General features: G+C 33.5%; 3 protein-coding genes and 1 pseudogene across 3 annotated transcripts; 3 read left to right on the top strand and 1 right to left on the bottom strand.

Moving 5' to 3' along the window:
• Window positions 1-10,235: 10,235 nt before the first annotated feature.
• Window positions 10,236-18,908, bottom strand: LOC125833490 (caltractin-like). The gene is made up of 7 exons (XM_049512652.1): window positions 18,503-18,908; window positions 16,330-16,450; window positions 16,202-16,238; window positions 16,009-16,036; window positions 14,776-14,928; window positions 14,567-14,669; window positions 10,236-10,561 (listed from the first exon to the last, which is right to left on the bottom strand). Exons 1-7 carry the CDS (start codon window positions 18,515-18,517, stop codon window positions 10,497-10,499), a joined length of 522 nt encoding a protein of 173 aa, XP_049368609.1. The 5' UTR covers window positions 18,518-18,908; the 3' UTR covers window positions 10,236-10,496.
• A 10,454-nt stretch (window positions 18,909-29,362) lies between these two features.
• On the top strand, window positions 29,363-31,358 carry LOC125833488 (uncharacterized). Its single transcript, XM_049512650.1, has 5 exons — window positions 29,363-29,480; window positions 29,577-30,008; window positions 30,109-30,164; window positions 30,399-30,523; window positions 31,058-31,358. The coding sequence occupies exons 1-5, from the start codon at window positions 29,363-29,365 to the stop codon at window positions 31,356-31,358; spliced, it is 1,032 nt and encodes a 343-aa protein (XP_049368607.1).
• Window positions 31,359-52,226: 20,868 nt separating this feature from the next.
• Window positions 52,227-61,858, top strand: LOC125833493 (uncharacterized; the record flags this gene model as incomplete). The annotated part of the gene is made up of 2 exons (XM_049512653.1): window positions 52,227-52,495; window positions 61,762-61,858. Coding segments are annotated over exons 1-2 (366 nt in total), but the record flags the coding sequence as incomplete, so codon positions are not given.
• Window positions 61,859-67,736: 5,878 nt separating this feature from the next.
• The window catches only part of LOC125833487 (uncharacterized), a 10,825-nt pseudogene continuing 6,472 nt past the window's right edge, over window positions 67,737-72,089 (top strand).

The following is a 72,089-nucleotide window of genomic DNA, read 5'->3' as shown; positions in this document are numbered from 1 at the left end:
GAGCAGTTGGTGCTTCGACGAATAGTTCTGTGAAGCAGTACAATACCACCCAATGGTCCAGAATGTGAAGATGCGGAAGGCAAGCACGAAATGACGATGAGACAGACGAAGGGCGAATCGCCGAAGTCATTTGGCGATATCGACTAACTTCGTTGAAAGATCCGCCAGCGCTATTTTCTGAATTCTATAAATTCTGAACTTATTATTAATTTTCTAGAGTCGAACATTTATTTTAATTTCCATAATAGAATAGTACTTTTTGGATATTTTTCTCTCAAGTTTGAGAGAGTTTTTTGGAGACTTGAAGAAAGAAGAATTTCATCTTCCACAAGTTGGAAGTGGGTCTTCTCCATTCTTCTTCCTTAGCTTAAATCAAGGTTTAATTTCTTATATTCATTTGGTTTTAATATCATTTTAGGTATATTTTGTTATTTCTTTATGTGTGGCTAAAAACCCCCCATTCTTGGGGTGTGATTTAGCAAATATGTGTTGATATTATTGTTGGGTCTTGCTTGCTAATAGGTTAGACATAGTTTAATGGTGATTTCACCTAGTTGTTGTGGTTTAATCTAAAGGGTTTGTAGTTGCAAATACAAAGTCACCCATGTGTTTTCGGCTTGCCCGGGAGGGAGGTCACGAAACCAAGACCACTAGACTAATGGCCTAAGAAGTGGATCGACATGAAGTTCAGCCCGAGAGGGTGAGCCCTAGTCCCATATCGTAACACTCATCTCGAGAGAGTGAGTGGGGTAAGGCGTATGTTGGTCTTCATGCGGCAATGGGTGTCTGAGAGGAACGCATTTGAAACGGGGTAAGTTGCCCGAGAGGGAACTTATTTCCATTTAAAGCTTAGCTTAGTCACTATTATGTTACAAATTTCCTTTCAAAAGCATGTACCCAACTACTTATCTCAACTTGTAGTACGGTCACACCCCAAGAACATTTCCCCATACTTGATTTTCTTGTTAATTTTTGCTATTTTTACTACTTGTGACAAAACCCCTAAATCGATATTTGACATTTTCGTGTCACCCTCTTCAATTTAGTATGTTTTTACTCGTTAATATCTTTAGCTACGACTAGTTAGAGCTTAATTTTATTTTTCTATCAATTCTCAAAATCACCCCCTTGGGACACAACCCCAACCTTTAGTTGGGTTACTCTATTGTCGACGATCATAGACACTAATATCGTATGTTAGTGTCGTTGGTCACGATAAGCATCAAAATGGCGCCGCTGGCGGGAAGTGGTGTTGTTTGAGAATTTTTAGATTAGTAGAGTTTTTGTTCTTCTATGTTGTAGTTTACTAATTTTACTTTTAGTTTTGTTCTTCATTGAGTTGTCCATTTAGATGAGCATGGCTGAGCAGAGTAGTGACAATTTGGTTGAAATGAGCCAAGGAGTCCAAAAAGACCTCACGCTGACCGCACTGCCATCTCAGCTAAATGACTTGGCCACCAAAATCTTAGAGGTGGAAGTCCAATGAAACAACAAGGGGAGGTATATACCCCCTCATGAGCGGAGGAAGTCTAGAAATGTGGAGAAAAATTGTGTCGAGGACACACTTCAAATCATTCTCCAAAAGATCACTTATCAAGATCGGGTGTTGGAAGAAATGAAGGAGAATGTTGAAGTGTTGAATCAAATGAGTTGATCTCGCTCTAGATCAATCCAGCTGATCAGGTCATTCCTGAGTTTTGCAGTACCTCATCTTGACCCAAATGACATATTGGGGTAACCTAGTGACACTGGGGCAAAGCCCAATAACGAAGAGTGAGACAGAACTTACGTCGTGCCACGACGTAAAATAAGGCATTTCTTGGGAGACATCCCAAGGTTTTACTGTTTTTAATTATTCTATTCGAATAATGGTATGCTAATTTTGTAGGGTAAAATGAGAAAGGTGTTGAGAAGTGCAAGTTGGCGAGCCAAGGACCCAGTGGGCGAGTCGCCGAATCTATCGGCGACTCCGACTTAATCCGCCATTGGGACCCCAAAATAAGGGATGTCCTATAAAACTCGGCGAGGTAAGTATGCGTTCAGCGCATCACCAATTTTATTGGCGATAAGACTAACGTCGCCGAATAGCAAAGAACTGAACGGTTATGTAAAGGTAGAAAGTCAAAATGTTTGAATCTCTCACTTTCCCTTGTCTCAAACCCCTCAAAATCACACCAAAGGTACTCTTTCTTAGATTTTTAGCTTTCCATTAGTATTTCAATTGGTAAATAGTGCATGGGGTTGGATCTCTTTGCTGCCTAGCGTTTCAAAAAGTAATTTGGTCGGTATTAAAGGTTAGCCCATAAAACCCTGAATTTATCTTACAAGTTTTTGCACTCTTTTGCAATTGTAGTATCAGGATGATGTGAGTTGGGCCTTTCTGATAGAAATATGTTGATATGCTATGAGTAATTCGAACTTAGCTGCCTGAAATATTTTAATAGTAGAATGCCTTGTTGTTTGTGCTTTAATTGAACTGAGATTGCAATGGGTGCTGCTTGATTTTCGTTATATTGGTTGGGTAACACCTAGATAGCCCGCATTTGTGCTAAATAAGTAAAATCGCTCAATGAAGGAATGGGTGACAACATTCCTAAGGGTGATCGTAGGTAAATAGCCAAATTTGGAAAGACCGGAAGAAGTCTGAGTATTTTGGGGTGATGGGAACAGTGGGTCTTGTGTGAATTTCGTGTATGCATGCTTTGATTTCATTTCCAGGGATTGTAAGGTCGATTCTAAGAAGTGGGTTGACAAGTAGGCACGTTAAATCAGTTGGCAAGCTGGGTCGATCTCGCCAAACAATTCGGCGATTCGCCTACTGGTCTTAGAAATCCCTTCACTCATGTCCATAGTGCTGATAGATCTCTAACTTTCAGCGGACACATCTGTGGTCGCTGAATGTAATCGGCGACTCGCCAATAGAACCTTAGACCGCCCTTTGCATGCTCCATTTACCTTCTTTCACTGCTTTTTTTGGCGAACAACTTTGTCATCGCCGAAAGTAGTCGGAGTCTCGCCACTTAGACTCTTTCATCGCTTATTTGCCTAGATTTCAAGCTAATCTCTTCTGCAAGTTCGATCTAGCTCATCAAAGAGATTTGGCGATTCGCCGACTGATCAACGAACTTTTCTTCTTCAGACTTTTGATGTTTTAGTGTGATTGTTCTTCTGAATAATCACAAACTTTTGCAGATATGGTACATACAAACCTAAACTCATCACCACAGAAAAAGGCAACAGGAATTACAATCAATGAAGGAGGATCACGACCTTCACAGAAAAGAAAGCAAGATCTCCCACAGGGTGATAAAGGCAAACGAAAAAAACACATCTCTAGGTAGGGCACAAATGTTGAACCAGCTGTTTCTGAGCCGGAGGATAGGCAACCTTTGATTAATCGAAGGGAGGAACTTAGGGCTAGAAATCAGCCCACAGCTAACAAAACCCCTTCAACTGCCACTCCCCCAACTACCGAATCAGTGCCAACTCTAACACCACCTCCAGCGGCTCTTGCATTCCCTGTAGCTCCACCTCGACCTCCACCTCCACCAAAGTTGTTGAACAGACTAAAAGGAGATGGTTTAAGAACCATTCTAGAAGAAAAGTTACTATATGTAGAGGGTTTGGAAGGTAAGCATGTTGAGGTGCTTGACACGATCTGATATCATGAGTTCGAACAGTTCACCAGGCCGCGGGGCTCTTACATTCCTTCTTGGGTATGGGAATTCTACTTATCCTATGGGGAGTTTGTCCCGAAAAATAAGAAAAGGCTAGTGAGTTCTGACCAGTGAAGTCGGTTCTGGTTAGAGACAAGGAGGTGGAATGTCACAGCGAGCATATTAATGTTGTATTAGGTCGACCGCTACATTCGGTACTGCCCTTCCAGGGTTTGCCTATAACTCTGTCCCTGGATGATTTGACGGGTTGGTTAGCCCCGATGATTTTGGACATCACCTCGAGGTGGTTGGGTGCGGAAGCTCCGATTGAGAAGAGGGATATGAATATCGCCTCCAGGTACTGGTTTGGCTTCATCAGCCGCACTATCATGCCATCCCAGAACGAGTCCATTCTATGTCATCCTAAGGCAGCTTGTCTTGGTTCTATCATGGCCAGAAGGCGGATCGACCTGGGACTATTGGTTTGACAAGAGATGGGTATGAGAGCAAAATAGACACAGACATCTCTACATTTTCATGTTCTGATCACCGAGTTATGTCGGCGTGCTAGAGTACCCTAGGACCCTACCAGTGATATAAAGGTCACCCCGTCTTCTTCCACTGATATTCAGCGTATAGAGGCCGAGTTCACACGATAGGAGGTTGAGAAGAGGAGAATAACCCTAGCAGATACTTCCCAAGAGGTTGATCTTGACTCATCCCAGGAGAGGCACCCTCATCTACTCTTCCCCTTCATATACTCCAGGTACATCCTCTTCCTCCCAACCTGCCAGAATCACTCCGGCCATGATCCTGAAGATAGGGCAGTTGGCTTATTAAGCCTATGTGAGAACTACCCGACGGGAAAAACCCGTTCCAGGGATGATCAACAGGGCCATACTAGTAGCACTTACCCCACTTTACCGTTGTTGATGCCCTGACAGTGAGAGTCACAACTTGCGAAAGCAGACAGGGAGAATCCTCTGAGTTGGCAGCTTTAAAAGCCGAGATTGCGAGTTTAAGGAAGGATGTAGACTACCTTAAGTCTATTGACTTCACTTCACTAATAGAGGGGGCATATGATAAGGATTCTCTTGAGACCACTAGAGATGTGCAGGGGGATGACGCAACACATGCAGAGTCGGATGCAGAGACCGATGAGGAGTTTATATCAATGGATGCTGAGGAAACACAGGGGAGCAGAGATGAGGGAATATTCAAAGACTTTTCCAGATCTTATAGAGACGGTTGTGCAGCCGATGACCCTGATATTGCCGGCTAAGATGTCCACAACAGAACCTAGCGGATCTGGCACTGCTATTCAATCTAAGACTACTCCGAGTATTGATGCCCATATACATACTTCTCCATCAGCCACTGAGACCCCGACAGAGAGAGACTGTATAGACAGGATCCCTCTTTACCTCTTTCTATGTCTTACCTTTATTTACTTTGCCTTTTGTATTACTTGCATTTGAGGACAAATGATCTTATTTCTGGTGGGGTGAGGCCCACTTTGTTTTGCTTGTTTCGGATACCTGTATTTTGGTGTACATTTGGGTTGTCTGTTTATAATTGTGTTAATAACTGCTTTTCTGTGGATGTTTGAGCTCGTGGCTCCATTTACGTTTAATTGCAAAATAATTTTGACCCTTCTGAAAAATATTAAATTTTTCGCACATTTTTTGCCACCCCTCGCGAGTTGAATGTGGTTATTCTTTTGCAAATATTTAAGTCTCGATTTCGATCAATATCGATGACTTGTATAGTGCTCTCAATTGAACGAACATGAATGTATGGCTACGATGAGGCCAAATAAAGTTGCATAGACATTATGTGAACTCTTTGCATCTCGTTGTGATGAGCCATTTATCGAATTGATTTTCTTGTTATGACCGTTGCACACTAGCGAAAGTGTGTAGTCTTGCATAACTTAAGTGTCGATGCCTTGTGTGATTAGCTTGTTCTGAACCATGTATGAATAAACCTAGAATTTACCCTGTTAGTCTGATTGATTTAGAAAGGTGTCCTCTTGAAATGATCTTAGGCAACTTTAAAGAGTGTGAGCCAAATTTGACATATACCTCTTTTGTGGCCTACCCGTGAGTGTGTGAAACTCTTTTGAACACCCTTTGAGCCTTACCTTTCTTTGAAAGAACCTTGATGAACCCTAGACCTTACTTCACCCACTACCTACAATCCTCTTAATTTGTGATTTAGTGAATAGCCAACATAAAGCAAAGTGATACTTTTGCATCGGGGCGAAAGAAGAGGTTGATGATATTAGATCCTATGAAAGGGTAGTAAAGAAAGAAATGATATTTCTTATTGAAAACTCTGAGATACAGAGAAAAGAAGAACCCTGGAAGATATTCCAGCGATATTTACTTAACGGATTATACTTCCCAGGAGAGTCATACAAAACCCGCTTGTATTACGAGACCATTTTAACGAATACAGGTAGTGTTGAATTTCAGCACTTCTCAGGTTATAACACCAGCGAGACCGTTTATAACTTCTCCAAAATGATCATAAAGCAGATTATATCAATTGAAGATTGGGGTATATCCTCGATGAAAGAAAGGCAGATCAGCCTCAATAAAATCCCTACCAACTTCACTTATTGGGATTATATTAACGCTTTCAGCAAAGTCCTTACTATAACAATGAAAGGCATAAACATACTTGGTTTATCAAGGTGTGTGCAAAGATATTTGTTGACCCAATTCCTAACTGGTTCTTGAACTGGTGGTCATACCACGGACCGACGGTAAGGATTTTACCTGATCCCTTTTTAAAGTTATACAAAAATTGGGTTAAGGTTTCACCAGACCTTAATGATTTATACCACTCAGATCATGTTTGTTATATAGAACAAATTGAACAAATTTATTTCTTCATAGAATTCTCGATTTCATGGATCCATAAATGGACCCCGGAAGTAGGTTTTACTGAAGAACAAATTTCATGCTTATATTGGATTTATTATAATAATTTCTAGGATAAATTAATGAAGAAGGATCCCATGACTAAATCATTATATGGCGAAGAATTATTGGACTCTATTTCTCAAAGAATACAATATTATGGTACTATTCCTCACAAAGGAATAATTGCTGACAACTCCGTTAAACATATTGCCAGAAGAATTTCCATTCAAGATGGAAATAAAGAAGAAATGATAAAGGAGTATGTGGATGAAATAAGGAGGAATCTACTCCTCAATATCACTCACTATTAAAAATCAGACACTTCAATGAGAAGTGAAACAAGTGATGATATCGCAGATGATGCTCAAGAGGCCCAGCCTTGTGAATTGGCGAAACCCGTGACAGAAGATATGTTGTCTAAAGCAGAAGATTTACTTAGGGAGTTGAAAAAGAAAGACAAGATGACCACTATTGATTAACAGTAGATACACTGTTAAACCACAGTAGAAAAACGGTTACTGTACATTTGGGACCCATTGATAAGGGACCCATGGTCACTGTAAATCACTATAGATCGGTCACTGTAGATCATTGTAGATCGGTCATTGTAGATCACTGTAGACCACTGTAGATAGATCCTTTTTTCTTCTATAAATAAGGTCTTCTGTAGTTTGAAGGAGGGGCGTCGAAAAACACTCTCTCTTCAAAAGTTTTTTTTTTCAAGTTGTTTGTTTCTCTTAGTTTGTAAAGCTCTCGGTTTGCCGAAGGTTTGCCGGAAGTAAATAAAGTTGTTGATATAAGGTAATTTAATTCTCTACTTTTATTTATAAATCTTTTTATATCTCCGATATGGAAGCTGTGACTATGTCCGGCTAAAAAATTTATATATATGTCAGATAACTAACTTCTCTTTTATATAGACCATGAACGGATCTAAGCTTTATTTAAATATAGAAGAATTTTAGTATGGCTTCTCGACTTGATTCTGAGATTGAGGTACAGTTAGATCTAGTACTACTTTTATTGGCTTTGTCTTTATGACTCCGTCTGATGAGCCGTGGTTTTTAGCCCAAAATTGAGTTTGATAAGTAGGGCGCTTGATACCCGGTTAGAACTATCAGACACATGGGCTCAATAAAAGTATGTATTAGCTTCTTGACAGGCCCTTTGCTTGGGTAAAATAATTAAACCATGCAGTCTGAGAAACTATGTTAAAATTTTTGTGTATTTCGATTCTTATGTAGTTGGACTACCTCTAAGGATATTGACTTGCTTGATCTATGACTGGGCGGACCACCGCCAGGTTAGTAATCTTGTACCGTTTATTATTATTATTATTATTATTATTATTATTATTATTATTATTATTATTATTTAAAAAAGTATTATGTATCTTACCACTAATTAAGAGTTTCCACCATATATGAGGAAGATATATTAAATACATGTATTTTTATTACCATATACACTAAAATAAGAAGAGAAGTGAGCGAGATGAGGAGGGAGTTGAGCGAAATTCGTTATGTATTCTAGATACATATGAATCTAAATACACAATAGATACATGTAGTTGTATGTATCTAGTGTGATTCGTATGTATCTGAGATACTAGATACATAGGAGAGTGGCGAGCAAGATTTATTATGTATCCCAGATACATATAAATCGACTTGAATATAATGTATCTAGAACAAACTACACTTAGTTTTGATCTCATATATTCAGAAATACATGTATCTAAACGTACCAAAATCTGATAATTTACGTAATATTTTAAACTAGAGTGTATCCAAGTAATTAGCTCCTAATCTAATGAGATTTATGTAAGTTTCCCTTAACAAATTCATGTAAAAAGTGCAATATCTATTCATAATTTACATTATACATTCATCGGTCAGTCTTTTTTTTTTTTCAAATCCAAAAAGTTCTTCTTACTTAGAATAGGTCGTCGATTCAGCATTAGATAAAGGGGGTAAAATCCCTGTTTTTACAATTTACAATAAGCGGTTAAAATCATTTTATCAATATGAGTATCCTATATCTATAAGAATCTTGTTTTGTATCATATATAATAGTGTGTATCTGATAATGTTAATTCTCATTTCTTATATCTAATTTTGTCTGATAGAAGATTCAGATACATATGTATCCAATAAGTAGCAACATTGATTAAGATTATACAGTGTTTTGATTTACGTCATCATGTATCTATCAGGCATACACATGTATTTGAGTAAGAGTTTATAAATAGGGCAAACAATAATTTTAATTATGCATCTGAATATCAGGTATACACATGTATCTGAGTAAGATTTTATGAATAGGACAAACGATAATTTTAGTTGTGTATCTGAATCATATCCCACAAGAAATGGTGTATCAAAACATGTATGTGTTTGCCAAAAAAATTCAAATACATGATTCTTGTATCTAGACATATATATGTATGAGTTGTTTCTAATAAATTGTACATGTCCAAGATACATAATTCTTAACAACACAATGTTACTCGTCATTGTTGAACTAAAAAGGCTCAAAATTATTGGAGAAAAAATTTAAGAAAGAAACAATGTAAGGTTTGTTTATTTGGATTCCAAATGTTTTGAATTCCTTTAAAGGCCGTGATACCACGAGATACTATAAATTTGTTACATGCATAACTTCTTTCTTAAATCATGTCTTTCAGTTACATTCTTTATTTAAATAGATACTCAAAACTTGCTACACGCATGATTTCCTCCTTAAATCATGTCTTTCAATTACATTCCTTATTTAAAGAGTAAATTTTAGGAATGGAAAAGATAATATTCATATTAGTACTCTATAGCTATAGTTTAGATAATTGCACTTCATAACTATATTTATGTTTTCTATGGAGCTTCTGATTTGTATAATTCGCTAGATACGTCCAATTTATATACATATTGGTCAGTTCTGTATTAATTCATCTATTCAATTGGATAATTCGTGTATAAAATGTTTCAGCTTTTTCTATGTTTGTATATGTATACAGTGCAAGTTCGTCTTTAATTGTGATAATTGTGTTTGTATATTAGATGTAATTTGTATATGTATATGTGTTTTTGTTAGGCTTGTGCATTGTATATGTACACATAGCTCTAAATTTATATGTATGTTAGTTGTATTAGTATATATGTGGCATCTGTAGGCAATAAGAAACAATATTAGTTGTAATTTGTATAAGCATATGTTCTTTAGTTGTGTTTTTCAATCGTATATGTATTAGTATAAACATATGTTCTATATGCGCAATCTATATACAACTAAAAATTTGTATTAGTTGAATTTGAATATGTATATGAAAGTTCATGAAAATAATTGAAAATATTATACAGAATACCGAGAAAAGAAAATATAAAATTGATTACAAAGATAGGAAAATATAAAATTAATTTCAACACGTTTTTTGCAATTACCTGAAAATTTTTATGGCACAATCAGGAGGGTAATGGCGAAAATTCAAAAATAATGTGAGAATGGTGTAAATAAAGAGAGAAAAGAACCACTTTGATTTGTATATATCTTTATACAAATATACCTACTAAGTTAAATACAAAACCAAGGGTCACACCAAATGGCAAATTATGTTGAACAGCAGTTGCAAATTGGAAAAAATACAGTAAATTGTTATAGCATTTAATATGAATTAAATATTTGCTATTTCATACAATTTTTCCCATACACAATTCTGTCAAACAAGACGTAGTAGTTGCTTGCTTACAAATTAGATAATACGCATTCCATAATTAACTGGGTAGAGAATACAGACTGGTAGTCCATTTTGATCCACAAAATAATCATGTGTCCTGAAACTGTTAAGACCATATTATATATTACAGAGTTGATAAATATATATCCTCCAATTTATCTGGTGCAATAATGATACTCCTTAATGCCCAAAATTGGTTCTCCTCATCATTCTCATGAAGTCATCAACGTTAACCTCTCCATCACCTGCAACATTTACAACCAAGAGTTCCTCAATAAATTACCCTAACATGCAACAATGATCCAGAAGTAGTGATGCAAAACTAGGAGTTACATCCATATTCTGCAGCACCCAACGAGAAGTTAATAATACAGTAGCTCAGAAGTGAAAGAGATACACACTTCCTAAAGCATATTCCAGAAACTAGACCTCAATGCCATCAAAGTACAAAACAAGAGAATAATAATAATAATAATAACAGACAAGGCTACAGGGATATAAAAAAAAAAAACACAAGCCAAGTCATGGCATGTCGATGAACAGTACAGGAAGCGCGTTCACTAATAAAATGTGTAGCCTGGAGATTGGTAGTCCTGCAACATGTAGTTATAAAAAGTTGACCATTGTTTATTGTTATCAGATAGCTATTCTATATTTTAAATGTGCAGATCCCTCAATCGCATGGAATAGTTTATCATCAGAGGATGCTAAAACAACAATAACAAGTCAGCACTTACTTGAATATTTAGCCTAGTACAAGTATAGGAAAACATGTAATGAAACTGGGGCCCAAGGGTTCAGGTGTAGTGGTAAGAGCGCAGTGTGTGATGTGTGGGTTAAACGCACCGCACACATCACGAATTCAAGCCTTGCCGCTCACAAAAGCCTGATTAAGTAGGGAAGGATAGGGATGGGCCCATTATCTAAAGTTTCAAACCGTGCATCGCTGGTACTCGGGAATTTCTTGGTAATCAAAAAATTTATACTACGAATGGAGTGTTAAATGAAGAAGGGACTCTGAGAAACTACATGGTACTGGTCTACAGCATCATTTCAGGATTTTATTTTATTTTTTAATTCACAGAATCATTGGAACCCTAAACGAGAGAAGGAATTTATATTTAAAATCAGCAGAGTGCACATCGTTTGTTATAGATGCAATTCCCAACCAGCTAAGATTTATTAGCTAAGAGAAACTAAGGGGACGAAAAGCATTATAGAGACTTCCTCTTACTACATTTTTTATTTTTTTTGAACATTGGTAAAGTTGTATTCTTCAGCATTAAGGACATGCTGGCCACCTTCAAAATTTACAGCCCTAAGCGAAATTACAAGCTCCCTATTAATTCTATAATTTGATCTACATCTTCTATGCAGAGTTGTTTACACCAAAAAAGTAAAGATACCAAACAATTCCATTTTACTTTGTGAATGGAATTAGATCTATCTTCAAAACATCTCCCATTTCTTTCCTTCCACACTGACCACCATATGCATGATGGTATTAGCTTCCACCACTTCTTTTGAGTCTTGCTACCCCCTCTTCTGATCCAACATTTAAAAATATCAGAGGTGTGTTCTGGCATAGACCAGCTGCAACATGTGATGTTGAGAAACAGCTCCCAGATCTGTGCAGTGAATTTGCAATGTAAAAGTAGGTGATTGTTTGTTTCCCCGGTCAAATTGCATAGAAAACACCTAGGGATTAGTTGCTTTCCTTTCTTCTGAAGCACTTCTTGAGTTAAGCAGGCTCTTTTGAAGACTAACCAAGTGAAGCATTTTCACTTTGGTGGGGATCAATCCTCTCCAAATACTCTTCCAGTGATGATGGTAGCCTCTAACCCCAACTTGTATGCCTTTCTTGTAAGCACTGTTTACTGTGAATTTGCCATCCTTGTTGTGCTTCCAAATACCTCTATCTGGTGCATTTGTTACTAGATTGGTTCCCCCAATTTTCCCAGGAAAGAAGCCACTCTATCTACTTCCCAGTCATTCAATAGCCTTCTGAAGGATAGGTCCCAGCCTTGAGTTGTCCAGCATTCACATACTCTGGCTTCAGGATTGTTGCAGATTGAGAAAAGATCTGGGAATGACTCACTTAGAGGAATTTGATCAATCCATCCATCTCTCCAAAACTTGATCTTGTTGCCATTTCCAATTTTGAGAAACACATTTTCTTCCATAAAGCTCTTATTGACCTCCATACTCCCCATCCATAGGGTTCTGACACTATCTCTGTACACCATGGGTTCAATTCCCCATACTTTGCCATTATCACCTCCTTCCATAGGGTTCCTTCCTCACTAGTATATCTCCACAACCACTTCATCAAAAGGCTCTTGTTTTGGATTCTCAAATTTTTAATACCCAGTCCCCCTCTTTCTTTGCTTAGCATCACAGTATTCCATTTCACTAAATAGTAACCCTTGCCCTCTCCCTCTTTGCCTTTTTTCCAGAGGAAGTTTCTTCTCAGTCTGTCCAGCTTTTTGATAACTATTGGAGGAATTGGAAATAATGACATAACATAAGTAGGCAGTGAATCTAAAACAGAGTTTATCAAGATCACTCTACCCTCCAAGGATAGATATTGAGACTTCCTCTTATTACATAGTTTGTAATATCATCCTAAACGAACTAGTAGGGGTGGCAAAATTGACCCAAATCCATATAACCCGCACAACCAGCTAAACTTAAATGGGTTTGGGCAACAATGATTTTGATGATGAACTGTTTAGGGTTATGTCCGAGTTAAGCCATCAAAAGAAACAGCCCAAATAGACCCATGGCGATGCCCAAACATGACCCATGAAAATGTCCAATCTTAGCCTATAGAAACGTAGCTTCTTTGTGCCAAAAAAAGGAATTGTCCCCTCCCCTCTTACCAATGGCTTCATTTGGAGAACAATCCAATGTTAGCTATTTTGCTCTTCATTTATTTAAAATAACAAAAAAAAACCGCATGATCTTTATTTTTCCTTTTCTGAGATTACTTGATCTTGTTTAGCAATATAGTCAAATTTAGGATGTTTTCGTATGGAGGAAAACATTTTTCTTCGTACCAGCACACTCTTAGACAACTTCAGCTGTTTTCTACGTAGACATACCAAGAGACATTTTGATCAGATAAAAACAGTTCAAATGATCGAGGTTCCTATATGAAAAGAATGAAACAATTGTTGTCAAACAAATTACCAAGTTCTTAGAACCGAAATCATTTTTAGCAAACAAATCTTTGTACCAACACAATTGTTTTGATGTTTCTGTAATGCAACTTTGACCAATTTCAGAAGTTTAATTGGGATCTATTAATTAAGTTTCTTACTTTAAAAATTAGATACTTCATAAATTACACGAGAAAGTTATAACTAGCAATTTGGTCTTTACAATATAAACTAATTTCATTTTAAAATTCTAGTCATGTTTCACATAATTCAATTCTTGGGAAGCAAAAAGGTAAGAAAACATTTTCCAACAATCAGAGTAGTTCCTTTTCGGACTATACTAACTTTTGTGCTCACATAATTAAGTAAGACTTTCTGTAAAATTTGAAATATAAATGAAAAGAACAAAATATATTTTTGGTATCATATTGCCAATTTAGTCTTGATGTCTAACCAATAATGCAGTCAAATCATCAATTCCATTATTCTATAGGCTTCTTTTATTAGATGGAGATCCACGGGAATCATGGAATAAAGTTTGAAATGGAAAAATTATGAGTCAAGTTGGAAGAGTAGGGTTATGAGTTATGACCCATTAATACCCATCTCAGTCGACTAACTTTGGGCAGGTTGGGTAATGACCCATTTATCATTTCAGCCCATTTTGACCCGGACAAATTCAGCCCAAATCGCCCATTTGCCATCATTAACTGGTAATATATAAGAGATATGATTATAACAGCTTTTGGAATAGCTAGGTCTTTTCAGGAGCTTGAGAGCTTCAAAGAAAAATATCTTGCATACCAACTATATTGAAACCACTAGGGCATTGGTCTAGAAGTAAGAGTGTAGTTTGTGAGGTGTGGATTAGGGACACATCACAATTTCAAACCCTACCCCAGACAAAAGCATAGTATCTAAGTGGAGAAGGATAGAGGGGCAAGTCCATTATCCACCGAGTTTCAGACCGTGCACCACCAACCCTTGGGGATTCTTGGTTATCAAAAAAATAAAAAAGACCAATATATATTTTGACAATAGAAGCACAAAAGCCACAATAGGAATACTATGAAATATAGCCTAACTTACGATCACGATCTGCCTCTTCTATCATTTCCTGGATTTCTCTGTCAGTAAATCGCTCCCCCAACTCATCAGCGATTCTTTGAATGTCCGCAAAAGAGATTTTCCCCTACATTTAAATGCTTTAATGATTAGTCACAAGCCAAGAAAACAATTTAACTGTACGGAAGATAACCAAAAAAGCAGAAAGCAGGAGAGCCAAAAAAAGCAAGCACATTTTTATCTTGATCAATAATGTGAAATGCCTTCATGAGCTCTTCTTTAGTGTCCCTTTCTCCAAACTTGGCAGTCATCATGTGCACAAATTCATCAAAATCAATTGCACCACTGCCATCCTTATCAACTTCTGCAATCATTCGATTGATCTCCTGGAATAACAAACACAATAATGATGAGCACAGTACCACATATGAGAATAACTGACAAGGGCAGAAAAGAAGAAAACTAAAATCAAGGATTAATCCGCGAATAAACAGTATTTGACACGATGGAAAGGCTCCAAATTAGCACAAGGAGAGAGAGAAAGTAAGAATGAACTTATTCCTAAATGACTTGCCAAATAACAATGAAAGAGTAATCAGATATTAGAAAGGTTAAAATCCTGATGCAGGCCTCTAAGGCCAAATCTTGTTAATATTTTGCCAATAGGATCACTGACCAGCCATCATGTTAAAGGCTAAGAGGAATATAGACCAAAAAGAAAAAATCGAAGAACTCTTAAATAATCCATAGATTTCCTTTATTTCCCAGATTCAAAACAATAAGCTGCATGACTAACTAAAGACCACATCACTTACATCTTGGGTGTCAATTAACTACAAGTCAAACACAAAATAATACAACTCAATATATGTGTTGTGGTTAATATCATTCTCAAATCTGCAACCAGGCAATCTACTTAGAAAATCATGTACAGAGTGGAACCGCTGCTAAACAGTCACTATTAATACATTAATTAATAGCCACCCAAGACATTTCCCAAGAATCTGGATTAATGTATCAACCTATCAATAGAAAGGAGGAGAGACTTCAAATAAACTCAACCACAGTTTGTCCAAAACAGAAAAGAAAACCTAAGATGAAAGAACTTTATGTTAACCATTGCAGGGTATCGGAAGGTTGATGCAAGGGGAGGGGAGGAGGGGGGGGACACGGTACATAAATTTGCAACTTGGATATGAAAAAGCAAAAGCAACAAACAAAAATTTCAAGACTACAAGGAAAATCAGATAATCTTCAGTTGGCAGTCATAATGCAAGAAAAGCACCATCTGTAATAGGACAAAAAGTAAATCATTGCATCTCATGAGTTCAAGTTATATGCTTCAGATACTAGTACAGATATTGTTGTGATTCAGTATCTTCACTGTATGAAATATGTTGTTAAACAGAAATATACAGTAGCATATAGTTATCAGAAACAAATATATGAACTAGCATATACAATACCTCCTCAGTTGCTTCAAAACCCAGAGCCCTGTAACAAATGATACAAGTTTTTATCAATAAAAATGAAGCGGTAAGGGCACCACAGACAGAGAGGTGCAAGAAAGTAGAGGATCACAAAGACACAAAGTCAAGTTTTAGGTTGTTAATCAGATATTCAGGACGTTACAAGGAATAGCAAAGAAGTATCACAAACCTCATAGCAACATTGAGCTCTTTGGCATCAATGGTTCCTAAATAAGTTGCAAAAATTAACAGTCAGAAAGAAGTTTAACCATCAAAAAACTGCATCTAGTATGGATTCCTTAAGGTTTATTTTATTACCAGAGTTGTCTGTATCAAAAAGCTCAAAAGCCTCTCTTATTTCTTGCCTTTTCTGTTGAGTTAACCCCTGATTACGTCCTCTAGGTTTCTCTCTCCGTGACTGACCTCTGTAAAGGCTTCCCTGCAGGAAGACATGATTCAGGTGAGCGATATGGACAGAGATAGGGAGAGAGGGATGGAAACAGGAGAAAATCGAACAAGTAAAAGAGAAGAAATACAAATTGAAAAAGAAACACATAGCACATAAATTTTCCCACTCTTGATTAAATGCAGCCCCGTGTTCTTAATACATCATTCATTACAATTATTACAAACCATAAATAAATTTAAAACGAAAATCTGAAATAAATAGGCTTTCCGAGCCAAAACAGCCAGTCTTTTCCACATTCTAGGCAACTCTTCAACTATAACACCTTGGAAATGGGAAAAGGGCAAAGAACTTAAAGTTTTGGGCTACTTGGTGAGTCCTCATGCTCCGAGGACCTTGTCACCTATGTTTATGTTCTTTTATGTCTTTTGTTTTCTGATATTGTATGTGGTGTATAGGTTACGTCCCAACAACTTTTGATGTACTAGATTGGCTTATCGAGACTATGATGTCACTTCCGCTTTTATGCCAAACTCTTTCATTATATGAGATTCTCTTACTATTTTCTATTATGTTGTGTTGTATGTGTGCCAAGTTGCTTGTGTAGGGTCTCTCCTGGTTTTTGATACGTCATGTCATCTCTAGGGTGTACTTTGGGTCATGACATCAACTCATCCCAATGTCAAAACTATACTCTATGCCAACATACAAAGTTTATATTAAACCCTAAGAAAATGGTATCTGTGTATATATCAAGCAAAGGTTTAGTAATGGCAATATCAATCTAGTGATATCCAAGAGTTAAACGGAAACAGAAGTTAGCATGCCTTTGGGGATGAATGCATATGCACAAGATTTCATAGGTATTTAGAAACCAACTGAAAAGACAGAAATTACAAAATATCTTGTGTCTAGTATTTGTTAAGCTTACACAAAACACCCTTTTATTACTTGACCCTGAATTGAGGCATAACCAAACAGATCTTAAGGGCATTGTATTTAAGTAGGCATTGCTTCAAAAGGACTTATAATTAATGAAAGAGAGAGAGACATGGCACTGATTTATATAAAAAATATTTTCTTATAATCTCTATGTATTAAAAGACATCACTCAGTCTTCATCAAACATATTAGGAAAGGAGAAGATAACAGGTCAAGACAAAATGAATTTTATGAGCAGACATTATAAATATTATTAAACTAATTAGGAACTTGTAGGAGAAATCATGCCACAAAATACACTCTCGGACAAGAGGCAAGCTTGACATCCTATGTAAACATATAGTAGGCACAAGTTTAGCACTTTAGACAAACAACCAAGTGTCACGGTACACAAATGAGATTCAAAGATCCATTCAGCTTACGAATATCAAGAAGTTCAAGGGCTTGGAGGCACATATAGGATTGGGGGCACTTATAGGGTCAGGATTACATACATGGATGCTTCCACAAAATGCCTATCGCACTCGAGCCTTCCAACAACTATAGATAATGAAAATACAGCAAACTAACATATTAAGAATTGAAATGACTTTGATGGAAACTAACCGATCAAGAAGGAACAGTCAGAAGAACAATAACACTTGATACACAGCGGTTCAAGCAGCACTATCCAATCCCCGAACAGGGCCATAAAGAAAGAAATTGCTTCTAGTTTTCAGTTTAAAAGATGAAAGTTTTACCAAAATTCCACGTACTAAGGAATTCACACCCATGAAAAAAAATCCTTTTGTTGCTATATTTAAGCGTTAAGAATCAACCCGAGGATCACATTGATCAAGTTTACCATATTTACTTGAAAGGGGAAAGAAACAGATTGCCATGAATTGGGTTCAAAATTGGAAAGGAAAGGACCATTTAAGACTATCCAAGTTAGTTTCTAACTTTCACCAAAAATGATGAAAATTCGACCAGCAACACAATGACCCACATATTTGATATGCTAAATTGTCATTCTTGTTGGTTCATGTATTCTATATACTGATTATACAAACAAAAAAGTTGGCAGAATTTGAACAGCATATAAGAACCGACTACGAGCTAAACTGATAAAAAAAAAAATCAAAATAAGGAACAAATACGGACCTCGGCAATAGTCATCACGGATCCCTGGTCGAACGCACACTCGAACACGAACCAGCAAATAAGAGAACACAACAATGAAATATGATGGTGATCGAGTAGTATTAACTATTGGTGTGTAAATGAGTAATTATTGGTGTATGAAATGGATCGGGAGACAGATGGAAGATGAGAGGATAGAGGTGGTGGCGATTTGTTCTCGACGGGGAGGAGATGAAGATGGGGTGGAGCAGCGGCGAAGGAGATGGGAGGTGGCGCTGGGAAAAGGGCAAGAGGAGGATGGCGCGGCGCTGGTTGTCTCGCCGGAGCTTGGCGGGTGACGGAGAGAGAAAAGGAGGTGGGCGGCGGTCGTTCACTGGAGTGGAGGAGAGAAAATTTGTTAGGGTTTGGTGTGTGGTGAGATTAAAAGGAAAAGAGATGAATGCGATGATCTAGTCCATTGAATAAATCATACGGATTGATGGATGAGATTAAAAATGGAGTTTTGGGAATTTCACAAGATTTATATAAATTTCGTTGAAAATGAAACAATAAAGGCTACCATTGAAACAAAATGGTAAGGACGGACTATTATTTATCTTCTATGGGCTTTTTTGGAAAGTCATCTACTAATTGAATTTGATGTAATTGAATGTAATTAAATTGTTTGGCCTGTTTGAATGATCTTGTAATTACTTTAGTTAGAGGATAATTGATTATAATTGTACACCTGGTTTGTCATTTTGGAAAATTGTGTGAATTTACCATTTTGCCCGTTCCGATATCGACTCCGAGTCTTTTATAATTGAGTTTTGAAAATTGGTTAAAAACTTTGAGTTAAAGTTGGGAATTTGGTAAGATTTGAGTTTGAAAGACTAATATTGTCAAAAAGAGGTTTTCGGTGTCTTTTGAAGTTTCGATTGTCGGAATGCAATTTCGTTGATTGCAGCAATACTAGGGGTGGCAGGGGGACCGGGTCGGCCCGCCCCGGCCCGCGACCGGCCCGAGAACCGGCCCGCCGGACCCGGTCCCGTTTGAATATCGGGGGATGGGGCTTTCGGGATTAGGGGACCGGTACCGGTCCGGTTCACCCGTTGGTCCCGGTCGACCCGGCCCGGATGAACTGGCCGGTTCGCGGGATCCCCTAACAAATTTTTTTAAAAAAAAAAAAAAAATTCTATCCGTTGGGCAACGGCTAGTGGGCCCCCCCAACGGATATTTTGACAGTTTTTTCCCCCAACCAACACCCCCTACCACCCCTACTTTTAATAATTTACTTTAAACCCTCAAGTTATTATAAATACACTTTAACCCACTTTTAATATTATAAATTCCCCTCTATCCCTTATTATTTCTTACAAAATCATATATTCTCTCATCTATTTTTTATATTCTTTCAAGTCTCAACTCTCAATCTTAAGTCTCAAATCTCAATATTTTATTTCATTTAAGTCTCATATTATATCATAATACATATATTTCAATTCTAAGTTTTCATATTATATATCATAATATATATATCTAAGTTTTCATATTATATTTGCTATCAAATATTGGAGTTCCAAATTACAAGTTACAAGTTACAAGTTACAACAAACTACAAGCTTCAAGAATCGGTTATAACGTCTGCTATTAACGCAGACGTTTGGTACATTCGTTTCATAATATTTATATTTTATTTTTCGTCATTAATTTTTGTGTTATTTTTATTTTTATATTATACTTTACATATAATTAAATATGAGTTCTAACAAAAAAGATACCGGTAAAGGAAAAGAGAAAGAACCAAGTGGCATTAGTAGATTATTTAATTTTACTAAAAAAAGTAGTAAGGAAAAAAATAAGAGTAAATGTGGTGGTACTTCTAGAGTTAGATTTAATACAAATGATTCTACTTATGTTGATGATACTTCTTATGATATTGATTCAAATGCTCAACTCGATCATGAACTTTTACAACAAATTTATGGTGATATTAATCCTTATCTTGATGAAAATTCAGGTGAAGAAGTAGAAGTTGGTTCGGGAGAAGATGAATTAGAAGATACACCTACTAGTCTGGTGACAAATGTTCCAAATGAAACTACAAATTCAACGGAGCAAAATTCTGGACGCCCACCCCTTATACCTCCTACAAGGGAGAAGGTGAAGTATCAACGCCTTAAAACTTCTGTTGTGTGGCAATTTATGACTTTAGATAAGGAAAATTCTATTGCTATTTGTAATAAATGTAAGCAACCTTTTAAACATAAACAAGGTGGAGGTCAAGGTGGGACGGGGGGCTTAAATAGACATTTGTTATCTTGTGTGCCGATTCAATATAAAGAAGCTAAATCATTAGCCAATAGAAAAAAAGGAATTCCAGTTAATGATTTTGATATTAATGTTAATGAATCGGTAGGGGCTTCTAACATGGTTCAAGGAACATTAGATCCTTCTAACCCCGGTGGTCCACTAACACAACGTAAATATAATAAGGAAAGAGATCGTGAAAATTTAGTTAAAATGGTTTATGTTTGTGGTTTACCTTATAGTTTTCCTTCACATCCCGGTTTTATTGAATATATTCAACAAACTTATAATCCTAATTATAGAGGTTTTTCAAGAAATACTGTTAAATCTGATGTTTTTGTATATCAAGGTAAACATTGTCAATATCTTCGTTGTGTGTTTAGCATATTAGATTGTAAAGTGTCTATAACTTCGGACATGGGTTGTAGTGTTAATGGACGTGATTATTTAACTGTTACAGCACATTGGATTGATCATAACTTGAATTTGCAAAAAAGAATCTTAAGTTATAAAGAATGTGTAGAGAAAAAAACTGGTGCATATTTAGCTTCAAATATTTTGAGTGTTATAGATTATTACATGCTTATAGATAAAGTAATGTCTGTCGCATTAGATAATGCATCTAATAATGTAAACGCTGCTAGTATGTTAAAAACTAGATTATGTCCAATTGATGATAATTCTTTTCATGTTAGATGTGTTGCACATGTATTAAATTTAGTTGTACAAGATGGTATTTCATTATTTGAATGTGGTTGTATGAAAATTGAATATGTTGTTGCCTGGATTTTTTATGCTAATAGAGCTGCTAGAATTAGGGAATTTAATGAGCGTTGTGTACTATGTGATTTACCACCAAGAAAAATTCCAAGACATATTAAAACAAGGTGGAATTCTTTTTACGAAATGCTTTCAGTTGCTTACGAATATAGAGGACCCATACAAATGGTGTTTAATGCTCATAATGCTGACCCATTAGACAGAATTTGTGAAGAAGATTGGGAAGAAAGTAATGAACTATTAGAATTTTTAAGACTTTTTTATGATGCAACAACCATGTTTTCTGGAATTTATTATCCTACTATTTCATCAGTATTAATAAATATTTGTGCTATTTCAATTCAATTTTCTAAATACAAAAAAATTGAAAAATTTAGAGTTGCAATTGAAGGTATGATTGAAAATTTTAAAAATATTTTTTTTCAATTCCTCAAATTTTTTTAACTGCTACTTTACTTCATCCTGACTATAAATTACAAGGTGTGCAGGGACTTGTTGACACTTTTTATGATACCTTAGAAATTTCACCAGAAATAAATCCAACTAGTCAACTGTGTAAGTGTAGCATAAAAGTAGAAGAAAAAATTTTGTATGAAAAATATAGAACTACAGGAAATACTCAAGAAGTTGGTCAAACTTCTAATCCTCAGAGTAAAGCTCGAATTTCAAGTTATATGTGAGATTTTCTTGGTCTTAATTCTACTAACCGTGATGATTTTGAAGAATATCTTAATCAATCTTTAGAAACAGTGGAAGACGAAGATGGCAATGAAGATTTATTAGCATGGTGGAGGAGGCGGAGCGTTGCATTTCCAATTTAAGCAAAATGGTTCGTGATGTTCTAGCTATTCAAGCTTCATCAGTTGCATCAGAGGCTGCTTTTAGTGCGGCAAGGTTTCAACTTGGCGATCATAGACATTCATTGGCAGAAGTCAGTTTGGAAATATCAGTTTTATTTAGAGATTGGGTCAACGCCGAAAGGAGAAATGATAATTTGCCAAAGTTAAGTTCCAAACAAGAAGCTTGGATTAATGCGGTACTTGGATCTAGTGATGATGAATTAGAGTCACAAGAGTTTCTAGCAAGTTTGCCAACACCGGAGGATGTTACCGTCGATATGATGCGACAATTAGAATTGAATTTTAAAGGAAAATACAAATATTAGATTACATCCGAGAACTAATTGAAACAGAACCCTTCCTAGAAGGTGGCTGCGTAAATTAGTTACTCATATAATATTTGTAACAAATATTAGTTGTACATATGAGAACTTATTGAAACAGAACCCTTCCTAGAAGGTGGCTGCGTAGATTAGTTACTCCACTAATATTTGCAAATTGTAACTTCTAAGTTCTAAGTTGCAATTAGATTTTATTGAATAAATTTGAAGGCTTTATTAAGTCTTTTTTATATAACTATTGTCTTGCATTTTAATTTTAATATATTCATACATATTTACATATATACTAATTTGTTTGAAAATAGTTGAACATAATAAAAAGAGAACTAGCTATTACAAAATTTTATAATAAGGAACAAATGTTAAAAAATGGAACTTTAATACATCAACTAACACCTAGATTATTAAAAAAAAAATAAAAGAAGGAAAATTCAAAGTATTGCACATAACGTCCTTCTTTTTTGGGGCCTTTTCTTCATTTAAAAATCAAAATTTCAAGTTTAAATTACTTTAAAATATTTAAAAGACAAATTTGAACTTCTCAAATTTGTAATTTCAAAATTGAAAATTGAAAATTGAAAATTGAAGTTTGAAATTTGAAAGTTGAATTTGAAATTTGAAAGTTGAATTTGAAATTTGAAATTTGAAATTTGAAATTTGAAATTTGAAGTGTGAAATTTGAAGTTTGAAATTGAAATTTGAAATTGAAATTTGAATTTTGAAATTTGAAAACTTAAGCATTATTTATTAGCTAAAAATGTTATTGAAAAAAAAATCAAATAAACTAAAAATGTTATTCAATAACATATAATTTCAATACAAATAAATAAGTATATAAAAAATAAAAAATCCCCTGTCTCGTCCCGTCCCGTCCCGTCCCCCCAAAACCCGTCCCATCCCGTATATATAGTGGGACGGGATGGGACTTATTTTTGTCCCCCCAATCCCGGTCCCCCCAATCCCGGTCCCGGCCAAATCCCCCCAAAACCGTCCCCCGTCCCGTCCTGTCCCCCTTCGTCCCGTCCCCCCGTCCCCGTCCCCTTGCCAGCCTTAAGCAATACTGGGAATGTGAAATCTAAACTATGAGAGTTATCGATTTCAAATTCGGAGTTTTTTCAAGGATTTGAGGTCCTAAGTTGGAAATTGTTGAGAATTTAGCTTTTGGGTTGACTTTTGTCAACATTCGAGGTTCAGATGTTTGGATCGGAATTCTAAGAGTTTTGTTGGATTCGGGGGATGTTTATAGGCCTAGGAAAGTTCTTGATCGATTTTTGAGAGGTCTCGAGCTTGTTTTAGCCTTAATTCTGAGGGTCCTTTCAATGTTGTAAGAGTTGGTTTGGTTTTCTAATGTTGGTGTGCTTCACTTTCACGAAGGGTGCCTTGCTATCGTGATGTTCGTGAAAGCAAGACCCTGATCGCGAAAGCAGAGGGCCTCAGTTAGGCGGGGTTCGCTTAAGTGAACCATAGGTCGCGATCGCGATGTTTGCGAAAGCGAAGGTCCCCACTTTCGCGGGATTCGCTTTTGTGAACCTAAGGTTAGTTTTGTGACATCAGATAGGGGTTTTGACCCGTAAAATTCGGGGTTTTTGTCCCCACTTTCCATTTTAGCTTAGTAATTCCTTGAAGGCTATTTGTGAAAGGATTTCTTGTGCTAAATCATTTGGATAAGCTTTTATGATCCTAAAACTTTATTTCTCTTTAATTCTTTATGGATTTTAATATCAAAACTTGAGTTTTTGATTGGCAAATGACAAAGTTTTTTTAAAAACTCAAGTTCTAAACTAAAATGGAGATTGTGAACTCATTTTATGTGCGTTTTTTCAAAATGATTATCACCAATAAGTTCCAAATGCCTTGAGTAATGATTTCAAGTAAAGAATTTTGGATTTAAACTTCATTTTCGGAATTTGGTTTTGTTGAGTGACCCATTTTTCAAAGTTTTGAATTGGGTATTGTTATTTCCGAAATTTTTTGTGAATACTTGATTGATATAGATTGTGTGACTTTGGACATTGGTCACAAGGGAAAGACTCAAGTCTTGGAGTGACTAGTTGGTTGACTTGAGACAAGTGATCTCCTAAACCTAGTAATTTAGTAAAATTTGTGTATTGCCTTCATTGTGTGTTGGGAGTAATGAGAATGAGGTGAGGATTAATTATCCACTTGATAAATCTTAATGAATAAAAAGGGGTTGAAATGAAAAGAATATGTATTGATCATAATGCTTGTGAATTGCCTTGTGATGACCCTTAGTTGATTGATTAATGAAATGCTTGACAGCATGAATGTGGACTTGAATTGCTTGATTTCTTGTCTCTTCTTTATGGTGTAAACTTGCTTATGTGCATTGATTGTCGTACATCGTGATGAGATTTGTGACATAAAGCCGATGGAAAATGGTTCTGGCTAATGAGATGATATAAAGTCAATGGGAAATAGTTCAGGCTAGTGAAATGATATAAAGCTGATGGGAAATGGTTCCGGATAGTGAAATGATATAAAGTCATGGTAAGCTTTACCTATTGGGATTATATTTAAAGTCCTCTGTTATAACAATGAGAGGCATAAACATATTTGGTTTATAAAAGTATGTGCCAAGATATTTTCTAACCCTATACCAAATTGGTTTTTAAACTGGTGGTCATACCACGGGTCAACCATAAAAATATTGCCCGAACCATTCTCAAGTTATACAAAGAATGGGTCAAGATTTTCCCAGATCTCAACAAGTTATATCATCAAGAACATATTTGTTATTTTCAACAAATTGAACAAATATACTTTTTTATAGAATTCTCTGTTTCATGGATTCATAAATGGGTTCCGGAAGTAGATTTCACTGAGGAACAAATCCCTTGCCTATACAAAACTTATTATAATAATTTTTGGGATAAGTTGATGAAGAAAGATCCTCAAACAAAGTCTTTATACGGATAAGAACTGTTGGATCTAATAACAAAAATCATACACGATTATAAATCGATTCCTAATAAAGGAATTATGACTGATGACTCAACCTCCGTAAAACATATGGCTAGAAAAATTTCTAATCATGATGAATGAGAACAAAATGAAATGATTATGAAGTATCTAGAAGAAGTAAAGAAAAAGATTCTTCTAAATATAAGTCATTACGCAAAATCAGATTCATCAATGCGTAGGGAAACAAGTGAAGATATGCACGAAGCACAACCATATGAAGAAGAAGCACCAACGGATGCACTGAAGAAAGCCGAAGATTTTTTGGCAAAATTAAAGGACAAGATGTAAAAAGAAGTGTAAAGCTTATCCGCGTCGATAGCAGGCCCGCACTACTGTAGCAACACTGTTCACCTACAGTAAATACATTGTTCACCTACAGTAGATACACTGTTCACCTACAGTAGATACACTATTACCAGGACCCAGATAGGGGCCCAGTATCCTGTACAAAGATGCTTTCTTTTTTCTATAAATAAGTTTGTTTTTCTTTAATTTTAGAAACCACCTCTTCTTGTTTACATTTCTCTCTCTCTTGTAAAACCTTCTAAGTATTGTAAGCTTGCCGGATTTTGGCCGGAGCAATAAAGAGTGGTGTTTACTATAAGGTACTTCCTTTTAGTTTTAGTTTTATCTTTTTATCTTTGAGTTAAGTCGTGACTATGTCCGGCTAAAAAATTATATCTATGCCAGATAACTAACTTCTCTTTTATATAAACCATGAACGGATCTAAGATTTATTTAAATATAGAAGAATTTTAGTATGGCTTCTCGACTTGGTTCTGAGATTGAGGTACAGTCGGATCTAGTACTACTTTTATTGGCTTTGTCTTTGTGACTCTGTCTGATGAGCCGTGATTTTTAGCCCGAAAAAAAAAGTTTGATAAGTAGGGCGCCTGATACCCGGTTAGAACTATCAGACACATGGGCTCAATAAAAGTATGTGTTAGCTTCTTGACAGACCCTTTGCTTGGGTAAAATAAATAAACCATACAGCTGAGAAACTATGTTAAAATTCTTGTGTATTTCGATTCTTATGTAGTTGGACTACCTCTAAGGATATTGACTTGCTTGATCTATGACTATGCGGACCACCGCCAGGTCAGTGATCCTGTATCGTTAATAATAATAATAATAATAATAATAATAATAATAATAATAATAATAATAATAATAATAATAATAAACTAGAGTGTATTTTCCTTAGTGGAGGAAACTCGTTTTTCCTCGGCCAACAAACTCCATACCATTATTATTATTATTTTTCCTCGACCAACAAATGCCATACCATTATTATTATTATTAATATTGTTATTGCTGCTACTGGTACTACTGCTACTGCTCCTACTGCTACTGCTAATACTACTAGTACTACTGTTGCCGCCGCTGCTGCCGTCGCCGCCACCGCTGCTACTGCTACTACCACTGCTATTACTACTACTACTCCTATTACTACTCCTACTGCTATTACTGCTACTGCTACTATTGCTACTTCTATTGCAACTACTGCTACTGTTAATACTGCTACTTTTATTGCAACTCCTGCTACTGCTACTGCTACTACTGCTGCTATTGCTACTGCTACTCCTACTACTACTATTGCTGCTGCTTCTGCTACTGCATCTGCCATTGCTACTGCTTCTGCTACTGCTACTGTTACTGTTGCTGTTGTTGCTTCTGCTTCTGCGTCTGCCACTGCGACTGCTTCTGCTACTGCTACTATTGCTGCTGCTACTCCTACTGCTAATAATACTGCTACTACTACTACTGCTGCTATTGCTACTGCTACTGCTACTGCTACTAGTAATTATTAGTATTACTATTGATACTATTATTACTATATTATTATTACTATTATTAGTATTACAATTGATACTATTATTACTATATTATTATTACTATTATTAGTGTTACTATATTATTATTACTATTATTAGTGTTACAGCGGGATGAGGGCCGTTGTGGCGGGCTCGATGCGACTTAAGATCGTTAATAAACCCCTAAACGACCTTATTATGCACTTTTCGATTATTATTATTATTACTATTTTATTATTATTATTATTATTATTATTATTATTATTATTATTACTATTATTATTATTATTACTATTACTATTATTATTATTACTATTATTATTTTTATTAGTATTACTATTACTAATATTATTATTACTATTATTATTTTTATTAGTATTACTATTACTATTACTATTATTATTACTATTATTATTATTATTACTATTTTTTAATTATTATTATTATTATTATTATGATTATTATCATTATTATGAATTTTTAAGTGATAAATGGAACCATTTTAAAACATGGCTTTTTGACTTTTATAGTGCTGATGATTTAAATAATAACTTTCGAGAGTTTTATGAAACTTGTGTTTTACATAATCAAATTATGTATTTTGTGGAGTTTTATGAAACTTGTGCTTTACATAATCAAATTATGTATTTTGTGTCTTGATTTATAACCACTTATCTTCCTTTATTCATCAAAGTTCTAGAACAATCTTATAAAGATGAATCTGGTAATATTATTAAGGATGTTTATCCTCCTCAGTCATCTTTTATTTTACCTTATAATACTGGTATCACTTTTACTGCCTTTCAAAAAATTGTTGAAGAAGATGTTGCGGCAGTCAGCATCAATGAAATTAATAACTTGATTTCTCAAAATAATTATTTGGGACTTTATGTTAAAGTTTTGGGTGAACATATTGGTTCGCTTGATAAAAAATTGGATGAATTAACTACTTTGATTATTCAAATAAAAAATCATTTAAAAGCTTCTGATAAAGCTTCGACTTCTAAAATTAATTCTGAAGCTCTTACTATGTCTACCTCTGTGCAGAGTCCCACTGAGATTAAGGATTTTAAATTCAAATCGATGTATGATTTCGAAGAACTTCTTGATAAAAAGTTTTTGGATTTTAAAGCGAACCCTATAGATTTGTCTGAAAATTTGCGGATAAAATGGAAAACACTTTTGATTTTTGAAAATCATGTTTCTTTAGAATTTAATAAACTTCGCAGTTATCCCAAGAAGAATAGTGGTAATCCTAAGTTTGCTCATAAACCTAGCATGCAAACTTATTATTATTCCAGGCCAACTCCTCAGGATGTGCTTACAGAGGAACGCGATTGGAATTAGACCAATACCTCTTATAGTGGTTCTGAAATTTATGAGTGGAATCTAGATGGGTTGACTGATAGACAGCTAACTATTCTCGTTCATAGAATGCTTATGTATGCAACTATTTGTAAAAATGTTAAAAACACAGATAGAAATATATGCAAAATGATTATTACAGGTTTTACTGGCCAACTCAGAGGTTGGTAGGATAATTATATGAGCCTTGAGCAAAAGGCTGCTGTAATTAATGCTACTTCGAGTAGTGAAGGTTTTGATAACTTGGGCATGCCTCTAGTTGCTAATAGAGAAGACGTTTATACTCTAGTCTTAACCATCCTAGAACATTTTAATGGTAGATTCACCAATCAGTACAAGACTGTTCGTACCCTGTTGAATGGTCTACGATGTAGAACCTTGGGAGAATTTAGATGGTATAAAGATAATTATATGAGTAGGGTGATGGAACTACCCGAAACAGTTATGAGCATTGGAAAGCTAATTTTATAGATGGCCTTCCCCCCCTTATTTGCCAAGCGTGTTAAAAGGATTCTGAGAAATGCTCTTGGAGAAATCACGTATAAAGATTATACTTATGGTAAGCTGATAGGAGTTTGTACTCAGGAAGGTATAAACTTGTGCAATGAATTGAAACTCTCCAGATAGCTTAAGATTGACAAGCTCAAAGAAAGATCTCAGATGTGAGACTTTTGTACCCAGTTAGATTTACCTGATGCTCCGGCTAATAGCAGGAGAAAACATAGAGATTCTAGAGACTCCAATCCTGATAGACCTCATAGAAAGAAGAGATCTAGATATAGATCTAAAGAAGAGTGGGGCGCTAGAAAAGCCTTTCGCAAGGCTAATAGATTTATCAAGACTAGATCTAAGCGTGAGCTCGCCAAGATTAAGTGTTATAAGTGTGATAATTTCGGTCATATAGCACCTAATTGTAAGCTTGAAAATTTGAAGATCTTAGAATTAGATAAGGATATTCATGATAAGGTTTATAGTTTCTTAAATACTTCTGGTTCTGAATTCGATTATGATTCTGACTCAGGCTCCGAAGAAGAGATTGATTTACCTGAATTATCTGATAATAATCAGCCTGATAATAATCAACATGATAATATGAATACTTGCAATACTTGCCAGGGTGATACTTGCTTATGTGAAAATGATGAGTTTTTTTTATAAACTGCAATCTCAATTTGAAGATTTAAATCTAAATACTATTACTTTTGATAATGTGATAGAACTTCTGAAAGAAGTTACTGATAATAATCTTCGTAAAAAAATTATTCAGTTAGATGTTAATAATAGTGCTAGTTCTAGTTCAAAAAATTCTGAAAAACAAAAGAATGATTTTGAATTCGAATACTCTGCACCTTATTCGTTGTCTGAAATTAATAATAGACTTTAAAAACAAACTATTTCTACAAGAGATTCTTCTTTTGATGATTTGAAAAAAGAAGTTGAAAATTTGAAAAATGAGATTAAATCTCTTAAACAAAATCAAATGATTTGTGATCATCGTCTTACTCAGATTGAAGCTGTTAATAACAAAGGTAAAAACATTGCTGAAGATAATACTCTTGCAAAACCTTTTAATCTTGATCCTAAACAAGGTATGTTTTTAGGAATGATGCAAATTGTTACTGCTCATAACTGGTATGTTAATTGCACCATTTTGATTGATAATAGTTTTTCAATAACGAATATTGTTATGATTGATAGTGGAGCGGATGTTAGTTGCATTCAAGAAGGTCTTGTGCCAATTAAATATTTTGAAAAAACTACTCATATGGTCAAATCTGCTTCTGGTTATGCTTTAGATATAAAGTATAAATTGGCTAATACTCACATTTTTCAAAATAAAGTGTGCATTCCACATTTCTTTTTCTTGGTAAAAAATCAGTTATACCCTCCAATTATACTTGGAATCCCCTTTATAAATGCTATTTATCGTTTTACTAGCATAAATGCTAAAGGTTTTTCTGCTACTTATGAAGACAGGGATATTAGTTATACTTTCATCACTAACCCTATTTCTCGTGATATTATGAAACAAAAGCATATTGATTCTCTGCAACTTGAATTGTTTAGCATGAATATATTTGATACTTTGAAATCTACCAAAGTACAGGAAAAAATTAAATTAATTTCTGAACAAATTGTTGTTGATATTTGTGTTGATCATCCTAGTGCTTTTGGGAATCGGAAAAAGCATATAGTTACTTTTTCATATGAAGATGATTTCTCTAAGAATGACATTCCTACTAAATCTCGTCCTTGTCAAATGAACGCCGAATTAGTTGAATTTTGCAAAAAGGAGATTGATAATTTGTTACAAAAGGGGTTGATAAAACCTTCAAAATCACCTTGGTCTTGTACTGCATTTTATGTTAACAATGCGGCTGAAAAAGAACGAGGTGTTCAGATCCAAATATTTAAAGAGCATACTTATAAAACTGCTTTTAATGTCCCGTTTGGACAATATAAATGAAATGTAATGCCATTTGGTTTGAGAAATGCTCCTTCTGAATTTCAAAAAATTATGAATGATATTTTCAACCCATTTTTGGATTTCATCATTGTTTATATTGATGATATTTTTCAAAACATTTGAAACACATATCAAGCATCTAGATATTTTCAAGAAAATCGTTATACAAAATGGTTTGGTAATTTCTAAACCAAAAATGAGTTTATTTCAAACTAATGTTCGATTTCTTGGACATCTTATTTGTCAGGGAAAAGTCACCTCGATACAAAGATCAATTGACTTTGCATCAAAATTTCCTGATGTTATTACCGACAAGACTCAATTGCAAAGATTTTTGGGAAGTTTAAATTACATCTCCCCCTTTTATAAAAATTTATCTTGTGATTTGGCCCCTCTTTACGATAGGCTAAAAAAGAATCATAAATCACCTTGGACTGATAGTCATACAATTTTGGTAAAAAATATTAAGTTGCGTGTCCAATCTTTACCTTGTTTAACTCTTGCTAATCCTGCCTGACAAAAGATTATTGAGACGGATGCGTCTAACATTGGTTATGGTGGAATTTTGAAACAAATTAATTCCAATGACAAACAGGAATATTTGATTAGATTTAATTCTGGGAAATGGAGCGAAGCCTAGAAAAAATATGCCACGGTGACCTATAAAATGCTAACCATCGTTAAATGTGTGTTAAAATTTCAAGATGATTTATATAATCAGAAGTTTTTGATAAAAAATGATACGCAATCTGTGAAATATATGTTTAATAAAGATTTTAATTATGATGCGTCAAAATTAATTTTTGCTAGATGGCAAGCCCAGTTAGCTCCTTTTAATTTTGAAATTCATTATAAAAAAGGAAGTGATAACTTTCTCCCGGATTTCTTATCCAGAGAATATTGTCTTCGTCATGAGTTTTCTTTCTCCCTTCTTTACTGAAAAAACTCTTATTACTATATTAAAAATAATTCCTCTTAATCGAGATGTACAAGAGATAATTTTATGGAAAATTATCGATTGAATGGTGATACACAGATCGAAGAGATCTGTCGATTTTGACGACGAAAATTATTATTACAATAACTACGGTGACGCATTTGAATAAAACAAAATGTTTTGTTTGTAGGATGGACTCTCCTTGGATAACCAAGGGTCGAGGTAGAGATAATAACCCCCGAGGAAGGGGAAGATCTTCCCAGGATCATCATCAAGATCGTCATACAGATGCTCTTCTAATTCTCCAATTCTGCAAAAATATGGAAAGAATTTGATAAATGCCAAAGTCACTCAAAGTGCAACATCAACATCAATACATCTGGATGATATTCCAGAAAATAGATCGTTATACGCACAACTACAATCATATTTATCTGAGAAGCAAACTGATACTTTTTCCTCTATCGCCATAGAAGAAGTTGATGATATCAACTCTTTTGAAAAGGTATCAAAGAAAGAAATAACATTTCTTTTAGAAAACTCTGAAATTCAGAGAAAGGAAGAACCCTGGAAGATATTCCAGCGATACTTGATTAACGAATTATATTTCCTGGCTGAGTCATATAAAACCCGATTTTACTATGAGACTATTTTAATAAATACTGGTGGTGTCGAATTTCAGCACTTCTCAGGGTACAACACTAGCGAGAATGCTTATAACTTCTCCAAAATGATTATTAAGCAGATTATATCTATTGAAGATTGGGGTATTTCCACAATGAAAGAAAGGCAGATCAACCTAAATAAGGTCTCTATGAGTTTCACCTATTGGGACAACATTAATGCTTTTGAAAAAGTCATTTACTATAATAATGGGTGACATTAGCATACTTGGGTTATTAAAATTTGTGCAAAGATACTTGCAGAATCCATCCCTAATTGGTTCTTGAACTGGTGGTCATACCACGGTCCAACAACAAATATTTTGCCTGATCCATTTCTGCAATTATATAAACAATGGGTTAAGGTTTTACCAGATCTTAACGATTTATACCACGCAGATCATATTTGCTATATTGAAAAAATCAAAAAAAATTATTTTTTCATTGAATTCTCTATTCCATGGATTCATAAATCGACCCCAGAAGTGGGATACATCGAGGAGCAAATTCCTTGTTTGTATAGAACCTTTCATCATAATTTTTGGGACAAATTGATGAAAAAGGATCCCACGACCAAGTCTTTATACGGACAAGAATTGCTGGATCTAATTGCAAGAAAGATCCAAGAATATTGTATTCTCCTCACAAGGGAATCATTGCCAACAGCTTAGTCAGGCATATTGCAAGAAAAAATTCCATTCAAGATGGAAATAAAGAAGAAATGATTAATAATTATCTAGACGAGGTTAGGAGGAATTTACTCTTCAATATTAATCAATTCGAGAAATCAGACACTTCTATGAGATGTGAGACGAGCGATGATATCGCAGAAGATACTTAAGAAACGCAACCTGATGAATCAGCTAAACCCATTTCAGAAGATACGCTGAAAAAGGCGGAAGATTTCCTTAGAGAACTAAAGATAAAAGACAAGCTGTGAAGATTATCGCCAACAGTAAAAGTCACTATCAACAGTAGATACACTGTTAATTAACAGTAAAAACATTGTTATTGTACATAAGGGACCCATTGATAAAGGACCCACCATTGTTGTACAATATTTTTTTTTCTATAAATAGGTTTAGTTTTAATTGGAGAAGGAGGTTGAAAAACCCTCTCTCTCTAGCATTCTCTCTTGTAAAGCTCTCTTTTGTAAAGTTTGAAGTTCGCCGGAATATTTACCGAAATAAAGTGTATAGTTCTCTTATAGGCCTTGGAGCTGGCCACCCTTTTCAAGGTACTATTTTATTTTTGTTTTTATCTTTTGGTATTATTTCTCAGATCTGAGCCGTGACCATGTCTGGCTAAAACTTCATATCTATGTCGAATAACTAACTTCACCTTTATATCTACCATGAAAGATCTAGACTTTATCGAAATATAAATAAATTTATATATGATTTCTTGACTTGGTTATGAGATGGTGGTATAGTTAGATTTAATACAACACGTTATTGTCTTTGTCTTTGTGACTCTGTCTAGCCAGCCGTGGTCTTTAGACCATTATTGAGTTGAAAAAAGGCGTCTATATGCGGTTAGAACTGCTAGACACATGGGTTCAATAACAATACGTATTTGAATCTTGACAGGCCCTTTGCTCGGGTAAACGGAATAAAATCCTTCCATACAGTCTTAAAACTATATAAAAATTTATATATATTTTGATTCGAATTTAGAACCGGATGTTAGCAAGCTAGGTTAAAGATGACCGCGCGGACTACCGCCCGTCTTCTGAGATCCTGCAAGTTGGTATCAACACTAGGATGATCAGCACAAAATCAACAACAATTTGTTCATAAATTAATTTAATTTTTTCCTGTACTTTAGTAGATTTCAAAGTATCAAATATATTAATGCTAAACAATTCAAGTTGCCAACTAGTAGGATCTCAGAAGACGGGCGGTAGTCCGCGCGGTCATCATTAATCTAGCTTGCTAACATCTGGTTCTAAATCCGAATCGAAATATATACAATTTTTTATATAGTTTTATGATTGTATGGAAGGATCTTATTCCTTTTACCCGAGCAAAGGGCCTATCAAGATTCAAATTAGTATTGTTATTGAACCCATGTGTCTAGCAGTTCTAACCACGTATAGGCGCCCTTTGTCAATTCAATAACGTGCTAAGAACCACGGCTGGCTAGACGAAGTCATAAAGACAAAGCCAATAACGTGTTGTATTAAATCTGACTGTACCACCATCTCAGAACCAAGTCAAGAAACCATATATAAATTTATTTATATTTAGATTAAGTCTAGATCTTTCATGGTAGATATAAAGGTGAAGTTAATTATCCGACATAGATATGAAGTTTTAGCCGGACATGGTCACGACTCAGATCTGAGAAATAATACCAAAAGATAAGAACATAAATAAAATAGTACCTTGAAAAGGGTGGCTGACTCCAAGGCCTATAAGAGAACTATACACTTTATTAACTCCGGTAAGTATTCCGGCGAACTTTAAACTTTACAAAAGAGAGCTTTACAAGAGAGAGTGCTAGAGAGAGAGGGGTTTTCAACCTATTTCTCCAATTAAAACTAAACGTATTTATAGAAAGAAAATATTGTACAATAATGGTGGGTCCCTTATGTACAGTTACAATGTTTTTACTGTTAATCAACAATGTATCTACTGTTGATAGCGACTTTTACTGTTGGCGATAAGCTTCACAACTTGTCTTTTTTCTCTAGTTCTCTGAGGAAATCTTCCGTCATTTTCAGCGTATCTTCTGAAATGGGTTTAGCTGATTCATCAGGCTGAGTTTCTTGAGTATCTTTTGCGATATCATCGCTCATCTCACTTCTCATAGAAGTGTCTGATTTCTCGTATTGATTAATATTGAGGAGTAGATTCCTCCTGACCTCGTCTAGATAATTATTAATCATTTCTTCTTTATTTCCATCTTGAATGGAAATTTTTCTTGCAATATGTTTGGCTGTGCTGTCGGCAATGATTCCCTTCTGAGGAGAAATACAATATTCTTGGATCTTTCTTGCAATTAGATCCTGCAATTCTTGTTTGTATAAAGACTTGGTCGTGGGATTCTTTTTTATCAATTTGTCCCAAAATTATTATGAAAGGTTCTATACAAACAAGGAATTTTCTCCTCGGTGAATCCCACTTCTGGGTTCGTTTATGAATCCATGGAATAAAGAATTCAATGAAAAAATAAATTTGTTCGATTTTTTCAATATAGTAAATATGATATGCGTGGTATAAATCGTTCAAATTTGGTGAAACCTTAACCCATTCTTTATATATTCGCAAAAATGGATCAGACAAAATCTTTGTTGTTGGACCGTGGTATGACCATCAGCTCAAGAACCAATAAGGGATGGATTCTGCTAATATCTTTGCGCAAATTTTAATAAATCAAGTATGCATATATCGCTCATTATTATAGTAGAGGACTTTTTCAAAAGAATTAATGTTGTCCCAATAGGTGAAACTCATAGAGACCTTATTTAGGCTGATCTGCCTTTCTTTCATTGTGGAAATACCCCAATCTTCAATAGATATAATCTGCTTAATAATCATTTTGGAGAAGTTATAAACATTCTGGCTGGTGTTGTACCCTGAGAAGTGCTGAAATTCGACACTACCAGTATTTATTAAAATAGTCTCATAGTAAGATCGAGTTTTATATGACTTACCCGGGAAATATAATCTTTTAATCAAGTATCGCTGGAATATCTTCCAGGGTTCTTCCTTTCTCTGAATTTCAGAGTTTTCTAAAAGAAATATTATTTCTTTCTTTGATACCTTTTCAAAAGATTTGATATCATCAATATCTTCTTTGGCGATAGAGGCAAAAGTATCACTTTGCTTCTCAAATAAATATGCTTGTAGTTGCGTGTATAACGGGCTATTTTCTGGAATATCATCCAGATGTATTGATGATGATGTTGAACTTTGAGTGACTTTGGAATTGATCAATTTCTTTCCATATTTTTGCAGAATTGGAGAATTAAAAGAGGATCTGTATGACGATCCTGGGAAGATCTTCCCCTTCCTCGGGGGTTATTACCCCTGCCTCGACCCTTGGTTATCCAAGGAGTGTCCATCCTACAAACAAAACATTTTGTTTTATTCAAATTCGTCATAGTAGTTATTGTAATAATAATTTTTGTCGTCAAAAATCGACGATCTCTTCGATATTATGAACAATAGAGAAGATGTCTATCACCATTCCATCGATAATTTTCCATAAAATTATCTCTTGTACATCTCGATTGAGAGAAATTACTTTTAATATAGTAATAAGAGCTTTTTCAATAAAGAAGGGAGAAAAGAAAACTCATGACGAAGACAAATATTCTCTGGATAAGAAATCTGGGAGAGAGTTATCACTTCTCTTTTTATAATGGATTTCAACATTAAAAGGAGCTAACTGCGCTTGCCATCTAGCAAAAATTAATTTTGACGCATCATGTTTAAAATCTTTATTAAACATATATTTCACAGATTGGGCATCAGTTTGTATTAAGAACTTCTGGTCATATAAATCATCTTGGAATTTTAACACACTTTTAACGATGGTTAGTATTTCATGAACCACCATGACATATTTTTTCTGGGCTTCGCTCCATTTCCCAAAATTAAATCTAATCAAATATTCCTGTTTGTCATTGGGATTAATTTGTTTCAAAATCCCACCATAACTAATGTTAGACGCATCCGTCTCAATAATCTTTTGCCAGGCAGGATTAGCAAGAGTTAAATAAGGTAAAGATTGGACACGCAACTTAATATTTTTCACCAAAGTTGTATGACTATCTGTCTAAGGTGATTTATGATCCTTTTTTAGCCTTTCATAAAGAGGGGCCAAATCACGAGATAAATTTTTATAAATGGGGAAGATGTAATTTAAACTTCCCAAAAATCTTTGCAATTGAGTCTTGTCGGTAATAACTTTAGGAAATTTTGATGTAAAGTCAATTGATCTTTGTATCGGGGTGACTTTTCCCTGACAAATAAGATGTCCAAGAAATCAAACATTAGTCTGAAATAAACTCATTTTTGGTTTAGAAAATACCAAACCATTTTGTGTAACGATTTTCTTGAAAATGTCTAGATGCTTGATATGTGTTTCAAATGTTTTGGAAAATACCAAAATATCATCAATATAAACAATGATGAAATCCAAATATGGGTTGAAAATATCATTCATAATTTTTTGAAATTTGGAAGGGGCATTTTTCATATCAAATGGCATTACATTCCATTCGTATTGTCCAAACGAGACATTAAAAGGAGTTCTATAAGTATGCTCTTTAAATATTTGGATCTGCCAATATCCTGATTTTAAATCAAATTTTAAAAATATATTGGCGTCATATAATCTAGACAACATATCATTTTTGTTTGGAATAGGATACCTAATCCATTTTAAAAATTTGTTTAATGGTTTATAATTTATAACCAACCTGGGAACACCTCATTCTTTTTCAGCCGCATTGTTAACATAAAATGCAGTACAAGACCAAGATGATTTTAATGGTTTTATCAAACCTTTTTGTAACAAATTATCAATCTCCTTTTTGCAGAATTCAACTAATTCGGCGTTCATTTGACAAGGATGAGATTTAGTAGGAATATGAAATCATCTTCATATGGAAGAGTAACTATATACTTTTTACGATTCCAAAAAGCACTAGGATGATCAACACAAATATCAAGAGCAATTTGTTCAGAAATTAATTTAATTTTTTCTTGTACTTTGCTAGATTTCAAAGTATCAAATATATTCATGCTAAACAATTCAAGTTGCAGAGAATCAATATGCCTTTTATCATATTAATCAAAACATTAATATAACGAGAAATAGGGTCAGTGATGAAAGTATAACTAATATCCCTTTCTTCATAAGTAGTAGAAAAATCTTTAGCATTTATGCTAGTAAAATGATAAATAACATTTATAAAGGGGGTTCCAAGTATAATTGTAGGGTATAACTGATTTTTTACCAAGAAAAAGAAATGTGGAATGCACACTTTATTTTGGCAAATGCGAGTATTAGGCAATTTATACTTTATATCTAAAGCATAACCAGAAGCAGATTTGACCATATGAGTAGTTTTTTCAAAATATTTAGTTGACACAAGACCTCTTGAATGCAACTAACATCCGCTCCACTATCAATCATAGCAATATTCGTTATTGAAAAACTATTATCAATCAAAATGGTGCATTTAACATACCATTTATGAGCAGTAACAATTTGCATCATTCCTAAAAACATACCTTGTTTAGGGTCAAGATTAAAAGGTTTTGCAAGAGTATTATCTTCAACAATGTTTTTACCTTTGTTATTAACAAATTTGATCTGAGTAAGACGATGATCACAAATCATTTGATTTTGTTTAAGAGATTTAATCTCATTTTTCAAATTTCAACTTCTTTTTTCAAATCATCAAAAGAAGAATCTCTTATAGAAATAGTTTGTTTGTAAAGTCTGTTATTAATTTCAGGCAAATAATAAGGTGCAGAGTATTCGAATTCAAAATCATTCTTTTATTTTTCAGAATTTTTTGAACTAGAACTAGCACTATTATTAATAGCTAATTGAATAATTTTTTTACGAAGATTATTATGAGTAACTTCTTTCAGAAAGTCTATCACATTATCAGAAGTAATAGTATTGAGATTTAAATCTTCAAATTGAGATTGCAGTTTATAAAAAAATGATGATTTCTATTAAGTGTAGTTTGTTCTAGATACATTATATCCAAGTCAATTTATATGTATCTGGGATACATAACAAATCTTGTTCGCCACTCTCCTATGTATCTAGTATCTTAGATACATACGAATCACACTAGATACATACAACTACATGTATCTATTGTGTATTTAGATTCATATGTATCTGGAATACATCACGAATTTCGCTCAACTCCCTCCTCATCTCACTCACTTCTCTTCTTATTTTAGTGTATCTGGTAATAAAAATACATGTATTTAATATATCTTCCTCAATATATGGTGGAAACTCTTAATTAGTGGTAAGATACATAATACTTTTTTAAATAATAATAATAATAATAATAATGATAATAATGATAATAATAATAATAATAATAATAATAATAATAATAATAATAATAATAATAATAATAATAATAATAATAACGTTACAGGATCACTGACCTGACAGTGGTCCGCCCAGTCATAGATCAAGCAAGTCAATATTCTTAGAGGTAATCCAACTACATAAAAATCGAAATACACAAGAATTTTAACATAGTTTCTCAGACTGCATGGTTTAATTATTTTATCCAAGAAAAGGGCCTGTCAAGAAGCTAATATATACTTTTATTAAGCCCATGTGTCTGATAGATCTAACCGGGTATGAGGCGCCCTACTTATCAAACTCAATTTCGGGCTAAAAACCACGGCTCATCAGATGGAGTCATAAAGACAAAGCCAATAAAAGTAGTACTAGATCTGACTGTACCTCAATCACAGAACCAATCGAGAAGCCATACTAAAATTCTTCTATATTTAAATAAAGCTTAGATCCGTTCATGGTCTATATAAAAGAGAAGTTAGTTATCCGGCATAGATATAATTTCTTAGCCGGACATAGTCACAGCTTAACTCAGAGATAAAAAATGAAAAATAAAAGGAAGTACCTTGTAGCAAAAAACACACTTTACTATTCCTCTGGCCAAAGTCCGATAAGATTACAATACTTAAAAATATTTTACAAGTGGGGAGAGAGAAAGTAGAAAGAAAGAGAGAGGGTTTCTAAAACCTGTTCTCAATTAAAGAAAAACAGACCTATTTATAGAAAAAAAGAAAACATCTTTGTACAGGATACTGGGCCCCTATCTGGGTCCTGGTAACAATGTATTTACTGTTGGTGAACAGTGTTGCTACAGTAGCGCGGGCCCGCTATCGACGCGCATAAGCTTTACACTTTGTCTTTTAATTTTGCCAAAAAATCTTCGGCTTTCTTCAGTTCATCTACTGGACTTTCTTCTTCATATTGTTGGGCTTCGTGCATATCTTCACTTGTTTCACTACGCATTGATGAATCTGATTTAGTGTAATGACTTATATTTAAAAGAATCTTCTTCTTTACTTCTTCTAGATATTTCATAATCATTTCATTTTGTTCTCCTTCATCATGATTAGAAATTTTTCTAGCCATATGTTTTACGGAAATTGAGTCATCAGTCATAATTCCTTTATTAGGAATCGATTTATAATTATGTATGGTTTTCGTAATTAGATCCAACAGTTCTTGTCCGTATATGGACTTTGTTTGAGGATCTTTCTTCATCAATTTGTCACAAAAATTATTATAATAAGTTCTGTATTGGCATGGGATTTGTTCCTCAGTGAAATCTACTTCCGGAACCCATTTATGAATCCATGGAACAGAGAATTCTATAAAAAAATATATCTTTTCAATTTGTTAAAAATAACAAATATGTTCTTGATGATATAACTTGTTGAGATTTGGGGAAACCTTGACCCATTCTTTGTATAACTTGAGAAATGGTTTGGGCAATATTTTTATGGTTGGCCCGTGGTATGACCACCAGTTTAAAAACCAATTTGGTATATGATTCGCAAATATCTTGGCACATACTTTTATAAACCAAGTATGTTTATGCCTCTCATTGTTATAACAGAGAACTTTATTAAATGTCTGAATATAATCCCAATAGGTAAAGCTTACCATGACTTTGTTTAGACTGAATTGTCTTTCAGTCATTGAGGAAATACCCCAATCTTCAATATGAATGACGTGTTTTATAATCATTTTAGAGAAGTTATAAACATTCTCACTGGTATTATATCCTGAAAAATGTTGAAATTCAACACCTGTGCTTATCAACAGAGTCTCATAATATTTTTGAGTTTTGTATGACTCACCCGGGAAATAAAGCTCATTAACTAAATACCTCTGGAATATCTTCCAAGGTTCTTCTCTTCTCTGTATGTCAGAGTTTTCTAAGAGAAATATCATTTCTCTTTTTTCTACCGTTTCATATGTTTTGATATCATCAACTTCTTCTTTGGCGATTGAAGCAAAATAATCACCTTGTTTTTTAGTTAGAAACTCCTGTAGTTTAGCATATAATGGATCACTTTCAGGAATATCTTCCAGTTGTATTGATGATAAAGTTTTTTCTTGTGCTCTAGAGTTTAAGTTATATAAACTCATTCCTCCCTTTTGTATAATTGGAGTACTAGATGATGAAGATCCGTATGATGATCTTGATGAACTTGGGGATGATCTTCCCCTTCCGCGAGTATAGCTGCCTTTTCCTCTAGCCTTGGTTATCCAAGGAGGATCCATCCTGCAAACATAGCATTTAGTTTTAATCATTCAAGAGGTTATATTTTTAATCATTCAAGAGGTTATAAACTTCATCACAATAAAATCTTTCATAAAGCTCTTGTTCAATCATGTAATTATTGACTATATCAATCACCATTCCGTCTATAATTTTCCATAATATAAGTTCCTTTAAATCTCTATTAAGAGGAACTGCCTTCAAAATCGTAACCATATCTTTATCAGAAAAGAAGTCAAGAAAACCCCTCAGAAGAAAGATATTCTCTTGATAAGAAGTCTGGGAGGGAATTATCACTTCCCTTTTTATAATGAATTTCGAAATCAAAAGGAGCTAATTGTGTCTGCCATCTAGCAAAAATTAACTTAGACGCATCATGTTTAAAATCTTTATCAAACATATACTTGACTGACTGAGCATCATTTTTTCCCAAATTTTTTTGATTATATAAATCATCTTGAAATTTTAAAACGCACTTAACGATAGTTAACATTTTAATGAGCTACCGCCGCATATTTTTTCTGAGCATTGCTCCATTTTCCTGAATGAAATCGAATAAGATATTCATTTTTATCATGCAAATTAATTTGTTTCAATATACCTCCATACCCAATATTAGACGCATCCGTCTCTACAATCTTTGGCCAAGCAGGATTAGCAAGGGTTAAACAAGGTAAAGATTTAACTCTTTCTTTAATAGTCTTTACAAGATCTGTGAGACTATTACTCCAAGGCTTTTTATGATCTTTTTTTAGCCTGTCATATAACGGAGCTAAATCTCGAGATAAATTCTTGTAGAATGGGGAAATGTAGTTTAAACTTCCCAGAAACTGCTGCAATTGTGTCTTATCTGTAATAATATCAGGGAATTTCGATGCGAATTCAATAGATCGTTGAATAGGAGTCATTTTTCCTTGACAAATCAAATGACCCAAAAATCTAAATTCTGTTTGAAAAAGACTCATTTTAGGTTTAGATATGACCAAACCATTTTGAATAACTATTTTCTTAAAAATGTCTAAATGCTTAATATGCATTTCGAGAGTCTTTGAGTATACCAAAATATCATTAATATAAACTATGATGAAATCCAAATAGGGATTGAAAATATCATTCATTGTCTTTTGAAATTATGAGGGAGCATTTTTTAACCCAAAAGACATTACATTCCATTCGTACTGTCCAAACGGAACATTAAATGTCGTTTTATATGAATGGTCTCTAAATATTTGGATTTGCCAATATCCAGATTTTTAATCAAATTTTGAAAAGATATTAGCATCATATAATCTGGTTAATAAATCTCTTTTATTAGGAATAGGATATCTAATCCATTTTAGGAATTTATTTAAATATTTATAATTTATAACTAACCTGGGAACACCTTGTTCTTTTTCCGCTGCGTTATTAACATAAAAAGCAGTACACGACCATGGTGATTTGGAAGGCTTTATCAACCCCTTTTGTAATAAATTATCAATTTCCTTTTGGTAGAATTCAACCAATTCGGTATTCATCTGACAAGGACGTGATTTGGTAGGGATGTTTTCCTCAGAGAAATCATCTTCATATGGAAGAGTTACAATATGCTTTTTTCGATTCCAAAAGGCACTAGGATGATCAACACAAATATCAATGGTCATTTTTTCAGAAATGAGTTTAATTTTTTCCTGTACTTTAGCAGATTTTAAAGTTTCGAATATATTCATACTAAATATCTCAAGTTGTAAATAATCAGCATGCTTTTGTTTCATTTCAATTAGAGCATTAATATCTCTAGAAATAGGCTCGGTGATAAAAGTATAACTAATATCTTGATTTTTATAAGTAGCAGAAAATCCTTTAGCATTTATATTAGTAAAAGGATATATTGCATTTATAAAAGGAGTTCCTAGAATAATAGGAGGGTACATTTAACATACCATTTATGAGCTGTAACAATTTGCATCATTCCTAAAAACATATTTTGTATTGGATCAGTATTCAAAGTGTTGGCAAGAATATTTTCTTCAGCAGTAGATTCATCAACCTTATTTTTTCCTTTGCTATTAGCAGACTCAATCTGAGTAAGATGGTGATCATAAATAATATGATTTTGTTTATGAATTTAATTTCTTCCTACAAATGTTCAATTTCTCCTTTTAAATCATCAAAAGAGGTATCACGAATAACCATTGTTTGTTTAGAAGAGAGTCTATCATGAACTTCAGACAAGGAGTAAGGAGCAGAATAATTACAATCATCTTTAACCTTTTTATCACTAGGAATACTAGTTGAAGAACTAGTTTTACTAGCAGCCAATTGAATGATCTTTTCACGAAGAGTATTATCGGTAACTTCTTTTAGAAATTCTATCACATTATCTGCAGTGATAGTGAACATATTCATGTCTTCGAACTGAGATTGCAGCTTGTAAAATTCATCATGTTCGCAGTGACAAATATCACCATGACATTTGCAAGCATTATTCGAATCTTGATGAACCTTAGAAGGCTCAGGTTGCTCATCCTCTGTTGCATAAATTGCTTCAGAATCATCATAATCTGATTTGGAACTAGAAGTATATAGAAAACTATAAATCTTCTCTTGAATATCATCATCAAGTTCTAGAGTCTTAAGCTTTTCCAGCTTACAATTTGGAGCTATATGCCCAAATTTTCCACATTTATAACACTTAATCTTATCAAGATTTCGCCTTGACCTATTCTTGGTAAATCTATGAGATTTACGATGAGTCCTACGCTCATCTCTTTTTTCTCTAGTCCTTCTTCTAGATCTTCCTTTCTTATGATGAGATCTATGAGATTATGATTTGGAAGTTTCTCGGTTGGTGCTTTTTGAAGCATTCGGTAAATCGAATTGAGTACAAAAATCTCCTAATTGAGACTTTTCTCTAAGCTTATCCATCTTAAGCTGTCTTGAGAGTTTTAACTCATTGCACAAATTTATGCCTTCTTGCGTACAAGTCCCAATAAGCTTTCCATAAGTAAAATCACTATCGGGAATAATTCCTTAAGAATTTCTAAGAGTCTTTTTTACTCTTTCTGCAAATAAAGAAGGTAAGCCATCAATAAATTTGGCTTTCCAAAATTCTAAACCATTTTCGGGAAGTTCCATGACCCGATTTAAATAAGTGTCTTTATACCATCTAAACTCACCTAAATGTCTACATCTAAGACCATTTAGAAGAGATCTAATGGTTTCATATTGATTGGTAAATCTACCACTAAAATATTTAAGAATAGTCAAAATAAGTGTATACACAGCGTCTTCTCTATATTGAACAAGGGCAAAGCCTAAATTATCAACTCTTTCATTGACTGCCTTAACATTAATAACTGCTGCTCTCGCATCAGAGGGCATATAATTATCCCACCATTCTCTTAGTTGACCGGTAAATCCTGCAATAATCATCTTGTAAATGGTCTTGTCAGTGTTACTAACACACTTGCAGATAGTAGCATACATAAGCATCCTATGAACCATAATCGTCAACTGCCTATCAGTTAACCAGGGCTTAATAAAAGTATGTATTACCTTTTTGACAGGCCCTTTGCTTGGATAAATTAATTAAACCATGTAGTCTGAGAAATAAGACGATTAATTTCATTTATACTTACCGCGACGACATCATTATCAATAAATTTATGAAAAGCAGTAAAAGTAATACCAGTATTATTTGGTAAAATAAACGGAGTTTGAGGAGGATAAATGGATTGAATAAAATTACCCGATTCATCTTTGTAAGATCGTTCAAGAACGTTGATGAATAAAGGCAAATAAGTGGTTATAAACCAAGGCACAAAAAACTTAATATGATTATGTAATGCACAAGTTTCATAAAACTCTTCAGAAATATTATTTAAATCTTCTTTACTATAAGTGTCAAAAAACCAAGTTTTAAACTGGTTCCATTTTTCATTTAAAAATTCATTTTGATTATATTTTCTTGTCAGTGAACCTAGACTAAAATCAATTTGATGTTCACTCATCATTAAGTATCATTAAGATTAAAATCCATCTCGGATACAGAAGGAATATCCTTATCAGAAATATCAGATGCTTTATCATTCGTTTGAACAATGTTTAACCGAGGATCAATTTTAATTTTTTGTTTTTCTGCAGATATAACTGTTGATAAAGTATATAATGATGCAGCGCGATTTCTTGCTGGACCATAATAAATTTCTATCGGAGAAATATGTTGAATAGCCAGTCTTCTATCAGAAGCAAAAAAATGTCTACTATAAGGAACACTTTTTTCATCAAACTGCATACAAATTTTTCCATCGAAATTTTGACTAATATGAGAATATTCAGAATTAGTGACAGCATCGGTCATTTGCTCAGGGGGTATAACATAATCTAAAATCCAAGTGGTAGGAAAATTAATTTCTTCCCATTTTATAGGTCTTCTAGTAGGGACCTTAGATCTGGCGAAATTAGTTTCTACAAAAACAGTTTGATCAGATGTATCATATAACTTACATCTAGGATTCAAAGTAGCAAGTAATTTATAATAGATTCTATACGATAAGCAAATTAATTCAAATCTAGGTGCATAGTTATAACCATTCGTTTTAACATTCAAGATTAAAGCATCTAATATATTAGAATCAGTCAAAGATAACTGCAAATTGGGCTGAGCATTAAAATAAACCGGACCATAAGCCACCGTAGATTCTATCGAACCCATCAAGGATTGATGAAAATTTAAATTCCTCGCATCTCGAAGACCAGCTAAGAAAGTCTCTAGTAACCCTTTAATAGTTAAAGATTTAAAAGCAATTTGAACCATGCCATATGCAAAAATTTATACTGAGATTTATATAATTCAATATCACGCTTATTTATTAAACGAATTGTTTGTTCGGACGAGTTTAGCGCCAATGATTGTTCAGTTGTTTTAATCAACTGTTTATTAGAAATCTTATCAAACCAACCATAATCATAAATGATTTTTATATTAACTTTCAGAATAGTCCATTTGTTTAACAAATCAAGATTTTGAGGTATATCTACCTCTTCTAGTCGAGTGCTTTTAATATCCTCTTTATCCATAAAAGAGAGAATATATCTATGCCGAAATTATTCACATCAAGTATATATATACCATGAAAGTTCCAAGGCTCTGATACCAACGTTACAGGATCACTGACCTGGAGGTGGTCCGCCTAGTGAGTAATCTTCTAACGTTGGTATCAGAGCCTTGGAACTTTCATGGTATATATATAATTGATGTGAAGAATTTGGGCCTATATGCCAAAGTTATTGGTGAACATATTTGTTCTTTAGATAAAAAATTAGTTAGCCTGTCTAATCTGATTGTTCAAATTGATAGTAAGATAAAATGTGTGAAACAAGTTTCGGAACAGGCTTCTTCGTCAAAACAGCCTGATGTTCATATTCAAAGGCCTCCTGAGATTCAGGATTTTATTCTTATACCTTTGCACGACCTTGAAAATCTTCTTGATAAAAAGTTTTCACAATTTGGTGCAGGTGCGAAACCGATAAGTCTCGTTGAAGATTTTGCAGATGAGATGAAAGCCACTTTTGATTTCAAAACTCAAATAGAAATAGAAGTTAATAAACTTCAGGGGTATCCAAAGAAGAATAGTGGTAATACTGCTAATGCTAGAAAACCTAGCATGCAAACATATTACTATCCTAGGCCTACTCCTAAAGATGTTTTAATAGAGGAAAGAGATTTGAATCAAACTAACACTTCTTATAGTGGATGTGAGATTTATGAATGGAATCTCGATGGGTTAACTGATAGGCAGTTGACGATTATGGTTCATAGGATGCTTATGTATGCTACTATCTGTAAGAGTGTTAGTAACACTGACAAGACCATTTGCAAGATGATTATTGCAGGATTTACCGGTCAACTAAGAGGATGGTGGGATAATTATATGCCCTTTGATGCGAGAGCAATAGTTATTAATGCTAAGGCAGTCAATGAAGGAGTTGATAATTTAGGCTTTGCCCTTGTTCAAAATAGATAAGACGCTGCGTATACACTTATTTTGACTATTCTTGAACATTTTAGTGGTAGATTTACCAATCAATATGAAACCATTAGATCTCTTCTAAATGGTCTTAGATGTAGACATATAGGTGAGTTTAGATAGTATAAAGACACTTATTTAAGTCGGGTCATGGAACTTCCCGAAAATGGTTTAGAATTCTAGAAAGCCAAATTTATTGATGGCTTACCTTCTTTATTTGCAGAAAGAGTAAAAAGACTATTAGAAATTCTCAAGGAATTATTCCCTATAGTGATTTTACTTATGGAAAGCTTATTGGGGCTTGTACGCAAGAAGGCATAAATTTGTGCAATGAGTTAAAACTCTCAAGACAGCTTAAGATGGATAAGCTTAGAGAAAAGTCTCAATTAGGAAATTTTTGTAATCAATTCGATTTACCGGATGCTTCAAAAAGCACCAACCGAGAAACTTCTAAATCAGAATCTCATAGATCTCATCATAAGAAAAGAAGATCTAGAAGAAGGACTAGAGAAGAAAGAGATGAGCGTAAGACTCATCGTAAATATCATAGATTTACTAAGAATAGGTCAAGGCGAAATCTTGATAAGATTAAATGTTATAAATGTGGAAAATTTGGGCATATAGCTCCAAATTGTAAACTGAAAAAGATTAAGACTCTAGAACTTGATGTTGATATTCAAGAGAAGATTTATAGTTTTCTATATACTTCTGATTCCGAATCAGATTACGATGATTCTGAAGCAAGTTATGCAACAGAGGATGAGCAACCTGAGCCTTCTAAGGTTCATCAAGATTCGAATGATGCTCGCAAATGTCATGGTGATATTTTTCACTGCGAACATGATGAATTTTACAAGCTGCAATCTCAGTTTGAAGACATGAATATGTTCACTATCACTGCATACAATGTGATAGAACTTCTAAAAGAAGTTACCGATAATACTCTTCGTGAAAAGATCATTCAATTGGCTGCTAGTAAATCTAGCTCTTCAACTAGTATTCCTAGTGATAAAAAGGTTAAAGATGAATTTAATTATTCTGCTCCTTACTCCTTGTCTGAAGTTCATAATAGACTCTCTTCTAAACAAACCATGGTTATTCGTAAACCTCTTTTGATGATTTAAAAGGAGAAATTGAACATTTGAAAGAAGAAATTAAATTTCATAAACAAAATCATATTATTTATGATCACCGTCTTACTCATATTGAGTCTGATAATAGCAAAGGAAAAAATAAGGTTGATGAATCTACTGCTGAAGAAAATATTCTTGCCAACACTTTGAATATTGATCCAAAACAAAATATGTTTTTAGGAATGATGCAAATTGTTACAGGTCGTAAATGGTATATTAAATGTACTATATTAATTGATAATACTTTTTCTATAAGTAACATTGCTATTATTGATAGTGGCGCTGATGTGAGTTGCATCAAGAAGGTCTTGTACCTACTAAATATTTTGAAAAAACAACTCATATGGTTAAATCTGCATCTGGTAATGCTTTAGATATAAAGTATAAATTATCTAATACTCGTATTTGCCAGAATTAAATTTGTATTCCACACTTCTTTTTCTTAGTAAATAATCAGTTATACCCTCCTATTATTCTAGGAACTCCTTTTATAAATGCAATTTATCCTCGTACTAATTTAAATGCTAAAGGATTTTCTGCTACTTATGAAAATCAAGATATTAGTTATACTTTTATCACCGAGCCTATTTCTAGAGATATTAATGCTCTAATTGAAATGAAACAGAAGTATGTTGATTATTTACAACTTGAGATGTTTAGTATGAATATATTCGATACTTTAAAATCTGCTAAAGTACATGTCACGACCCAAGCCTAGGGCCTAGACGTGACATGGCGAATGAGGAACTCGAAGGAACCCCAAACAAGCCTCTCAAACTTGTCATCACACTTCATCGGTCGCGGAAGTACATTCAACATTAATTAATGGGAAATAGGGACTAAGGGCAAACCATTTCAAAATGACATCATAGAACAAGAGTCAAGCTCATTTACAAAATACTTGTCCAACGCACACCTCTACATACATAGATAAGACGGGGCAATGACATACTACCGGCTCCCCTCATAGTCAAAATACAATTGCAAGCTAAAGTCTCAAAACATAGGAGTAGGAAACATAACATAGCCCTCGAATCATTGAGGACTCACCAACAACTCGGATAAGCACCGTACTAGCCACGTGAATGGAGAGAAGGATCAAGAGTAGCTCCGGTCCCTACATGGTGACATCATGTAGGCAAAATATGCGTTAGTACTTGGAATGTACTAAGTATGCGGGGTGCAACACAACAATAGACAAGGACACAATCGAAATACAAGAAATAGTTTCATAGGCATTATGAATAACAATATGAGGATGCATGATCAAAGTGAAGTAAAAACATGTTTAAGTAAATCTATACTAATAGTAGATATCATATGTGTATGCATGATCCAACCAATCTATAACCCCAACTTAGGATGGGGGATGCCGTTTACACCCGGACACCCTGGTGGCAAGGTATAAACCCCTCACATGGTTGATGTTGGTCACACCCCAAGCATCCTAGGTGGTGAGATATAAACCTCTCACATGGTTGATGTTGGTCACACCCCAAGCATCCTAGGTGGTGAGATATAAACCTCTCACATGGTTGATGTTGGTCACACCCCAAGCATCCTAGGTGGTGAGATATAAACCTCTCACATGGTTGTCCGGTTCTTTTCCCCCGGACCGGGTATGGTCATGCAACACTTTATATAGGAAATTCCCATTAGGCTCTAATGCAATCTCACGTATGGAATGAACATATACACAAGCTTAGTTTGTCATCAACACATCTCTAGATTTCCATACATCTCATAACTCAAGCTTTAAAACATCGATTCATCAATTCTCCATAGTTGGACATTTTGTCAAACACCTTGAAGGCATGTAATGGAATCAAACATCATGGAAAATAGGGTAGTAATTATGCAGCCAAACCAGTGAACAACCTACAACAACACCTTTTTAACACCCACAATACCACATGAAAATCTCCACATCCATTCCAAATTTAGGTTCAAGTTCTAGAGTCACAACATGCTCAAAACAATCACTTTTCATGTTTAAAATTCAATGTGCAGGAAATTATTACAAAGAACAAGACTAATTTATGAATCTTAACTTAAACTATGAATTAGTGAGTAGAATAGAGTCTAGGCACTATGGGTGGAAGGACCCATGAGTTCAACACCACATACCTTGAGTTTTTATGAAGGTCTTGAGAGTGTCTTCAATGGAAGTTTGGAACTTGGAGCAAGAGTCTCTTCAATCTTGAGGAAGGTTTTGGATTAGGGTTCTTGAGAGAACTTGAGAGAAAATGTGTCTAAGTATGGGAGAGGTGTTTTGGGAAATGTTTTAAAGATGGGAATTGAACTAATGGTATATAGGAAATAACATATGTCCTTTGGAAAAAACGGTCCAACACTTAGAAAAAAAAATGAGACGGGTGAACAGTAAAAACGCTCACTGGAAATTGTCTTTCCTGCCGGACAGATTTTACGAAAATGGGCATAACTTCTTCGTCCGAACTCCGAATGAGGTGAAACGAAGTGCGTTAGGTATCTAACTCAAAGGGCTTTCCATGGATATGTTATTGGCCACCCAATAATTTGTGCACTAGGAGATATGACCCTCCAAAGTAGACCCTCGAAAAAGGCTTCACTTGGAAATTTCGAATTTTGATAGGTTGCTCTAAAATTTGGGTTAGACCCATTTCCCACTCAATTTGACCCCCTAAACAAGAATATGAAGTCGGATTTTCGAAAAACGAAACGATTTTTTTTTATAGCTAAACAAGTTTTCGGTAACTTCCGAAGCACATTTTAAAGAACTTTTTGGGTCATTTCAGTACAGGAAAAGATTAAACTCATTTCTGAAAAAATGACCATTGATATTTGTGCTGATCATCCTAGTGCCTTTCGGAATCGGAAAAAACATATTGTAACTCTTCCATATGAAGATGATTTCTCTGAGGAAAACATCCCTACCAAATCACGTCCTTGTCAGATTAATACCGAATTGGTTGAATTCTGCAAAACAGAAATTGATAATTTATTACAAAAGGGGTTGATAAAGCCTTCCGAATCACCATGGTCGTGTACTGCTTTTTATGTTAATAATTCAGTAGAAAAAGAACGAGGTGTTCCCAGGTTAGTTATAAATTATAAACATTTAAATAAATTCCTAAAATGGATTAGATATCCTATTCCTAATAAAAGAGATTTATTAACCAGATTATATGATGCTAATATCTTTTCAAAATTTGATTTAAAATCTGGATATTGGCAAATCCAAATATGTAGAGACCATCCATATAGAACGGCATTTAATGTTCCGTTTGGACAGTACGAATGGAATGTAATGCCTTTTGGGTTAAAAAATGCTCCCTCAGAATTTCAAAAGATAATGAATGATATTTTCAATCCCTATTTGGATTTCATCATAGTTTATATTGATGATATTTTTGTATATTCAAAGACTCTCGAAATGCATATTAAGCATTTAGACATTTTTAAGAAAATAGTTATTCAAAATGGTTTGGTCATATCTAAACCTAAAATGAGTCTTTTTCAAACAGAAGTTAGATTTTTGGGTCATTTGATTTGTCAAGGAAAAATGACTCCTATTTAGCGATCTATTGAATTCGCATCAAAATTCCCTGATATTATTACAGATAAGACGCAATTGCAGTGGTTTCTGGGAAGTTTAAACTACATTTCCCCATTCTACAAGAATTTATTTCGAGATTTAGCTCCGTTATATGACAGGCTAAAAAAAGATCATAAAAAGCCTTGGACTAATAGTCTCACAGATCTTGTAAAGACTATTAAAGAAAGAGTTAAATCTTTACCTTGTTTAACCCTTGCTAATCCTGCTTGGCCAAAGATTGTAGAGATCTAATATTGGGTATGGAGGTATATTGAAACAAATTAATTCGCATGATAAAAATGAATATCTTATTCGATTTCATTAAGGAAAATGGAGCGATGCTCAGAAAAAATATGCGACGGTAGCTAATGAAATGTTAACTATCGTTAAGTGCGTTTTAAAATTTCAAGATGATTTATATATTACAATTTTTTTGATAAAAACTGATGCTCAGTCAGTCAAGTATATGTTTGATAAAGAATTTAAACTTGATGCGTCTAAGTTAATTTTTGTTAGATGGCAGGCATAATTACCTCCTTTTGATTTTGAAATTCATTATAAAAAGGAAAGTGATAATTCCCTCCCAAATTTCTTATTAAGAGAATATGTTTCTTCTGATGGGTTTTCTTGACTTCTTTCTTGATAAAGATTTGGTTACGATTTTGAAGGAAGTTCCTCTTAATAGAGATTTAAAGGAACTTATATTATGGAAAATTATAGACAGAATGGTGATTGATATAGTCAATAATTACATGATTAAACAAGAGCTTTATGAAAGATTTTATTGTGATGAAGTTTATAACCTCTTGAATGATTAAAAATATAACCTCTTGAATGATTAAAACTAAATGCTATGTTTGCAGGATGGATCCTCCTTGGATAATCAAGGCAAGAGGAAAAGGCAGTTATACTCGCGGAAGGGGAAATCATCCCCAAGTTCATCAAGATCATCATACGGATCTTCATCATCTAGTACTCCAATTATACAAAAAGGAGGAATGAGTTTATATAACTTAAACTCTAGAGCACAAGAAAAAGCTTAATCATCAATACATCTGGAAGATATTCCAGAAAGTGATCCATTATATGCTAAACTAAAGGAGTTTCTAACTAAAAAACAATGTGATTCTTTTGCTTCAATCGCCAAAGAAGAAGTTGATGATATCAAAACATATGAAAAGGTAGAAAAAAGAGAAATGATATTTCTCTTAGAAAACTCTGACATACAGAGAAGAGAAGAATCTTGGAAGATATTCCAGAAGTATTTAGTTAATGGGCTTTATTTCCCGGGTGAGTCATACAAAACTCAGAAATATTATGAGACTCTGCTGATAAGCACAGGTGTTGAATTTCAACATTTTTCACGATATAATACAAGTGAGAATGTTTATAACTTCTCTAAAATGATTATAAAACACATCATTCATATTGAAGATTGGGGTATTTCCTCAATGACTGAAAGACAATTCAGTCTAAACAAAGTCATGGTAAGCTTTACCTATTGGGATTATATTCAGGCATTTAATAAAGTTCTCTGTTATAACAATGAGAGGCATAAATATACTTGGTTTATAAAAGTATGTGCCAAGATATTTGCGAATCCTATACCAAATTGGTTTTTAAACTAGTGGTCATACCACTGGCCAACAATAAAAATATTGCCCGAACCATTTCTGAAGTTATACAAAGAATGGGTCAAGGTTTCTCCAGATCTCAACAAGTTATTTCATCAAGAACATATTTGTTATTTTCAACAAATTGAACAGATATATTTTGTTATAGAATTCTCTGTTCCATGGATTCATAAATAGGTTCCGGAAGTAGATTTCACTGAGGAACAAATCCCTTGCCTATACAGAACTTATTATAATAATTTTTGGGACAAAGTGATGAAGAAAGATCCTCAAACAAAGTTCATATACGGACAAGAACTGCTGAATCTAATTACGAAAACTATACACGATTATAAATCGATTCCTAATAAAGGAATTATGACTGATGACTCAACCTCCGTAAAATATATGACTAGAAAAATTTCTAATCATGATTGGAGAACAAAATGAAATGATTATGAAATATCTAGAAGCAGTAAAGAAGAAGATTCTTCTAAATATAAGTCATTACGCAAAATCAGATTCATCAATGCATAGTGAAACAAGTGAAGATATGCACGAAGCCCAACAATATGAAGAAGAAAGTCCAGTCGATGCACTGAAGAAAGCCGAAGATTTTTTGGCAAAATTAAAAGACAAAGTGTAAAGCTTATGCGCGTCGGTAGCGGGTCCGCACTATTGTAGCAACACTGTTCACCAACAGTAAATACACTGTCACCAGGTTCCAGATAGGGCCCAGTATCCTGTACAAAGATGTTTTCTTTTTTTCTATAAATAGGTCTGTTTTTCTTTAATTGAGACCAGGTTTTAAAAACCCTCTCTCCTTCTTTCTACTTTCTCTCTCCTCACTTGTAAAATATTTTCAAGTATTGTAAGCTTACCGGACTTTGGCCGGAGGAATAGTAAAGTGTGCTATTTGCTAAAGGTACTTCCTTTTATTTTTCAGTTTTTATCTCTGAGTTAAACCGTGACTATGTCTGGCTAAGAAATTATATCTATACCGGATAATTAACTTCTCATTTATATAGACCATGAAAGGATCTAAGCTTTATTTAAATATAGAAGAATTTTAGTATGGCTTCTCGACTTGGTTCTGAGATTGAGGTACAGTCAGATCTAGTACTACTTTTATTGGCTTTGTCCTTATGACTCTGTCTGATGAGCCGCGGTTTTTAGCCCAAAATTGAGTTTGATAAGTAGGGCGCCTCATACCCGGTTAGAACTATCAGACACATGGGCTTAATAAAAGTATGTATTAGCTTCTTGACAGGCCCTTTGCTTGGGTAAAATAATTAAACCATGCAGTCTGAGAAACTATGTTAACATTCTTATGTATTTCGATTCTTATGTAGTTGGATTACCTCTAAGAACATTGACTTGCTTGATCTATGACTGGGCGGACCACCGCCAGGTCTATGATCCTGTAACGTTGTTATCAGAGCCTTGGAACTTTCATGGTATATATATAATTGATGAGAAGAATTTCGGCATAGATATGTTCTCTCTTTTATGGATCAAGAGGATATTAAAAGCACTCGACTAGAAGAGGTAGATATACCTCAAAATCTTGATTTGTTAAACAAATGGACTATTCCGAAAGTTAATATAAAAACCATTTATGATTATGGTTGGTTTGATAAGATTTCTAATAGACAGTTGATTAAAACAACTGAACAATCCTTGGCGCTAAACTCGTCCGAACAAACTATTCGTTTATTAAATAAGCGTGATATTGAATTATATAAATCTCAGTATAAATTTTTGCATATTGGCATGGTTCAAATTGCTTTTAAACCTTTAACTCTTAAAGGGTTACCAGAGACTTTCTTAGCTGCTCTTCGAAATACGAGGAATTTAAATTTTTGTCAATCCTTGATGGGTTCGATAGAATCTACGGTGGATTATGGTCGAGTTTATTTTAATGCTCAGCCCAATTTGCAGTTATCTTTGACTGATTTTAATATATTAGATGCTTTAACCTTGAATGTTAAAACACATGGTTATAACTATGCACCTGGATCTGAATTAATTTGCTTATCTTATAGAATCTATTATAAATTACTCGGTACTTTGAATCCTAGATGTAAGTTATATGATACATCTGATCAAACTATTTTAGTAGAAACTAATTTCGCCAGATCTAAGGTCACTATTAGAAGACCTATAAAATGGGAAGAAATTAATTTTCCTACCACTTGGATTTTAGATTCTGTTATACCCCCTGAGCAAATGACCGATGTTTTCACTAATTCTGAATATTCTCATATTAGTCAAAATTTCGATGGAAAAATTTGTATGCAGTTTGATGAAAAATATGTTCCTTATAGTAGAAATTCTTTTGCTTTTAATAGAAGATTGACTATTCAACATATTTCTCCGATAGAACCTTGTTATGGTCCATCAAGAAATCGCGCTGCATCATTACATACTTTATCTATAGTTATATCTGCAGAAAAACAAAAAATTAAAATTGATCCTCGGTTGAACATTGTTCAAACAAATGATAAAGCATCTGATATTTCTGATAAGGATATTCCTTCTGTATCCGAGATGGATTTTAATCTTAATGATACTTAATGATGAGTGAACATCAAATTGATTTTAGTCCAAGTTCACTGGCAAGAAAATATATTCAAAACGAATTTTTAAATAAAAAATGGAACCGGTTTAAAACCTGTTTTTTTTGACACTTATAGTAAAGAAGATTTATATAATATTTCTCAAGAGTTGTATGAAACTTGTTCTTTACATAATTATATTATGTTTTTTCTGCCTTGATTTATAACCACTTATTTGCCTTTATTCATCAATGTTCTTGAACGATCTTACAAAGATGAATCGGGTAATATTATTCAATCTATTTATTCTCCTCAAGCTCCGTTTATTTTACCAAATAATACTGGTATTACTTTTACTGCTTTTTATAAATTTATTGATAATGATGTTGGCGCGGTAAGTATAAATTAAATTAATCATCTTATTTCTCAAAATAATTATTTGGGCTTATTTGTCAAAGTTATTGGTGAACATATTTGTTCTTTAGATAAAAAATTAGATAGTCTGTCTAATCTGATTGTTCAAATTGATAGTAAGCTAAAATCTGTGAAACAAGTTTCGGAACAGGCTTCTTCGTCAGAACAGCCTGATGTTCATATTCAAAGGCCCCCTGAGATTCAGGATTTTATTCTTAGACCTTTGCACGACCTTGAAAATCTTCTTGATAAAAAGTTTTCTCAATTTGGTGCAAGTGTGAAACCGATAAGTCTTGCTGAAGATTTTGCAGATGAGTTGAAAGCCACTTTTGATTTCAAAACTCAAATGGAAATGGAAGTTAATAAACTTCATGGGTATCCAAAGAAGAATAGTGGTAATACTGCTTATGCTAGAAAACCTAGCATGCAAACATATTACTATCCTAGGCCTACTCCTCAAGATGTTTTAATAGAGGAAAGAGATTGAAATCAAACTAACACTTCTTATAGTGTAAGTGAGATTTATGAATGGAAATAATAATAATAATAATAATAGTAATAATAATAATAATAATTGTAATAATCATAGTAATAATAATAGTAATAACAATAATAATAATAATAATAATAATAATAATAATAGTAATAATAATAATAATAATAATAACAATAATAATAGTAATAATAATAATAATAATAGTAATAATAATACCAATAATAATACTAGTAATAATAATAATAGTAATAATAGTAATAATAGTAATAATAATCAAACTAACACTTCTTATAGTGGAAGTGAGATTTATGAATGGAAATAATAATAATAATAGTAATAATAATAATAATAATAGTAATAATAATAGTAATAATAATAGTAATAATAATAATAATAATAATAATAATAATAATAGTAATAATAATAATAATAATAATAGTAATAATAGTAATAATAATAATAATAATAATAATAATAATAATAATAATAATAATAATAATAGTAATAATAGTAATAATAGTGATAGTGATACTGATGATGATGATGATGATGATGATGATTCTGAATTAATCTGCTTGTCTTATATAATCTATTTTAAATTACTTGCTAATTTGAATCCTAGATGTAAGTTATATGATACATCTGATCAAACTATTTTGGTAGAAACTAATTTCGACAGATCTAAGGTCACTACTAGAAGACCTATAAAATGGGAAGAAATTAATTTTCCTACTACTTGGATTCTAGATTCTGTTATACCCCTGAACAACTGACAGATGCTGCCACCAATTCTGAATATTCTCATATTAGTCAAAATTCCGATGTAAAAATTTGTATGCAGTTTGATGAAAAAAATATTCCTTATAGTAGACATTCTTTTGCTTCTGATAGAAGACTGAGTATTCAACATATTTCTCCGATAGAACCTTGTTATGGCCCAGCTAGAAATCGAGCTGCTTCATTGCATACTTTATCAACAGTTATTTCTGCAAAAAAACAAAAAAATAAAATTGATCCTCGGTTAAACATTGTTCAAACAAATGATAAATCATCTGATGTTTCCGATAAGGATATTCCTTCTGTATCCGAGATGGATTTTAATCTTAATGATACTTAATGATGAGAGAACATCAAATTGATTTTAGTCTAGGTTCACTGGCAAGAAAATATATTCAAAATTAATTTTAAATGAAAAATGGAACCGATTTAAAACTCGGTTGTTTGACACTTACAATAGAGAAGATTTACATAATATTTCTCAAGAATTTTATGAAACTTGTGGATTACATAATCATATTATGTTCTTTGTGCCTTGGTTTATAACCACTTATTTACCTTTATTCATTAACGTTCTTGAACGATCTTGCAAAGATAAATCAGGTAAAATTATTCAATCCATTTATCCTCCTCAAGCTCCGTTTATTTTACCAAATAATACTGGTATTACTTTTACTGCTTTTCATAAATTTATTAATAATGAGGTGGCCGCAGTAAGTATTAATGAAATTAATCGTCTTATTTCTCAAAATTATTTGGGTTTGTATGTTAAAGTCATTGGTGAACATATTTGTTCTCTAGATAAGAAGTTAGATAATCTAACTAATTTGATTATTCAAATTGATGACAAGTTAAAATCAGCGAAACAAGTCTCTGAACAAGTTTCTACGTCCAAACAGCCTGATGTCCCTATTCAAAGACCTTCTGAGATTCAAGATTTTATTCTTAGACCTCTTCATGATCTTGAAAGCCTTTTAGATAAAAAGTTTTCAGAATTTGGTGCAAGTGCGAAACCGATTAGCCTCGCTGAAGATTTTGCAGATGAAATGGAAGCCACTTTCGATTTCAAGACACAAGTGGAAATGGAAGTTAATAAACTTCATGGTTATCCAAAGAAGAATAGTGGTAATACGTATGCTAGAAAACCTAGTATGCAAACTTACTATTATCCCAGACCAATTCCTCAAGATGTTTTAATAGAGGAAAGAGATTGGAATCAAACTAACACCTCTTATAGTGGAAGCGAGATTTATGAATGGAATCTCGATGGTCTGACTGATAGACATTTAACTATTTTAGTTCATAGGATGCTTATGTATGCTACCATCTGCAAGAGCGTTAATAACACTGACATGATTATTTGCAAAATGATTATTGCAGGTTTTACGGGTCAATTAAGAGGTTGGTGGGATAATTATATGACCCTTGATGCAAAGGCAGCAGTCATAATCGCTAAGGCTACGGCCGAAGGAAATGTTAACCTAGGTTTTGCTTAAGTTAAAAATAGAGAATACGCTATTTATATTTTAGTCTTGACAATCCTAGAACATTTTAGTGGTAGATTTACCAATCAATATGAAACCATTAGATCTTTACTAAATGGTCTTAGATGTAGACATTTAGGTGAGTTTATATGGTATAAAGACACTTATTTAAGTTGGGTAATGGAACTTCCTGAAAATGGCTTAAAATTCTGGAAAGCCAAATTTATTGATGGTTTACCTTCTTTATTTGCAGAAAGAGTGAAAAAGACTCTTAGAGATCCGCAAGGAATTATTCCCTATAGTAATTTTACCTATGGAAAGCTTATTGGGGCTTGTACGCAAGAAGACATAAATTTGTGCAATGAGTTAAAACTCTCAAGACAGCTAAAGATGGATAAGCTTAGAGAAAAGTCTCAATTAGGAGATTTTTGTACTCAGTTCGGTTTACCAGATGCTTCTAAAGGTACCAATCGAGAAACTTCTAAATCAGAATCTCATAGATCTCATCATAAGAAAAGAAGATCTAGGAGAAGGACTAGAGAAGAAAGAGATTAGCGTAGGGCTCATTGTAAATCTCATAGATTTACCAAGAATAGATCAAGGTGAGATCTTGATAAGATTAAGTGTTATAAATGTGGAAAATTTGGGTATATAGCTCCAAATTGTAAGCTAGAAAAGCTTAAGACTCTAGAACTTGATGAAGATATTCAAGAGAAGATTTATAGTTTTCTATATACTTCTGGTTCAGAATCAGATTATGATGATTCTGAAGCAAGTTATGCAACAGAGGATGAGTAACCTGAGTCTTCTAAGGTTCATCAAGATTCGAATGATGCTTGCAAATGTCAGGGTAATGTTTGTCACTGCGAACATTTAGATTTCATTCAGGAAAATAGAGCATTGCTCAGAAAAAATATGCGACGGTAGCTCATGAAATGTTAATTATCGTTAAGTGCGTTTTAAAATTTAAAGATGATTTATATAATCAAAATTTTTTGATAAAAACTGATGCTCAGTCAGTCAAGTATATGTTTGATAAAGATTTTAAACATGATGCGTCTAAGTTAATTTTTGCTAGGTGGCAGGCACAATTAACCCCTTTTGATTTCGAAATTCATTATAAAAAGGGAAGTGATAATTCCCTCCCAGACTTCTTATCAAGAGAATAGCTTTCTTCTGATGGGTTTTCTTGATTTCTTTCCTGATAAAGATTTGGTTACGATTTGAAGGCAGTTCCTCTTAATAGAGATTTAAAGGAACTTATATTATGGAAAATTATATACGGAATGGTAATTGATATCGTCAATAATTACATGATTGAACAAGAGCTTTATGAAAGATTTTATTGTGATGAAGTTTATAACCTCTTTGACTGATTAAAAATATAGCCTCTTGAATGATTAAAACTAAATGCTATGTTTGCAGGATGGATCCTCCTTGGATAATCAAGGCTAGAGGAAAAGACAGTTATACTCACGGAAGGGGAAGATCATCCCCAAGTTCATCAAGATCATCATACGGATCTTCATCATCTAGTACTCCAATTATACAAAAGGGAGGAATGAGTTTATATAACTTAAACTCTAGAGCACAAGAAAAAGCTTCATCATCAATACATCTGGAAAATATTCCAGAAAGTGATCCATTATATGCTAAACTATAAGAGTTTCTAACTCAAAAGCAAGGTGATTCTTTTGCTTCAATCGCCAAAGAAGAAGTTGATGATATCAAAACATATGAAAAGGTAGAAAAAATAGATATGATATTTCTCTTAGAAAAATCTGACATACAGAGAAGAGAAGAACCTTGGAAGATATTACAAAGGTATTTAGTTAATGGGCTTTATTTCCCGGGTGAGCATACAAAACTCGAAAATATTATGAGACTCTGCTGATAAGCACAAGTGTTGAATTTCAACATTTTTCAGGATATAATACATGTGAGAATGTTTATAACTTCTCTAAAATGATTATAAAACACGTCATTCATATTGAAGATTGGGGTATTTCCTCAATGACTGAAAGACAATTCAGTCTAAACAAATTCATGGTAAGCTTTACCTATTCGGATTATATTCAGGCATTAAATAAAGTTCTCTGTTATAACAATGAGAGATTTAAACATACTTGGTTTATAAAAGTATGTGCCAAGATATTTGCGAATCCTATACCAAATTGGTTTTTAAACTGGTGGTCATACCACGGGCCAACAATAAAAATATTGCGCGAACTATTTCTCAAGTTATACAAAGAATGGGTCAAAGTTTCCCCAGATCTCAACAAGAAAATATTTGTTATTTTCAACAAATTGAACAGATATTTTTTTTTTATAGAATTCTCTGTTCCATGGATTTATAAATTGGTTCCGGAAGTAAATTTCACTGAGGAACAAATCCCTTGCCTATATAGAACTTATTATAATAATTTTTGGAACAAGTTGATGAAGAAAGATCCTCAAAAAAAGTCCATATACGGATAAGAACTGTTGGATCTAACTATGAAAACTATACACGATTATAAATTGATTCCTAATAAAGGAATTATGACTGATGACTCAATCTCTGTAAAACATATGGCTAGAAAAATTTCTAATCCTGATGAAGGAGAACAAAATGAAATGATTATGAAATATATAGAAGAAGTAAAGAAGAAGATTCTTCTAAATATAAGTCATTACGCAAAATCAGATTCATCAATGCGTAGTGAAACAAGTGAAGATATGCACGAAGCCCAACAATATGAAGAAGAAAGTCCAGTGGATGCACTGAAGAAAGCCGAAGATTTTTTGGCAAAATTAAAGGACAAAGTGTAAAGCTTATCCGCGTCGGTAGCGGGCCCGCGCTACTGTAGCAACACTGTTCACTAACAGTAAATACACTGTTACCAGAACCCAGATAGGGGCCCAGTATCCTGTACAAAGATGCTTTTTTTTTTCTATAAATAGGTCTATTTTTCTTTAATTGAGAGCAGGTTTTAGAAACCCTCTCTCCTTCTTTCTACTTTCTCTCTCCCCACTTGTAAAATATTTTCAAATATGGTAAGCTTACCGGACTTTCGCTGGAGGAATAGTAAAGTGTGCTGTTAGCTACAAGGTACTTCTTTTTAGTTTTAGTTTTATCTTTTTATCTCTGAGTTAAGCCGTGACTATGTCCGGCTAAGAAATTATATCTGTGCCGGATAACTAATTTCTCTTTTATATAGACCATGAATGGATTTAAGCTTTATTTAAATATAGAAGAATTTTAGTATGGCTTCTCGACTTGGTTCTAAGATTGAGGTACAGTCGGATCTAGTATTACTTTTATTGGCTTTGTCTTTGTGACTCCGTCTGATGAGCTGTGGTTTTTAGCCCGAAAAAGAGTTTGATAAGTAGGGCGCCTGATACCCCGTTAGAACTATCAGACACATGGGCTCAATAAAAGTATGTATTAGCTTCTTGATAGGCCCTTTGCTTGGGTAAAATAATTAAACCATGCAGTCTAAGAAACTATGTTAAAATTCTTGTATATTTCGATTCTTATGTAGTTGGACTACCTCTAAGAATATTGACTTGCTTGATTTATGACTGGGCGAACCACCGCCTGGTCATTTCACTATATCTCAACAAGTTATATCATCAAGAACATATTTGTTATTTTCAACAAATTGAACAGATATATTTTTTTTATAGAATTCTCTTTTCCATGGATTCATAAATGGGTTCCGGAAGTAGATTTCACTGAGGAACAAATCCCTTGCCTATACAGAACTTATTATAATAATTTTTGGGACAAGTTGATGAAGAAAGATCCTCAAATAAAGTTCATATACGGACAAGAACTGCTGGATCTAATTACGAAAACCATACACGATTATAAATCGATTCCCAATAAATGAATTATGACTGATGACTCAACCTCTGTAAAACATATGACTAGAAAAATTTCTAATCATGATGAAGGAGAACAAAATGAAATGATTAAAAAATATCTAGAAGAAGTAAAAAAGAAGATTCTTCTAAATATAAGTCATTACGCAAAATTAGATTCATCAATGCGTAGTGAAACAAGTGAAGATATGCATGAAGCCCAACAATATGAAGAAGAAAGTCCAGTGGATGCACTGAAGAAAGCCGAAGATTTTTTGGCAAAATTAAAGGACAAAGTGTAAAGCTTATGCGCGTCGGTAGCGGGCCCGCGCTACTGTAGTAACACTGTTCACTAATAGTATATACACTGTTACCAAGACCCAGATAGGGGCCCAGTATCCTGTACAAAGATGCTTTTTTTTTTTTATAAATAGGTCTGTTTTTCTTTAATTGAGAGCAGGTTTTAGAAACCCTCTCTCCTTCTTTCTACTTTCTCTCCCCACTTGTAAATTATTTTAAATTATTGTAAGCTTAACGGACTTTGGCCGGAAGAATAGTAAAGTGTGTTGTTTGCTACAAGGTACTTCCTTTTATTTTCTGTTTTTATCTTTGAGTTAAGCCGTGACTATGTCCGGCTAAGAAATTATATCTATGCCGGATAACTAACTTCTCGTTTATATAGACCATGAACGGATCTAAGATTTATTTAAATATAGAAGAATTTTAGTATTGCTTTTTGACTTGGTTCCGAGATTGAGGTACAGTCGGAACTAGTACTACTTTTATTGGCTTTGTTTTTGTGACTCCGTCTGATGAGCCGTGGTTTTTAGCGCGAAAAAGAGTTTGATAAGTAGGGCACCTGATACCCGGTTAGAACTATCAGACACATGGGCTCAATAAAAGTATGTATTAGCTTCTTGACAGGCCATTTGCTTGGGTAAAATAATTAAACCATGCAGTCTGAGAAACTATGTTAAAATTCTTGTATATTTCGATTCTTATGTAGTTGGACTATCTCTAAGGGTATTGACTTGCTTGATCTATGACTGGGCGGACCACCGCCAGGTCAGTGATCCTGTAACGTTGGTATCAGAGCCTAAGAAATTTCATGATATATATATATAATTGATGTGAAGAACTTCGGCATAGATATATTCTCTCTTTTATGGATCAAGAAAATATTAAAAGCACGAGACTAGAAGAGGTAGATATACCTCAAAACCTTGATTTGTTAAACTAATGGACTATTCTGAAAATTAATATAAAAGCCATTTATGATTATGGTTGGTTTGATAAGATTTCTAATAAACAGTTGATTAAAACAACTGAACAATCTTTGGCGTTAAATTCATCCGAACAAACTACTCGTTTATTAAACAAGCGTGATATTGAATTATATAAATCTCAGTATAAATTTTTGCATATTGGCATTGTTTAAATTGTTTTTAAACCTTTAACTCTTAAAGGGTTAATAGAAACTTTCTTAGTTGCTCTACGAGATGCGAGAAATTTAAATTTTCGTAAATCCTTGATGGGTTCAATAGAATCTACGGTGGCTTATGGTCCAGTTTATTTGAATGCTCAGCCCAATTTGCAGTTATCTTTGACTGATTCTAATATATTAGATTCTTTAACCTTGAATGTTAAAACGCATGGTTATAACTATGCACCTGGATCTGAATTAATTTGCTTGTCATATAGAATCTATTATAAATTACTTGCTACTTTGAATCAAAGATGTAAGTTATATGATACATCTGATCAAACTATTTTAGTAGAAACTAATTTCGCCAGATCTAAGGTCTCTACTAGAAGACCTATAAAATAGGAAGAAATTAATTTTCCTACCACTTGGATTTTAGATTCTGTTATACCCCTGAGCAAATGACCGATGTTGTCACTAATTCTGAATATTCTCATATTAGTCAAAATTCCGATGGAAAAATTTATATGCAGTTTGATGATAAAAGTGTTCCGTATAGTAGACATTCTTTTGCTTCTGATAAAAGACTGACTATTCAACATATTTCTCCGATAGAACCTTGTTATGGTCCAGCTAGAAATCGCGCTGCTTCTTTACATACTTTATCAACAGTTATATCTGCAGAAAAACAAAAAATTAAAATTGATCCTCGGTTAAACATTATTCAAACGAATGATAAAGCATCCATATTTCTGATAAGGATATTCCTTCTGTATCTGAGATAGATTTTAATCTTAATGATACTTAATGATGAGTGTACATCAAATTGATTTTAGTCCAGGTTCGCTGATAAGAAAATATATTCAAAACGAATTTTTAAATGAAAAATGGAACCGGTTTAAAACTTGGTTGTTTAACACTTATAGTAAAGAAGATTTAAATAATATTTCTCAAGAGTTTTATGAAACTTGTGCATTACATAATCATATTATGTTTTTTGTGCCTCAGTTTATAACCACTTATTTGCCTTTATTCATCAACGTTCTTGAACAATCTTACAAAGATGAATCAGGTAATATTATTCAATCCATTTATCCTCCTCAAGCTCCGTTTATTTTACCAAATAATACTGGTATTAGTTTTACTGCTTTTCATAAATTTATTGATAATGATGTTGCCGCAGTATTTTTAAATGAAATTAATTGTCTTATTTCTCAAAATAATTATTTGGGTCTATATGTCAAAGTTATTGGTGAACATATTTGTTCTCTAGATAAAAAATTAGATAGCCTGTCTAATCTGATTGTTCAAATTGATAGTAAGCTAATCTGTGAAACGAGTTTCGGAACAGGCTTCTTCGTCAAAACAGCCTGATGTTCATATTCAAAGGCCCCCTGAGATTCAGGATTTTATTCTTAGACCTTTGCACGACCTTGAAAATCTTCTTGATAAAATTTTTTCTCAATTTGGTGCAAGTGCGAAACCGATAAGTCTCTCTGAAGACTTTGCAGATGATATGAAAGCCACTTTTGATTCCAAAACTCAAATGGAAGTGGAAGTTAATAAACTTCATGGGTATCCAAAAAAGAATAGTGGTAATACTGCTTTTGCTAGAAAACCTAGCATGCAAACATATTATTATCCCAGGCCTACTCCTCAAGATGTTTTAATAAAGAAAAGAGGTTGGAATCAAACTAGCACTTCTTATAGTGGAAGTGAGATTTATGAATGAAATCTCGAGGGGTTAACTAATAGGCAGATGACGATTATGGTTCATAGGATGCTTATGTATGCTACTATCTGCAAAAGTGTTAGTAACACTGACAAGACCATTTGCAAGATGATTATTGTAGGATTTACCGGTCAACTAAGAGTATGGTGGGATAATTATATGCCCTCTGATGCGAGAGCAGCGGTAATTAATGCTAAGGCAGTAAATGAAGGAGTTGATAATTTAGGCTTTGCCTTGTTCAAAATAGAGAAGACGTATACACTTATTTTGACTATTCTTGAACATTTTAGTGGTAGATTTACCAATCAATATGAAACCATTAGATCTCTTCTAAATGGTCTTAGATGTAGACATTTAGGAGAGTTTAGATGGTATAAAGAAACTTATTTAAGTCAGGTCATGGAACTTCCCAAAAATCGTTTAGAATTCTGGAAAGCCAACTTTATTGATGGTTTACCTTCTATATTTGCAGAAAGAATAAAAAAGACTCTTAGAAATCCTCAAGGAATTATTCCCTATAGTGATTTTACGTATGGAAAACTTATTGGGGCTTGTACGCAAGAAGGTATAAATTTGTGCAATGAGTTAAAACTCTCAAGACAACTTAAGATGGATAAGCTTAGAGAAAAGTCTCAATTAGGAGATTTTTGTACTCAATTCGATTTATCGGATGCTTCAAAAAACACCAACCGAGAAACTTCTAAATCAGAATTCCATAGATCTCATCATAAGAAAAGAAGATCTAGAAGAAGGACTAGAGAACAAAGAGATGAGCGTAGGAATCATCGTAAATCTCATAGATTTACCAGGAATAGGTCAAGGCAAAATCTTGATAAGATTAAGTGTTATAAATGTGGAAAATTTGGGCATATAGCTCCAAATTGTAAGCTAGAAAAGTTTAAGACTCTAGAACTTGATGATGATATTCAAGAGAAGATTTATAGTTTTCTATATACTTCTGGTTCCGAATCAGATTATGATGATTCTGAAGCAAGTTATGCAACAGAGGATGAGCAACCAGAGTCTTCTAAGGTTCATCAAGATTCGAGTGATGCTTGCAAATGTCATGGTGATGTTTGTCACTGCGAACATGATGAATTCTACAAGTTACAATCTCAGTTCGAAGACATGAATATGTTCACTATCACTGCAGACAATGTAATAGAACTTCTAAAAGAAGTTACCGATAATACTCTTCGTGAAAAGATCATTCAATTGGCTGATAGTAAAACTAGCTCTTCAACTAGTATTCCTACTGATAAAAAGGTTAAAGATGATTTTAATTATTCTACTCCTTACTCCTTGTCTGAAGTTCATAATAGACTCTCTTCTAAACAAACCATGGTTATTCGTGATACCTTCTTTGATGATTTAAAAGGAGAAATTGAACATTTGAAGGAAGAAATTAAATTTCTTAAACAAAATCATATTATTTATGATCACCGTATTACTCAGATTGAGTCTGCTAATAGCAAAGGAAAAAATAACGTTGATGAATCTACTGCTGAAGAAAATATTCTTGCCAACACTTTGAATATTGATTAGAAACAAAATATGTTTTTAGGAATGATGCAAATTGTTACAGCTCATAAATGGTATGTTAAATGTACTATATTAATTGATAATACTTTTTCTATAACTAACATTGCTATGATTGGTAGTGGCGCTGATGTGAGTTGCATTCAAGAAGGTCTTGTACCTACTAAATATTTTGAAAAAACAACTCATATGGTTAAATCTGCATCTGGTAATGCTTTAGATATAAAGTATAAATTATCTAATACTCGTATTTTCCAGAATAAAGTTTGTATTCCTCACTTCTTTTTCTTAGTAAAAAATCAGTTATACCCTCATATTATTCTAGGAACTCCTTTTATAAATGCAATTTATCCTTTACTAATATAAACGCTAAAGGATTTTCTTCTACTTATAAAAATTAAGATATTAGTTATACTTTTATCACCGAGCCTATTTCTAGAGATATTAATGCTCTAATTGAAATGAAACAAAAGCATGTTGATTATTTACAGCTTGAGACATTTAGTATGAATATATTCGATACTTTAAAATTTGCTAAAGTACAAGAAAAAATTAAACTCATTTCTGAAAAAATGGCCATTGATATTTGTGCTGATCATCCTAGTGCCTTTTGGAATCGGAAAAAGCATATTGTAACTCTTCCATATGAAGATGATTTATCTGAGGTAAATATCCCTACCAAATCACGTCCTTGTTAGATGAATACCAAATTGGTTGAATTCTGCAAAACAGAAATTGATAATTTATTACAAAAGGGGTTGATAAAGCCTTCCAAATCACCATGGTCGTGTACTGCTTTTTATGTTAGTAACGCAGAAGAAAAAGAACGAGGTGTTCCCAGGTTAGTTATAAATTATAAACCTTAAATAATTTTTTAAAATGGATTAGATATCCTATTCCTAATAAAAGAGATTTATTAACCAGATTATATGATGCTAATATCTTTTCAAAATTTGATCTAAAATCTAGATATTGACAAATCCAAATATTTAGAGACCATTCATATAGAACGGCATTTAATGTTCCGTTTGGACAGTACGAATGGAATGTAATGCCTTTTGGGTTAAAGAATGCTCCCTCAGAATTTCAAAAGATAATGAATGATATTTTCAATCCCTATTTGGATTTCATCATAGTTTATATTGATGATAATTTGGTTTACTCAAAGACTCTTAAAATGCATATTAAGCATTTAGACATTTTTAAGAAAATAGTTATTCAAAATGGTTTGGTTAAATCTAAACCTAAACTGAGTCTTTTTCAAACAGAAGTTAGATTTTTGGGTCATTTGATTTGTCAAGGAAAAATGACTCCTATTCAGCGATCTATTGAATTCGCATCAAAATTCCCTGATATTATCAAAAGATTGTAGAGACGGATACGTCTAATATATGGTATGGAGGTATATTGAAAAAATTAATCCGCATGATAAAAATGAATATCTTATTCGATTTCATTCAGGAAAATGGAGCGATGCTCATAAAAAATATGCGACTGTAGCTCATGAAATGTTAACTATCGTTAAGTGCGTTTTAAAATTTCAAGATGATTTATATAATCAAAATTTTTTGATAAAAACTGATGCTCAGTCAGTCAAGTATATGTTTGATAAAGATTTTAAACATGATGCGTCTAAGTTAATTTTTGCTAGGTGGCAGGCACAATTAGCCCCTTTTGATTTCGAAATTCATTATAAAAAGGGAATTGATAATTCCCTCCCAGACTTCTTATCAAGAGAATAACTTTCTTCTGATGGGTTTTCTTGATTTCTTTCCTGATAAAGATTTGGTTACGATTTGAAGGCAGTTCCTCTTAATAGAGATTTAAAGGAACTTATATTATGGAAAATTATAGACGGAATGGTAATTGATATCGTCAATAATTACATGATTGAACAAGAGCTTTATGAAAGATTTTATTGTGATGAAGTTTATAACCTCTTGACTGATTAAAAATATAGCCTCTTGAATGATTAAAACTAAATGCTATGTTTGCAGGATGGATCCTCCTTGGATAACCAAGGCTAGAGGAAAAGACAGTTATACTCACGGAAGGGGAAGATCATCCCCAAGTTCATCAAGATCATCATACGGATCTTCATCATCTAGTACTCCAATTATACAAAAGGGAGGAATGAGTTTATATAACTTAAACTCTAGAGCAAAGAAAAAAGATTCATCATCAATACATCTGGAAGATATTCCAGAAAGTGATCCATTATATGCTAAACTATAAGAGTTTCTAACTCAAAAGCAAGGTGATTCTTTTGCTTCAATCGCCAAAGAAGAAGTTGATGATATCAAAACATATGAAAAGGTAGAAAAAATAGATATGATATTTCTCTTAGAAAAATATGACATACAGAGAAGAGAAGAACCTTGGAAGATATTCCAAAGGTATTTAGTTAATGGGCTTTATTTCCCGGGTGAGCATACAAAACTCGAAAATATTATGAGACTCTGCTGATAAGCACAAGTGTTGAATTTCAACATTTTTCAGGATATAATACATGTGAGAATGTTTATAACTTCTCTAAAATGATTATAAAACACGTCATTCATATTGAAGATTGGGGTATTTCCTCAATGACTGAAAGACAATTCAGTCTAAACAAATTCATGGTAAGCTTTACCTATTTGGATTATATTCAGGCATTTAATAAAGTTCTCTGTTATAACAATGAGAGGCATAAACATACTTGGTTGATAAAAGTATGTGCCAAGATATTTGCGAATCCTATACCAAATTGGTTTTTAAACTGGTGGATGTACCACGGGCCAACAATAAAAATTTTGCCCGAACCATTTCTCAAGTTATACAAAGAATGGGTCTTATTATTATTATTAGTATTACTAATACTATTACTATTGTTATTACTATTTTTATTATTATTGTTATTACTATTTTATTATTATTATTATTATCATTATTGTGAATTTTTAAGTGATAAATGGAACCATTTTAAAACATGGTTTTTTGTCTCTTATAGTGCTGATGATTTAAATTATATCTTTCGAGAGTTTTATGAAACTTGTGCTTTACATAATCAAATTATGTATTTTGTGGTGTTTTATGAAACTTGTGCTTTACATAATCAAATTATGTATTTTGTGTCTTGGTTTATAACCACTTATCTTCGGTTATTCATCAAAGTTCTAGAACGATCTTATAAAGATGAATATGGTAATATTATTAAGGCTGTTTATCCTCCTC

Source organism: Solanum verrucosum, unplaced genomic scaffold (genome assembly GCF_900185275.1).
Source record: "Solanum verrucosum unplaced genomic scaffold, falcon-dt-bn FXZP01000173.1, whole genome shotgun sequence".
In the NCBI taxonomy this organism is placed as follows: Eukaryota; Viridiplantae; Streptophyta; class Magnoliopsida; order Solanales; family Solanaceae; genus Solanum; species Solanum verrucosum.
This window is presented reverse-complemented; position numbering and strand designations above follow the sequence as displayed.

Coding starts and splice junctions, on each gene's coding strand:
- LOC125833490 (XM_049512652.1), bottom strand. Junction 16,037..16,201: donor GAGCTCAATGTTGCTATGAG/GTTTGTGATACT, acceptor CATTTGTTACAG/GGCTCTGGGTTTTGAAGCAA. Junction 10,562..14,566: donor AGAAGAGGCAGATCGTGATC/GTAAGTTAGGCT, acceptor TAAATGTTGCAG/GTGATGGAGAGGTTAACGTT.
- LOC125833488 (XM_049512650.1), top strand. CDS start 29,363: ATGGCCTTCCCCCCCTTATTTGCCAAGCGTGTTAAAAGGATTCTGAGA. Junction 30,009..30,108: donor TACTTGCAATACTTGCCAGG/GTGATACTTGCT, acceptor ATAATGTGATAG/AACTTCTGAAAGAAGTTACT. Junction 30,165..30,398: donor AAAAAATTATTCAGTTAGAT/GTTAATAATAGT, acceptor CGTCTTACTCAG/ATTGAAGCTGTTAATAACAA.